General features: G+C 33.1%; 1 protein-coding gene across 1 annotated transcript; it reads right to left on the reverse strand.

The window, feature by feature from the left end:
- Window positions 1–33,388: 33,388 nt before the first annotated feature.
- On the reverse strand, window positions 33,389–39,608 carry SLITRK6 (SLIT and NTRK like family member 6). Its single transcript, XM_007098387.3, has 2 exons — window positions 39,488–39,608; window positions 33,389–37,112 (listed from the first exon to the last, which is right to left on the reverse strand). The coding sequence occupies exon 2, from the start codon at window positions 37,086–37,088 to the stop codon at window positions 34,566–34,568; it is 2,523 nt and encodes an 840-aa protein (XP_007098449.1). The 5' UTR covers window positions 37,089–37,112; window positions 39,488–39,608; the 3' UTR covers window positions 33,389–34,565.
- Window positions 39,609–72,089: the final 32,481 nt, after the last annotated feature.

Below are 72,089 nucleotides of genomic sequence, written 5' to 3' on the forward strand. Positions count from 1 at the left end.
TTTAAATAACATTTATTGACTTCATGTACCAAAACTGATTATGTAAGTGTTTACCAGGTCTATAGATACCTTCTGAAAAATATCTTCGTTATTTTTATTATTGTGTTTTGTATCATTATGTTGTGACTTTATTCACAACCAAATAGACCAATCATTAGAGGATCATCTAAGAGCAGCTAACTCTCTATATGCTAGAAGTTAGTGCAGTGAATTAAGCTATTCAACAGGAATCTCTATATTCTTAATAGATATGAGTATTCCAGTCATACTCTCACTAGTGAGAATTTTTGATATATGACAGAGGAGTAAAATTGTCAGGCATAGATGCACACTGAGCGAAATATGTAAGCACTAGACATGAGACAGTAGAAGCCATGGATTTGTTATCCTTATAAAGTCAACAGAAAGACAATAGGAGATTATGTCAAGGATTATTTGGCTAAAACTCTGAAGTTGTTGCTGAGATACCAGCAACACAACATAATGACTGTTTTATTGCTTCACGTGGAAACAGATGACTATGATCCTTTATGACCATTTTCTCCAAGCTGTTCACCCTATGTCATCAGGCTCTTTTTCCCCCTGAATGATAGCTTATCAGAGCAACTGGATAATGTCTGTGTTTTCCAACTTGAAAGCTCATTCTTTAAGAATTTCATACGCTTATTTTTTTTTATATGTATATTTCCATAGATATGTTAGATCTCTATTTATTTGACAGGTTGGGTAACAGAAAGTAGTAAATGGATTTAACCATAGTCCAAAAATTTCTGTCCAGAGACACCCCTCCCTTTGCCAAAATGGCTGCCCAATACTTGCCATTGCACTTGTATTGCAGACAGGGGGCCAAGTTGTCTTTGCCATCTATGCCTAGGGACCCAGTTAGCTTGAGGACCCAGCCTTTCAGATTATGGTGGGTTGCATCATTTTGCAGAAGGTTGGAGGCATTATTATTAGCAGGAAATATTATTCTGCTTGGTTGTTTGAGAGGAATTGAAGACATTTTTCACTATTTTCTGTTTCTTTATGCCTTAGTATTTCCAACCACAGTGATTCAAAATTAAGAATATACACTGGTCTATAAATCCAGTGTCTGCTCTAAAACTGCCCTGCAAAACATACTTATATTAAGTAAATCTGGGAGAAATTTTCTCGCGTGGCATAGAAGTCACAAGAGAGAAGATACTGAACATTATTTATTTGTATTTTGGAAAGAAGTTTAAAGTTGGAAATATACTTGACAGGTTCAAGAATTCAAAGTTATAGAAGTATAATGAAGATGGAATTTATGGGATAGACTCATTTTGTGTAGAGAAGGTTCAATCTCCATCATTAATCTCCTTCATCATCCATCATTCTATCAATTTTCAAGATAACTGTAAGTCAAACTGAGTTTCTGGCATTTCTTCTTCAGTAAAATGCAATAATACTGTGTTATTCTTTTGTTAGAGAATAGGATGCTTTGACTGTACAGACTCTGTTTTTTAATCTTTTCAAGAAGTATGCACATAGTTCCAAGTGGAAGCTTCGAGTTACTAGTTCTACAAAGTGGTATTAAATGTTTTCATAATGAGAGACTTTTTTTTAAGATTTTAAATTATTTCCTTGGAGTTTTCAATGGTAATATAATCATCACTATTTGGAATCTTTCTCCATCACTCCCATTTTATGTTCATAAAAATTAGTAACATGTTTCATTTCTTTTAATATTTGAACTTAATTAATAGATGTTAATCAAGATGTTTTTACATATCCTGCTGCTAAGGAAAAAAGTTGTTATTTCAATGATTCATTAATAACAGGGACAGACTTGATTTTATGCCACTTCACAATTTACTGTGAACTTTATTAGCATGGCTTGTATTTAGTCTTTTTAACAATTGCCACAACTTGGTGATCGTTTTATGAAACCAATTTAGCTGTACATTTATATGATAATGTAACATTTTAGTGTTTAGACATTTGCTGATGTGAGCATAGCCAGAGAAAGATATTAAAATTGTATTTGGCACTATAATATATTTATTTTCCTTAATAAGGAAATAGCTATTACAAACCATTTAAAGAAAACCCTCTGCAAAAATTTTATTGCGAAATCTTAGATTGAAAGCTATACATTAAGAAATATTTTCAGTGTCCTTTGCTAGTAAAATCTACAGTAAAACAGGTGAGGTTTGTTTGACTTTTATTTGGTGAATGGTTTATCCTTTTCTTGTTCTTATTATGTTTGTTTGCTATTCTCTAGCCTGTAATTTACCTCCATCTACCTCATAATGATTACTCATATTAATGGAATGTTACAAAAAGGAAAAGTATACTCAGTAAATCTTAAGTAATTTGAGATGCTATACAAACTTTGACCAACCTGCTTTGCTTCCAAAGATACATTATTATTTCAACATACTAAGAGGCTCAGTCTTCACTTCACAGGTATTATATCCAATGGGTTTGAAGGAGTAGGAAAATGGAAGCTCTTAATTTGATTGTGTTGTAAATGCTTTATTTTATAAATTAAGATTTTTGGAATGAAATGGTTGAGGAACTTTTCTATTATAGACTCAGAAGAAAAAGTGAAATTAGAAGTTAAGACTAATACCAATCCTTTGAGTACATATAGTACATACAATGGTAATAGAATTCCTGGGATATATATAGGGTTCAGATAGGGTAAGATTAGGATTTAGGAATTTGATACAGGAATGTCCTTGAAATAAGTAGAGGGAAGTCTGGATAGTAATTTTAAATATTTGCTTAATAAATTCAGTAAGTTGTAACTGATTACCTATGTACTGAAACTCGTTTAGATATTTGTGTAAAAGATTCTAGACAGCAAGACTCAGTTCGGTTTCAGGCATATGTATTTGTTTTATTTACTCCAATTTCAATAAGAGAGTGGCCCTGGGGCTCTCAAGATTATTCTGCACCAAGAGTATTAAGAAAGCCTTAACGTATATGTGCAATTTCTCACACAAGGAATCTAGCCTGCTTGATCTTATTATTGTAAGAAAACAAAATATTCAGTCTCACCACCTTCAGCATATCGTATGTCTTTTTGTTTATATTTTATTCAGAATACTCCTGTTTCTTCAAATATTCTTTTAATTTACACTCTTTTCCAATAAAAGTGTAAAATATTATATATTATAAATTAATATCATATAAGAATGAATTATATTATCTATCAGGGCTAGAGAAGGAAACAAAGATGACACAAGCATGGATAGGATGGGAATGGAAACAGGATTATTTAGGAACATGACTGACTTTGATCTTTGGGTTCAGGCAGGCTCGAATTTGAACACTTATCCTTTTATTTTGGGGCTATTACCTATAATTAAGGTACTTAAGATTTATTAGTTTCATTTTCATAATTTTAGAGTGAAATGATACTTATTTGTGATGAAAGAACTTTAACTCCTTGACACTGATTGAATAGACTCAAAAATTAAGATTAAAAATTTTTTGAGTTTTATGGGAATACGACTGAGTTGAAGGAATGAAGACAACTTGGGAGCAAAAGAAAGAAGTGAATATTCTCCAGAGTTGGGGTGAGAAGGAAGGTTGAAAGAGAACAAAATGTAAAAATGCAAGAAGAGACCCTACGAACAAACCTCACTTCTTTTGATGGGTCTTACACTGTTCATAAAACAAAAACAAAACACAAAACAGAATTGTATTCATTCTCCAAATAATGCTGTATCTTCCCTTCTAATGTTTGCAGTATTATGCTCTGCTTGATCTCTCAATGTCTTTCTTGTTAGACTATTTTCATTGCTAACATATGATATCATACCGTCTGCATTCTCTTACTCTTTCCTTCCAATTCCCCCAAGTGATAAAAATTCTAAAAGCAGAGCAGAGTAAGATGGGTTTTCATGCTATTTTGGAACATTTATGCTGATAATCTGCTGGCTTTGTGACTTAAGTCTTTCTCTGAACCATCCACAGCTGTGACAGCTTACTCTGAACCTTTCAGCAGAACATGCATGGTTTTCCTGGTCAAGCCCAATGCAGATTTTGTTCCTGGGGCCATAGCTCTTTGTCTTATATAGATACAGATTTTAGAGTGACCTTAAGTATTTATTCTTTTAGATGTTTAATCAAATAGACCCATTAATAAACAATGGAAACTTTTGAAACATTTACTTTCTGTTTGATTTCTATTTAGTTTTGCCAAGCCATTTATCTCTTTGATGTGGTATTTGTAACTTTAGGTCCTTTAAACACAGAAGAAACTTTTCATGTCTTTCTTTTGGCTTTTCAGTAATGTTTATCTTCTCCTGTTGGATCTACATCTTTGCTATTTCCCAGGTGATATTCTAAAGATTTACTTGTGTTCATTAAAGTTTACATGTCTTATCATCGAAACCAGCATGACTTTCCTAGAGTTTTGATTTGCAATATGGCTTTTGCTCTGATTCTTCCTCTGGATATTCTTTTGTCTTTGTGCTCTCCTCGACAGGTGCCAGCTTATCTTCCTCTTAAGGATAAATAGAATGAAATACATTAATCCAGTGACTTCTGTACATTCAAGTTAGAACAAACAGATATTCTTCTACCAACACACCCTCCCGATAATGTTATTAACACAGAGTTGGTGATGTTCATTTTTTATTCAGTGTTTTCTTTTCTTTTTCATGTTCTATGAAAACAGATCTCAAAAGAAAGACAAGGATTATTATACACTGTTAAAACCATTTTAAAATAAATTCCACAATATTTTACTCTTAATATGATTAGAGGTTGATGAATAGTAAATTTTAATTAATAAACATCTATTCTGCATAAAAATGTCTGTATTCTTAGAACCCGAATACTTTCCAAGGTTACATAGGAAATGTTAATGTACTTAATATTTGTCCTGGTTCTATGTACATCACAATTTTCTTATAATTGAAGGTATTTTTTGATGATACTTTAAAAAACTATGAAGATAAATTTTAAAGGCAATCCAACTTTGTAATTGTTATTCAGGAGCTCAATTGCGGGAGTAAGAATTGTTATGAAAACAAAATATTGTTAGGGAAATAGCGTTACCCCACATCACGTACTTCATTGCCAAGAATTTGAAAAGTTGAATCTGGAAATAGAAGAAATGTTTACTCAGTAATGGTTCTGAGATACAATGTTTCAAAATGAATTAGCAACTTCATGACCTTGCGTGAAGGCTAAAATGAGAGTAAGCTCAACAGATCATGAGACATTTGATAGAACTGACTGAAAAATCCAACTATTACTAAATATTAAGAAGGTTCCTACTCTATGTCAGGCCCTGGGCCTAGCTATATAGGAGTGAATGGATGAACAATGTTATTGAAGACAAACTTTACAGGAAATATATATTATAACTAAATAGAATTGTTAGAAAACTCAACTTTAAGACTGACCAATTAAATTATTTAATAATGGAAACAGTGTGCTTCTCCAGCTTTATACTTCTTTTCCTTGCAATGAAAACTGTGAATATATACTCAAAAATTATAGTTTATCTTTTAGATTGTATATCTACATTTTGTTTGTGCTCTTTCAAATGGAAATGACATCTTTTTTTAGAAGTTACATGTGTGTCTGATGCAGTGTGGTTTAAAGTTTTCTTATTTTATAGACTTAAAATAATGGAAATAATGTCAATAAAAATGGGATCCAAGGCAATATTTTGAAATCACATTGAATTTAAAAACAATCTCTAATGAAGGACAAAATCTTTTCCTCTGGAAATTGATGTGCAAATACTGAGCTCAGAATCAACTATAGTTCTAAGGAAAAATAGATACTTCCACACTATCTTTTATTTTTACAGTAAAATCTTGCAAATATAATTGTAGAGCTTTAGCTCTACAATTGTGTTTTTTTCTTTTTGGAGCAATTTCAGGTTTACAAAAAAATTGGGCAGAAAGAACAGGGAGTACCCAAATCCTTCCCTTTCTTCCCCCGACATAATTTCCCTTCTCATTAACATCTTGCCGTAATGTGGTATATTTGTTACAATTGGGGAACCCATATTGATACATTATTTTAATTAAAGTTTATAGTTTATATCTGGATTCACTTTTTGTGTTGTATAGCTTTTGGTTTGTTGAATGCACTGTCATGTATCCATCATTACAGTAAAATACAGAATGGTTTCATTGTATTATTCATTACATCCCTGAACTATTGGTGACCACTGATCTTTTTACCATCATAGTCTTTCCTTTTTTAGAGTGTCATATAGTTGGAATCATATAGTATGTAGTCTTTTCAGGCTGGCTTCTTTCACTTAGCAATATGCATTTAAGATTCCTCCATATCTTTTGTGACTTAATAGTTCATTTTTTCTTTATTCCTGAATATTATTTTAATATATGCATGCACCAAAGTTTATCCATTCACCTATTTAAGAACATCAGAAGTGGAGATAGTTGATCCATCCTGCTTTACACCTGTTGCAATGAAGAATGCAAATATATACTTAATATGATACTGTGTATATTTTAAGGTCTTTATCTGTCATTTTGGTTATGTTCTTTCAGATGGAAAGATTGTTTTTTCAGAAGTTCTATGTGTGTGTATTGTGAATAAGCTGTGAATAAATATGTATGTGCAGCTTTGTGTGGACATAAATTGTCACCTCATTTGAATAAATATCAAGGAGCATGATTGGTGGATCATATAATAAACCTAAGTTAACTTTCTATGAAACTGCCAAACTGGCTGTACCATTTTTCCTTCTTATCTGCAGTGAACAAGAGTTCCTATTGCTCTGCATACTCACCAGCATTTGGGGTTGTCAGTGTTTGAGATTTCAGCCATTCTGATAGATTTACAGTGGTGTCTCAATGTTGTTTTAATTTGCAATTTCCTAATGACATCAGATGCTGAATCTTCTTTCATATGCTTATTGTCATCCATATATCTTTTTTGGTGAGGTGTTTATTTAGGACTTTGCTCCTTTTTAATTCTTACTTTTTTTCCTTATTGTTCAGCTTTCAGATTTGCTTGCATATTTTGAACACTTGTCCTTTATCTGATATGTGTTTTGCAAAGATGTTCTCCCAGTCTGTGGCTCTTCTTTTCATCCTTTTAACAAGTGTCTTCTGCAGAATAGAAGATTTTAAGTTTTAATAAAGTTCAACTTAGCATTTTTTTCTTCCATGAATTGTGCTTTTTTGTGTGTCTTGCATCTTTTTTAAATTTTTTTTTAACGTTTATTTATTTTTGAGACAGAGAGAGACAGAGCATGAACAGGGGAGGGGCAGAGAGAGAGGGAGACACAGAATCGGAAGCAGGCTTCAGGCTCTGAGCCATCAGCCCAGAGCCCGACGTGGGGCTCGAACTCACGGACCGCGAGATCGTGACCTGAGCCGAAGTCGGACGCTTAACCGACTGAGCCACCCAGGCGCCCCAGTGTTTCTTGCATCTTAAAAGTCATTACCAAAGCCAAGATCATTGAGGTTTTCTTCCACATTATCTTCTGGATAATATATTTTCTTTATAGTTCTGTATTTCACATTTATGCCTATACTACATTTAGAAATTATTTTTCTGAAACGTATAAAATCTGTGTCTACAGATGTTATTTTACATTTGGATGTCTAGTTGTTCCAGGACAATTTGTAGAAGAGATTATTCTTTCTTCATAGAGTTACCTTTGCTTCTCTGTCAAGGATCAGTTGACTGTATTTGGGTGGGTCTATTTATGGGTTCTTTATTCTCTTCCATTTATCTATTTGTTCATTCTTTCACCAATAACACACCATCCTGATTATTGCACATTTATATTAAGTCATTAAGTCACCAGTTCCTGCTCCTTTAACATCATCATTATTTTTTTCTTCAGTATTTTGGTGGCTCTTTTGGGTTTTTTAATTTTCTTTACCCCTTGGAATCAGTTAATAACCCACAAATACCATATTGGAATTTTTATTGGGGTTGCATTGGATCTATAGATCAGCTATGGCCTTGATATATTAATATTGATTCTTCCTATTCATGAACTTGAACCAGCTCTACATTTATTTAGATCTTTGATTTCTTTAATCAGAATTTTTCATTTTCTTGATATACGCCTTGCACATATTTCGTTAAATTTATACTTCAACCTTTCTTTCTTTCTTTCTTTCTTTCTTTCTTTCTTTCTTTCTTTCTTTCTTTCTTTTCTTCCTTCCTTCCTTCCCTCCTTCCTTTCTTCCTTTCTTCCTTCTTATGTTTTGTTTTGTGTGTGTGTGTGTGTGTGTGTGTGTGTGTGTCAGTGTAATGATGTTGTGTCTTTAATTTCAAATTCCTATTCTTCATTGTATATTTATATATATATATATACACATATATATATATATCATCATACATATGTATTAACTTTTACATATTATCCTTATAACCTGCAGCCTTGCTATAAATGCTACTTAGTTCCAGGAGTTTTGTTTTGTTTTACTTTCATTTTTATTTTCATTTTCTTTTACTTGAGATTTTCTGAATAGATAATTCTATCAACTGTGAACAAAGATAGTATTTATTCCTTCTAAATTAAGTGAGATGTTAGTTGTTGGTTTTTAGTTGTTCTCTGTCAAGGTGAGGATGTTTTGCCTACTCCTAGTTTTTTAAGAATGTTTATTCTTACTGGATGTATATTATGTCAAATTTGTGTGTGTGTGTGTGTGTGTGTGTGTGTGTGTGTGTATGTGTCTACTGATATGGTCATATCACTTTTTTTCCTTTTTAACCTATTGATGTGATGAGTTATCTTAATTGACTTCTGAATGCTTAACAAGCTGTGCATAGCTGAAAAAATCCCACTGGGAGAATTTTTTTTAAGGTAACAAGTATTATTATCATTATTTCTCCATTTTATTGTTAATTAGTATTTTTGATATTTATTATGTGTTAAATTTCATCTACCAAATAAACTTATGTGTATGCATGTGTATGTCCTCTTGAAAACATTGATCACACTGCTAAATGAAAAGGAAGTACCTAGAAGTTGTCTGTCATGATGTTAAGTGCAAGGGCAGACCTTCCATGCTGCCTTTTTTTTTTCTTCAAAAACCTTATTTTTTTAAATGCTGAAAACACTTAAAGAGTTACATGTGTAACAGTTTTTTGAAAATGAAAGTTGAAAGTAACAGAGTTAATATATCATCGTCTTATGAGAATACTTTATTTCCTTATGTTAAGAAGTCATTACAAAAAGCAAAAATCTGAGGGGCCTCCTGGGATGTGATGCTACATGCTTTCCTTCATGCTTCTTATTTGTCAGTCATTCATTGGCCTTTGTGCTTCACTCTTTTGAAATTGTGCTTCCTCTCCGCACTGCTTGTAATCACAGAAGAGCTGCCATCTAAGTGAATAAATAGTTTCTCTTCCAGGTGATTAATGAAAAGCCATAAATCCTCTTAGCCACTGATGAATAATAACAGATGCTTCACATCTTGTGGCATCAGAGTATTAGAGCAGACCACTAGCTCAAAGAAACTGGACTATTAAACACATATGCCTGCAGCCAGAAGCATGCATTATAATATTTATGGATCCTAAAGAGATGCCTAACTCTGAAATCTATATTGTTATTCTGCTATAGTTCTGTATTGATGAAATGCCTTTGAAGAAAATTGCATAGGAAAGGTCCATAAGAATAAATGTAAGCCACTTTTTTTTTCCTGGAAATGTGAGACCCTTAATTCAAGCAGTTGTACAACAGCACAACACCTCAGATCAACATGAACAAACACCCTGTAGACAAGATGATGGATAACTAGGGGGGATTTTTTTGAGGTTCAATGACCAAATGTAATTTTGTTGTATTTGCTGTGGTCATATTCAGACTATTTTTTAGGAATAAATGAAGTTAGTTTGAATTTTGGCTTTCTGAAATAATAGGTGGGGGAAAAAAACCAAGCCAAATCAAACCAAAACAAACAAACAAACAATAAGCATCTAGGTAGCAAGACTGAGTGAGAAAGCTGGCAATATCATTCACTATTATCCTTAAACTGTACCTGCCAGATAATTATTTCTAAGTCGATTGAAAGAATTGTTCTTAGTGGAAGTTATTAATCTACGCTTAGACTCAATTATAGCTACCCTGAGTGAGTTAGGAAGGATCACATGCTGTAACTTTCCACAGGCATATTCTAACAGTCCAGTATGTGAAAGCAATGAGTTGTGTAAATACAAAGCATGGACCCTCTTCACTACTTTGTATTATCAAGTTCAGGTATATGGATGACTGTTGATTATTCACGATTAAATTTTTTGATAGTGGAAAGTTATTGAGGGTATTTTTTGCAAAGAGAAAGTTAAAATGTTTAATTTACAACTTTGAAGATAATTCTATGTGGATTGTGGAGAATGAAATGAGTTCCTGAGAAAGTAAGACGATATAAGAACAAATAAGAGTACAAATAAATCACATATGGGTACAAATAAACACATTTCTTATGTGTTTATAAATATGTTAAAATCATTATTTTTATGTTAAATAATTCATAATACCTCAATTTTATAAGTTAATTTCAGCAAAGAACAATTCAAAGTGTACAAAATTATATCACTAATTGCATTTGGATGTAACTATAACTACTGAATGATCCAAGACTGTGGTGACACACATTGATCACTGCTTCCTAATATTGACACCCTTCTGTGTTCTAGCCCTGTATTACATATGGCTGACTTTTGTAACTACTAGGATATTGAGGAAATAACGGTGTGCAGTTCCCAAGATTAGATTACAAAAGACATTGTGGTGTCCTCCTTTCTCACTGGTGTCAGTTGTCCTTGGGAAGCCATCTGCCATGGCATGAGGACCCTTCGATATTGCCATGGAGAGGTACACATTGCAAAGAATTGAGGCCTCCTGCCAATATCTGGAAGGATGAGCTTCTTAGAAAGCAGACCCCTCAGTCACAGAACTTCTAAGTCCATATTTAGACTGTAGCCTAATAAGAAATCCTGAGTGTCTTTTGAATTCTTGACCTACAGAAACAATGAATAATACCTACTTATTGTTTTAAGTTTCTAAGTTTCAGGATAATTTGCTGAGCAACAGTGGAGAACTAATACCAGGACCTTTAGCAAATATTTGCATGAAAACGATGGTGAACCAGGACTTAGGCTTTACTCACTCTCTATTTCTTGTGAGCTAGCTAATTATTGTTTTATAATTGTGTTGACATTTTTCTAAAATATTTATGCTGGCCACATTTCTAGGATAATGTGAAGAGAATTTGGAACATGCTAAGTGTTTAATCACAAAATCTACATTATTTAGAATGGCATAATGACATTTGGGCTCAATTCACTTAACACCGCTTTTTGTTGCTCGTAATTTTCCCTCTAAGATAACCTTCTCTTCTCACTATGTGATAAAATATATTTCTACATTTTTAGAGGAAACCATATGTGTTATTTACTCATTGAATTTTTGCTGACCTTTCATGATAAAATTAATAGCAACTTCTTTCTTTTCCCAAAGAAATGTCCCTATACTGTATCTCTTTATAATCCCATTTTTATTTAATTATTCATTAAAGAATATTCATGAAGGATGTGCCTGGATGACTCACTTGGTTAAGCGTCGACTCTTGACTTTGGCTCAGGTTATGATCTCATGGTCATGAGATGAGCCCCATGTTGGGTTCCCCACTGGGCATGAAGCTTGCTTAAGATTATCTCTCTGTCACCCTCTGTACCTTCCCTGATTGTACACACATGCTCCCTCCCTCCCTCTCTCTCTCTCTCTCAAAAAAAAATATTTATTAAGGCAAGAGATCACTATTATCCATTTATCATAGTAACTAGCTTATGATTGACACTTGACCATGATTGATAATAATAATAATGGATGCTGCCTACTAAGCTCTTTACAGCAGATATGATGTTAAATACCTTCATACATTACTCACTAAATAGTCATAATAGTCTCCTACTCAACAGTGAGCATGTTTATTATTCCAGTTTTGGAGTTAAGGAAGCCGAAGATTCAAACTAGTAACCTATTGTCCATAACGATTATCCATCTGTATCCAGGAGATATGAGTTCACCTTACCAGTAAATTATGTCCCAAAGATGCTTTTCCAAAAATATGAAAATTTGGGGTTTTAATTTTTTTTTATATTTTAGCATTTGGACATCATTTTTATCAGGTTTCTATGCCTAATTTCAGGTTTCTATGCTTCCTGAAAACGAAACCTTTCATTTGTCCATTCATTCTACACACATTCATCCACTGTCTGTTATGTGCCATAACATGTTGTTGGGTTTGGGAAATAAAATGGTATGCAAGAAAAGAAATGATCTTTTTAGATCATAAATAAAAAGGCTTTAATCAATTTAATCAAGAAATGCATAATTAAGTATAAATTTTTAAGCGTGGTAAATGTTTACAAGGGTATATAATGTTAAATGAGTATATACACCCAATAATGTTTCCAGGATCGGACATCAGGAAAGGCTGAGCTTAGAACTAATAAATGAGTTCACACTGTCCACTCAAAGAGAAGAGAGGAGTCATTCCTGGAGGAGAGAGCATCATATGTAAAATGTCTGAGGGTTATAGATCAAGACATCTGGTCAGACTGGGGAAGGAGGAGGGATTTTGCTAATTCTAATTCATTACATCTTGCAAAAAAAAAAATTACCCTTTTGAACCACAGTTGTCAAAGGAAATTTTTGAAAAGGTCATTGTAAATGTTGTGTAGAAACAAGAGTGATATAAATGAAGCAATCAGAAGGCCAATGTCATATTACAGAAAAAGAGTTTAGAGAACAGGAGGAATAACATTTTTTGGAAAAAAAAAGATCTAATTCCAGCAATTTCTCCCTGAAGTTAATTAACAGATTATTACAGACTATAGGAGGTTACTTGTTTTTATAAAATCATAGTGTCCAAATCAGAAAGCAAATATATTTATTTAATTATTGAAGTGTTGCATTTTAATAGCTAAATTATGTTTTATAAGTTCAAAGAAATGTTTTGTAATTTCGTTTTGAAATTTGAATGTGCCATTTTATTTTATTTTTTGTAGTTTCAAGTTTTTATTTAAACTCCAGTTAGTTAACATACAGTGTAATATTAGTTTCAGGTGTGAAATTTTGTGATTCATCACTTGCATTCAAAACCCAGTGCCCATCACAAATGCCCTCCTTAACACCCATTACCCATTTAACCCATCCCCCCACCCATCTCCCTTCCAGCAACCCTCAGTTTGTTCTCAATAGTGAAGAGTCTCTTATGGTTTTCTTCCCTTTTTTTTTCTTCCTTCCCTTATGTTCATCTGCTTGTCTCTTAAATTCCACATATGAGTGAAATCATATGGTATTTGGCTTTCTCTTACTTCACTTAGCATAGTACTATCTCCATCCATGTCATTGCAAATAGCAAGATTTCATTCATTCTAATGGCTGAGTAATATTCCATTGTATTATATATACCATATTTTCTTTACCCATTCATCAGATGATGGACATTTGGGCTTTTTCTAAAATTTGGCTATAATAGATAATGCTGCTATAAATATGGAGGCAAATAGACTTTTTTTTTTTTTAAGTAGGCTCTACACTCAGCATCAGGCTTGAATTCAAAACCCTAAGATCAAGAGTCACATACTTTATACTGACTGAGACAGGCTGTCATGCCATTTTTTTGCAATTATTTTAAAGACATAAATTTTAGAGTTTTTTAATTGAGAAATTAAAAATTATACTGACCTATATCACCAATGAAATTACAAATAATTTAGAAATGTCATTAAATTTAATTTAATAGTTTTGTTAATGGCTGCCAGCATCACAGGTATATTTGACCTATTCAAATCATAAGGGGCCACTTATATTTAAAGCCTCTTTTTTTAAAATGTTTATTTATTTTTGAGAGAGAGGGAGAGATAGAGCATGAACAGGGGAGGAGCAGAGAGACAGGGAGACAGAATCAGAAACAGGCTCTAGTCTCTGAGCTGTCAGCACAGAGCCGACGCAGGGCTCAAACCCTCAGATCATGACCTGAGCCGGAAATTGGATGCTTAACCGACTGAGCCACCCAGGCGCCCCTAAAGCCTCTTAATAGCATTGGTGGTGCTAGATATGACTTGTCAGGTAGCAAGAAAACCAGAAACCTTTACGGCCAAGAGTATGAAATTTAAAAGAACTTAGAATTAAGTCAAATAAATCATGAAAATAGACCTCCTACAAGAACACAAATCACAGACAAGAAGCTGCTGCTATAAGAACTTAATTTAAAAACCAGAAGGTATCTCTGCTTCTCTTCATAGCCATTATCACCCTTCAAGACTGGTAATGATATCCTGAGATCCATGCCAGTGTTATTAATTTATGATGATATAATGAATGCAAATAACTTTTCAACTTACAATAATAAGAATTTTCAGTCAATGTGGTGCTTTTATTATGAGATATTTAGATAAAAGAAAGAATTAAAATAACTTTAGTAGGAAACAGTAGCCAATTGAAAAACAGTATTATGCTCAGTGAAAGCAAAATAACAATCATAATATTTATCTGGTACAACACTTCTTAGCATCTTTCTACAATCGCAGATTGGAACATTTGAAAAATAGTGTTTCGAATACATATTTTAATGCAGATGGCTTTATCAATTTTTTTTTCTGAGAGGATGTTCCTCTAAATAATCAGATGATTACTTGAAAACTTGATAAAAAAATCAAATGGAAAAAAAACCTAAACCAAACTAAAATTTATTCTGCAAAGGAAAATTTGTTGACGAAAGATATGTTTAAGTGCCTACTATAATTTATCATTTAGAAATATGCAAAATATTTAGAACCAGGTAGAAAATTAAAATATTCCGAAGTATTCTAAAAGCAAATTCATCAGAAAACTGATAAAGTTCATTAAATTTTACATACTAACAAAACAAATAAAAACAAATTTAGTAAACATATGAAAATCTCTTTATATCATTGTTTTCACAACTTTCCAGTACAGAATAACTACACAATAAAATAAGAAACAAAGATATTATGCTTCAATATGTTTTCATAATTCATTAGCAAGCTAATTCAGTATAGTATTAATACTTTTATAATATGTTAGAATATGGTAAATTATTTCTATTTTATGCATAAGCTTAACTATTTGTGGCTGAAATTATTTATGAAATTTACTATTTACTGCTTGTAGATAATTGGAAAAAGTCCCTTTTTTTCATTTTTCTCAGTTTTTTTTCCAACTCGTTGTTATTGCTCAGCTTTTGTTTCCAAATATCTTAACAATAATCTCATGACATGTCACTAATACCAGTCTCAACATGTTAGTGAATAGTAGCATTAACGATGTCTGCAATTATTTTCCATGTTTCTTACATTTCACATCTTTCCATAGAGGGCAGCTGTATCAAGAGCAATTATAGAACTCTGAATGACAGCATAAAACTTTCAACTGCTTTTGTCCATTGATATCTTTGTTTAACTTGTCAAGTCTGAATCAAACATTTAAAAAGAACTTTAATTATACCTCTCTCTTAACAAGTTATTTTACTTCCTTGCTCTATATCCTTATGTTATTTTGTAATCTTTCCAAAATAGTTTATAAATAAAACACAATCATGGATGTGATTAGCACCTTCCAAAATAATAGAATGAGTGTACATTTACTTTCCTGCTATGATCCTTAGCAATCTATAATAATCTGAAGATAATATACTAATACATTGAAACCTTTAGTGCCATAAAAATAGGAAAATAGATGCTATGACATGTGATCAGAACATAATAGATTTGTTCAGTTTCTTTAACAACCAATCTATTGCAACTCCCTTATCCCTAATAAGTTGACCAAAGAGATAATTCTGTTTTAAGTTGCAAGACAGTAAGTCACCATCCTTACACAATATAAACTTAGGGAAAAGAGAATTCAATTATAGGCATGTATATCTTCTGCTGTTGTCTTAAATCACCATACCATGGTACTGAAATTTCTTAGTAAAATGCAGCTTTGTTTTCTAATGGCTGCACCATTTTGCATTCTCACCAATAGTGTACAAGTGTTCCAATTTCTCAACATCTTCATTACACTTCTAAACTGTTTTTCTTTAATAGCTGTCATAAGAAGTTTGAGGTGATACTTCATTGTGGTTTGTGATTTGCATTTCCCTGATGATCAGTGATGTTGAGCACGTCTTTATGTATGTCGGCCATTTGTATGTCTTCTTTGGTTAAATGTCTACCCATGTACTTAGCTCATTTTTCACTGGGATGTTAGATATTTTGCTATTGAGTTGTAGGAATTTCTTATATATTTTTGAAATTAACCACTTAACAAGTGTATGATTTGCAAATATTTTCTCTCATATCATAGATTGCCTTTCATTCTGTAGATTCTTTTACCCTTTGCTTTGCAGAAGCTTTCTCATTTGTTAGAATCTCACTTACCTACTTTTGATTTAGTTGCCTGTGTTTTTGGTGTCATATCTATAAAACCATTGTCAATACCAATGTCATATACCTTTTCTCCTATGTGTTCTTATAGGAGTGTGTACAACTCCAGAACTTTATGTTAATGTCTTTAATCTATTATGAGTTGATTTTCTTGTATGGTATAAGATAAGGTTCAATTAATTCTTTTGCATGTGGATATCCAGTTTTCCCACCACCAGTAATCAGTTTATTTTTAAATTAAAATAGAGCTACCATATGATTCAACAATCCAAGTTCTGAGTATCCAAAAGAATTAAAATCAAGAACTTAAAAGGATGTTAGCACTCCCATGTTCATTGCAGTCCTATCCATAATAATCAAGACGTGGAAGCAACCTAAACCTAACAGTTCATGAAAGATGAATAGGTAAAGAAAATGTGATATAGACATACATATCATATCATACATACATATATACATACATATGAAATGTTCAGACTCAAAAATTAAGGAAACCCTGCATATTTGCTACAACATAGATGAACCTTGAGGATATTATGGTAAGTGCAATAAGCCAGTCAGAGGAGGAAAAAGGCTGCATGATTCCATTTACAGGAGGTGTCTAAAATAGCTAATACTTAGAGAAGCAGATAGTGAAACGTGTCCCCCAGGGAAATGGAGAGTTGCCGATCAACAGGTATAAAGTTTCAATCATGCAAGATGGTTAAGTTTTAGAGATCTGCTGTGCAACATGTTACAGTTAATATTACATTGTATACTTAAAAATCTGTTTGAGAGGGTAGATGCTATGTTAAGTAAACTTACTACAATACATTGTCTTAGTTATAGTTTGTATATAATGAACCAATCAAGCATTCCCAGCACATATTTATAATTTTCTTTCAGTAATTAAATTTTGGGATGTAAAACATACATGGTAATAGTAACAAATATTTATTGCCTTTTAGAAAATAAGTTAGTGGTGGTATCGAAATCAGATTATTGTTTAGGGATTAGTGCACAGATTGGTTCAGTGATTTAAAATATTTAGAATACAGATTTTCAATGGCATTTATACGCAAAAGGAAAAACAGTGATCTCAAACAGCTAATAGAGTTTCACAAAGGAAAAAAAATATCTATTATAGAATTATGGATATATGTTTGAGTTCCTGTTGTGCAGGCCACTGCTATATCTGGGATGGGAACAAAGGAAGTATAAAGTATACCTTCTGACATCAAAAGTTTTGCAATCCACAAACAGATTGGGTAATGACAAAACAGCAATAATATATGCTAACATCTAATAGAGTATTGAGGCAAGACTCATTGAGAAAGGAGGTCACGGACTGAGTGCTTCAGAGACAGAAGACGTAGCATAAATCAATGACACAGTATGGGATGTGCACAAAATATTCATAGAAACATCTATAGGTAGTTTGTTCTATTTTTTTTAATTTTTTTTAACGTTTTATTTATTTTTGAGACAGCGAGAGACAGAGCATGAACGGGGGAGGGGCAGAGAGAGAGGGAGACACAGAATCGGAAGCAGGCTCCAGGCTCTGAGCCATCAGCCCAGAGCCCGACGCGGGGCTCGAACTCACGGACTGCGAGATCTTGACCTGAGCTGAAGTCGGACGTTTAACCGACTGAGCCACCCAGGCGCCCCTAGGTAGTTTGTTCTAAAGAATGAATCACAGAGATGGAATATTCATAGTGAATCTGGAAAATTGGGAGGGGTCAGTTTTTAGGTGTCTGTAAACAATGAAAATAAATTATTCATTAATCTGTTTTTAAGTTTGGAAAATGTTGAAAATACTTGTCTTAGTTGCTCAAACATATGTAATCTACTTTTCTATAAATGGTAAAAAAAAAAAGTGATTTGGGGATTACGCTGATCTACACCATTTATCTGCTTTACCCCAATTTTAATGAGAACTCTGATTTTAAAAATTAACCATTAATTTATAATTCTTTTTCTGAGTTATCTTGTCTTTCTTCATGAGACCTGTCACCATTCAAATTCTGTAGTCTATAAACTGTTCAATTTCCTAAAATCATTTCCCTTCCTTGTAGTTCTCCTATTCCTAGAAACTATCTTACTCTTTTTTTGAGATCATTTATCTAAGTACAGTGTATTCATTTTTCTCTCACTTCCAGAAATGTTCCCTGATTCCACTGCTTTATCCCAGTGTTTCTTTAACTCTAGCTTATGGTTTCTTGCTCCACCATCACTGAATGAAAATATCCATTCACTTCCTAAAATTGTTAATACTGAAGCTCCAATGCCACTGGCACAGTGTAAAATGCTTACACAAAATTAATCATAACTGGTTATATGTTTTGGTTTGTGTGCTAGGTCTCTCTTATAAAATGAAATACTACTTGGAGAATAAATTGTGATATTTTAAAAACATTTTATACCCTCTAATGCCTAGTCCTATAATTTGCATTCAGTAAAGCGAGTTGGACCTATTGAACTAATAAGCTGCAATTAAATTTTTTAAGTTTATTTATTTATTTTGAGAGAGAGATTGAGAGAGAGAGAGAGCATGGGGAGGGGCAGAGAGAGAGGAAAAAAGAGAATCCCAAGCAGGCCCTCCTTGGTATCAGTGAGGAGCCAGACTGTGAAACTTGATCTCTCACAAACCACAAGATCATGACCTTAGCTGAAATCAAGAGCCAGATGCTTAATCAACTGAGCCACCCAGATGCCCTTCCAATTACATTTTTTAATCAAACTTTTACAGCTCTGGAAATAATCAAATATTAGGAAATACCTATAGCAAAATAAATTCTGTTTCATAAGCACTCCTCCAACTTCCAGGAATTCCTCATCTAAATAGGTTCTATGATCAATTGACCTTATTGTTATATAAATACACGTTCCTTTCAAGGCAAATTGTTGCATTGCATATATTATCTCAGTTTATCACGATCTAGGCACCTGTCAAAAGATTCTTAGGTTCTTCTTAATAAAATTAAGGTGGTTCTAGGTTAAAAGGAATTATCTTAATTAATGCTGATGTTGAAATCCAGGTCAGGAAGCCTAACTCTTGCTGAGATGGCAACCCCATAATAAACAAGGCTTCCCAGCAGCACTGCCCAGTTTTCCCTTTTACCCACATTGGATACATAGGGTTCTAAGTGCTGAGGAGAGAATAGCTTCAATATATGTATGAAGAATATTTCAGTAAGTAAGTAAATTCACAATTACCCACTTATTATTACCTCCAATGGTGCTAATATTTTGACACTATCCAAAGCTTGAATTCTTTTTTAAAATATAATTTATTGTCAAATTGGCTTACATACAACACCCAGTGCTCATCCCAACAAGTGCCCTTCTTAATGCCCATCACCCATTTTCCCCTCTCCCCCAGCCCCCATCAACCCTCAGTTTGTTCTCTTTAAGAGTCTCTTATGGTTTGCCTCCCTCCCTCTCTGTAACTATTTTTTTTCCCCTTCCCTTCTCCCATGGTCTTCTGTTAAGTTTCTCAAGATGCACATATAAGTGAAAACATATGATATCTGTCTTTCTCTGACTGATTTATTTCACTTAGCATAATACCCTCCAGTTCCATCCATGTTGCTGCAAATGTCATGATTTCATTCTTTCTCATTGCCAAGTAGTATTCCATTATATATATAAACCACATCTTTATCCATTCATCAGTTGTTGGACATTTACAAAGCCTGAATTCTTAAACACTCATTACTTTAGTCCCTATTGACCAACACCAGCTTTAATAGTGAAATGGAAAAAAAAAAAACATAGAGACATTGCAATAGTGTCTTCTAATAATGAAGAAGTATTGTTTAAATAATGTAAATGATATAGAATAGCTAACATTAGATGTGTATATTAATTACTTAAGAGTTTTGCTTTGATTTCAAAATTTAAATATATATGAGGCATTAAATCTTATTATTTATCATAGAAATGACTGTCAAAATGTTTTCTTTATAAGTTCCCCTCCAGTTAAAAGACATTGTAATTTTTAACCTTTCTTTAATATTAGATTTAAATGTCTTTTGTTATTTTATGATACTTTGTAACATTTTCAAAGTTATTAAAATAGTATACAATATTTTTTTTTATTTTATAGAGGTACAACATATTTCTTCTCTTTTACAAACATTTTTTCTCCTTGGATAGTAGATACTCGGAACACTTTGGATACACTTTGAATGGTACAGCTCAATATTTCCAGATACAGTTTTCTTCAACTCTCTAGATATTTTGACAAAAATTTTTAGAAAAAAAATGATTCATTTGAAAATCTTCACAGGTTAATTATTTGTATGTTTATATTTTTTTCTTGCCAATCTTTTTGTTTTATCTTTATAGCACATTCAACTATGAATAAGGGGAAAAATGAGTACATCAAACATAAAACCATCAATGGCAGTTTTATTAGCAGCTAAGATTGTGTCTTTGTTTATAAGATTGATGCTATGAACTGAAATCGAGTTTGAGGGAATAGATTCACCTAATCCAACGATGTTATTTCTTGTCAAAATAATGAAAGATGGGAAGTTCCTTTATGTTGCAGATCACTTATGATCAGTTTGTGGGACTCCTTATGTTACACTACTTAAACATTCAGTGATTGAAGTTCTGGCTACACATGATGATTTTTAAAAGATAATGGAAAAGTCTCTAAAATTCCATGGAATTAAGTAGAGGAAATCCTGACACTCATCTTTCCTGAGACCTTCTGTGTAATTTAAGCAATATAGTGTATCATTTTCTTTTCTTTTTTTTTTTTTTTTTTGCTTTTTATCTTAGATTTTTAAATTTCCTCTCATTAGCATAGTCATAATGACTGCAAAAATAAGTATCCCTAAGAACCTGCAGCTTCTTTGAATTACATACATATCATTCTTCCTACCCAGACACTGAACTATATTCATTTAATCTCTCTAACCAATAATTGTTCTCCAAATAAGATCTACAAATAAGATCCTCACATATCTTCATATATCAGTTGATAACTTCACATTTCTTATGATTGAGTCGCAAAAGGTTGAGTCTTCAAAAAATGTTGAGAGCTCCAACAATTAAATGCTTTTTTTAATTCTATTTGATGTCTTGTTGCTGTATGTGTGACTCATGCGCTAAAAAGAAGGGTAACAAAAAAATTCTTTTGAAAGGATTCAATACCCTAAGATGAAACACTAGCCAGCCCTAGATCAATTCATGTTTCCTTTGAACTTTATACTAATTATACAATTATGTGTCATTGCATTATTATTTTACTAAATTTCAAAGCAAAAAGACTGATTATCAGAGAAGTTAATTTTCAAGTGAAAAGGTCAAGGTCACTTGTAATTAGTTTCCTGTAGAATTCTATTCCTCGGGGGTTAAAAAAAAAAGTATTGTAGAAGGAAAAAAGCTAAAGAAACTCAAATATAGTGTGCCCCTTTAATCTGGAACTCTACTGAGAAGAGTAGTCAGAATACAGAAAGGCAGTATTAACTTTAACAAAAGCAATAGGAAATTATTGGGTGAACTATGATCCTGTAGTAAAACTGAGAGGTCTAATCGCATCCGGATATGTTGTAAGATATGGGTTGGACATTACTTCATCGTGAATCCTTTAGACATCAATAGGAATGTGTTTTTAGACCTGGGGCTGCATAAATATAATTTTGAAACTTTATTCTGAGGTTATTTCACATGTTTCCATACATTAACACATAGATGCATGTGTCTTCTTGCTAAATACTTCATTTTTCAATGTCATCCCAAGAAGTGCTGAGACTAAGATTTTATTTTCCCTATTTTGTTGGATTCTGTGTTCCATGATCGCATAACACAATATGAGGGCTAGGAAGAAAATCACATTCTCTAGTTTAGAAATCAGTTATTTCCAGTTTTTGTTGTTGTTTTGTGTTATTGCAGCAATGACACACAGCACTTCAGCGTGTTTCATGCAGGTATTCTTTCTATCATAGGGCAAACACCTTCCTAATTCACTAAGTGTAAACTTCCTGACAAGTGACTTTTTTTCTCATATTATTCTAATATTACTGTCATATTTTCATACTGTCGTATGTTTTATACTGTCATATATTTCACATATTCCTTCTAAATTGTGGGTGTTTTGCCTGATTTCCATATGAATATATATGAAAGGGATTCATCACAAAGAAATGTATTTATCATTTGAATCCAGTTGAAACAAAAAGATACAAAATTTTATTTAAGAGAACAGGTTAAGGGTGACTGCGTAACTCAGTTAAGTGTCTGACTCTTGATCTCAGCTCAGGTCTTGATCTCAGGTTTGTGAGTTCAAGCCCTACATTGGTCTCTGTGCTACGCTTGAAGCTTACTTAAAAACAAAACAAAACAAAACAAAACAAAAAACAGGTTATTTAGAAAGCATACACAGTAATTTAAAGGTGGTAAGTTAAAAAAATATATGTTGCTTTATCTTTTTGAATAGAAAAGGAGTAAGAATTACATCTTTTTATCTTTTTCTTTCAACTTCCTTCTTAACTTCATGTGTGTGTGTATTTTACTAAATTCCATCTGAATTTGTTAAAGAAAAATAACTATGTAGTTCATAAAGAAATGTATTTTCAGTACTGAAGCTAGACTACACATATGGTAAACAAAACAAAACAAAACTGTCACTTTTACTATAAAGGGTATTATGGCAAATGGCATTATGTAAATGATCCTAGGTAAACGGTACTATCGGAATAAATAAAAATAGATAAAATGATCTTCTTTAAAATATATAATGAACTATCATATGGGAAATAAAGTTAAGAGTTAGCTGTGTTAAGGAGGAATATTGGAATTGAAAATAGGTAGGAATTTCTAAGAATTAGTCCTAGTAAATTCTCAATGGGAGTTAAAAATGAATATTCATAGTTTGCTGAATTCTTTCAAATTCCCTTTACATAGAGTGCCTCAATAAGTTTTCAAAAATATTAAAATTATTAGAATACTATTATTTTTTTTCCTTTTAAAAATAGGAGATATGAAATTCAGAGAATCTAACTGTTTTTCCTAAAAAAAAGCTGCTTTTCCACTGCTACAGTACAATTATCTCTAAACTTTCCTGAAAATGCACAAGCAGAAGATTTATTTTATATGTGTTAATAAACAATAAAATCAACTCTGAAAAGTAAGTTATTATTCCATTTATGAGAACACTTTGACTCCTATAGGTTAAATAAGTTGCTCAAGGTCATGTAATAGACCAAGGAAGTCGAATTGGAATTCATATCTTTCTGACCCTGAAGTAGATGTTCTTTTCACATTCTTCTAGTATCACATTATCAAGGTTTTGTAGACAGAAATTATTTACTTAGATAGACACTAGACTTGATGTTCTTGGAGTACCCATCCACTTAAAATGCTAGATATATCATTTTATAATTACGTACCTGTTTAGGAATATTGAATTTAACTGAATTATCAGTGATCCAGACCCATCTTACAGAGGGGAACTTTTTCATTATTGAACAAGAAATAATACATTAGTTAAAAATTGAAACATTAAAATATGAGTGGGTTGCAGAAAGTTTTCAAATTTTGATAAGCCATGTTTCTTTCGTATCATTGTGGCTGTACAAAGCACATGTTTCTTAGGTGAATTATCCTGAGTAAACTTATCTTTTAAAGAATTGTGTCAAGTAAGATTTAGGGATTGGATTGATGATAGGATTATAAACAGCCTATGGCTTGCTCTTCTCAAAGCATCTTCCTTTTACTCTCGAAATGGCTACTTTATTATTTTATCTGAAATTCCATGTTTTAAAGCTTCATATGATTTTTCAGCTGATAAACCTCCTAAAATGCCCACATCTTGGTGTGGCCGTAGTTGAGATAACTTGTTTTGATTGTTTTGTTTTAGTTTGGAGGTAACAGCAACAATTCAAAGAGGAAAATCAATCCACTTAGGGAGAAAAATAAAAGAGTAAAACCCTTGTCCCAAGGGATGCCAGAGCATGAACCTTCGTGGAGCCCTGGCAACCATTTGGCTATGGGAGGCTAATAATCACATGACGGGAAAAGAGGCATCAAGCACGGAGAAGGACCAAGAATACAAGGAGGCAGGAATCAAACGACCATCTTCATCCAATTTCTCAACCTCCTACTTTTCATCCTCAAGTTATAATCTTTTACAAACTGACCTCTATAAACTCTTTCTATTCCATTTTGTTTTTAATACCTATTAGGAATTGTTTCCTAAGGATTGCTGAATCCACCATGGGAAACCAGATAGGTAAGTTTAGAGTTCCCACAAGTTCCGAGGCAGGCGATGAATGAAAGACATAGGATTTAAAATGTGGGAGAGAATCTACTTTCAGGGTGGGTGTGTGGGAGGGCATGGGGGTGGAGCTTACTTGACCTGCATATTCTTATAACCAGCAGGCATGCTATGCATTACTTGCATGCCTTTGGCTGCCCATCTACAGTAGAGAAGACAGAATAAAAACTGTGACTATTTCTATAGCATAATGTGGGGTGTGTGGAAAAATCAAGACCTCCTTCTTAATGAAGGTGTATAAGCATTGCCTAGAGTAGGGTTTATGGATGTGTCTCTGACGAAAAAGGAAACAGGCAATAGGGTTAAAAATCCAAAGGAATCAGGACATGTATTTTATAAATGGAAACCAAGCTCTTCATTATACAGCAAATTTTGTTGTTTATTCTTAATTACCTACATGAATCAAATTTTTTAAATTAGGCAAATTTACTCCTGTGTTATCATATATATCACAGATATAATGTTGAAGGTGTGAATGATGAAGAATCTTTATTGAAGTGATTCACCAGTGTCTGAAATACATGTGTTTCTCAATACTTCTTTTTGAAATTAAATAAAATGTCAACACATGTAGGGAGACTTCAGATCTCTGAAATATCAAAGATTACTTTTTATATTGATAAGTTGAAGGCATGAGTGGAAGCTAAACAAACATATTCAAAATTAAAATATGATAAATGTGATGAAAAAGTATGATGTTTGCAAATGTGAATAATATAGTGTTTAACCCATTCAAATGACATGGTAACAGATTTTGAAATGTTTTTTTAAGATCATCGTAAGATGAGGAATGATAAGACAGTAGAAGCTGGAATTTTCTAAGTGAGGGAAATCTGAACTTGAGCACTACTTTGTGTTTAACTCTGGGCATTTTAACTTCATGAGCCTCATTCACCTACAGGTAAGATGGTAGTAATGACATTACTTGCATGTTTGGCACGAGGCCTAAACTAAATATATATAAAGCATGTACAACTGAGTATAGGTAGGCTAACACTAAATTTTAGATAACTTTATCACTTATGTATAATTTACTTATGGGTAGATCTTATAAAGGATCACTGCTAAGGAAAGTCCAGTTAAGCTCAGTTTTAACATTGTAACTACACAATACTAATCTTTGTAACTTCACATTTTTCTCTCTTAAATGTTATACTCTTTTAGACATGCAATAATACATAGTATTAATGGTACTCAAATATTAAATATAAAGACTAAAATGAATTATATTATAAATAAACTATTTTTAAATTGTATGTGATTTAAATTTTTTTTACTGTTTATTCATTTTGAAAAAGAGAGAGAGACACAGTGTGAGCAAGGGAGGGGCAGAGAGAGAAGGAGACACAGAATCTGAAGTAGGCTCCAGGCTCTGAGCTGTAGCACAGAGCCTAATGTGGGGCTTGAACTCACAAGCCATGAGATCATGATCTGAGCCAAAGTCAGACACTCAACCAACTGAGCCACCCAGGCACCCCATAAATTGTATGTGATTTTAAAATCCTTCATATAGTCTCTTCAACAAATGGACATCCACATATGAAAAGAAAAAAAGAATCTAGATTTACCTTTCACAAAAATAACTCAAAATGTATGGTAGGCCTACATATAAAACTCATAACTATAAAACTGCTAGAAGATAACATCAGACAAAATCTAGGTGATTTAAAACATGGTGATGATTTTATAGATACCATCAAAGGCATGATCTATATTTTAAAAATGACAAGCTGGATTTCGTTAAAATTAAAATCCTCTGCTCTATAAAACATACTGTAGAGAGAACGAGAAGAAAAACCACAGGCTAGGGGAAATATTTGCAAAAAACATATGTGATAAACATCTGCCATCCAAAATATACAGTGAACCCTTAACATTCAACAATAAGAAAAAACCTGATTAAAAAATAGGCCAGGGCACCTGGGTGGTTCAGTTGGTCATGCATCCAGTTCTTAATTTCGGCTCCGGTAATGAGCTTACAGTTCCAGCCCAAGTGCACAGAGCCTGCTTGGGAATCTCTCTCTCCCTCTCTCTCTCTATGCTCCTCCCCTGCTAGCACTTACTCTCTCTCTGTCTCTCTCAAAATAAATAAATAAACTTAAAAACATAGGCCAAATAACTTAACAGACACCCAACCAAAGAGGATATAAAGATGACAAAAATATATGCCAAAAAATGCTTTACATCATATGTGATCAGGGAAAGACAAATTAAAACAACAATGAAATATCATTACACACCTATTAGAAAGGCCAAAATCTGGAATACTCACAACACAAATACTGGGGAGGCTGTGGAACAACTGAAACTCTCATTTGCTGCTGATGAGAATGAAGAATGGTTATAGCCACTTTGGAAGACAATTTGGCAGTTTCTTACAAAACCAAACAAATGTTATTATATGATCCAGCAACTGTGCTAGTTGGTATTTACCCAAATGAGTTAAAAACTTATGTCCACATAAAACCCAACATACATATGTTTTTATTTTTGTTTTTGTTATTTTTGTGTGTTTTTTTTAAGTATATTCATTTTGAGAGAGAGAGAGAGAGAGAAAGAGAGAGGGCAGGGGAGGGGCAGAGAGAGAGAGAAGGAGAGAGAGAATCCCAAGCAGGTTCCACACTGTCAGCACGGAGCCCAACTCAAGGTTCGAACTCATGAACCGTGAGATCACGACCTTAAGCAAAATCAAGTGACAGATGCTTAACCAACTGAGCCACCCAAGTGGCTTATTAAGTGGCTTATAGCAGCTTTATTCATAATTGCTCAAACTTGGAAATGACCATAATTGTCCTTCAGTAGGAAAATGGATAAATAAACTGTGGTATATCCAAGCAATGGAATATAATTCAGCACTAGAAAGAAATAAGGTATTAAGCCATAAAAAGCCATGGAGAAAACCTAAATGATATTATTAAGTGAAACAAGCTAATCTGAAAAGGCTGCATACTATGATTTCAACTCTATGACTTTCTTGAAAATGCAAAACTATGAATGGAAATAGTAAAAAGATCAGTAATTGTTCAGGGGTGGAAGAATTAGACAAAGCAGAGGATTTACAGGGGAGTGAAAATACGCTCTAGGTTACTATAATGGAGGATACATACCATTATGCTGGTGGATACATATCATTGTAAATTTGCCAAAACTCATAGAATGCACAGCATCCATAGTGAATTATAGTGCAAACTATGGAATTTGGGGTGATATTAAACAATGTATATTCATCAATTGCTATAACTGTACCACTCTGGTAGGGAATGTTGATGGTGGGCAAGCCAGGCTTCTGTGGAGCCAAGAGGTATGTGAGACCTTTATTTTCTGATCAGTTTTGTGGTGAACCAAAAAACGCCCTAAAATTAAAGTTTATTTAGAAAGAAAAAATAAGGGGTGCCTGGGTGGCTCAATCTGTTAAGCATCTGACTCTTAGTTTCGGCTCACTTCATGATCCCACGGTTCATGGATCTTTACCCTTTATTGGGCAGCACAGAGCCTGCTTGGAATTCTCTCTCTTTCCCTCTCTCTCTGCCCCTCTCAAAATGAATAAACTTAAACAATAAATAAAAAATAATAATTAAAAAATTCCTCAAATTATAAAGTTGTTTCTCTAGGATTCAAATGATATATTTACTGAATTGATGATCTTTATTTTAACTTACAAGCACTGGCAAAGGTTGTTTTGTTGTTGCAAGTAGAAGTCTTAAAAATAGAATAATGAAAATATCTGATACCACAATCTCTATGTGTAAGGTAATTCTAACAACATTTAAGTTACATGTTTATACATGAAGTTTTTAATTAATGCAATGCATCATGAAAACTATCTGTATGTATTTTCTTTGTCAATGTTTAAGTCTACGAGATAGAGGAGAAAGTAAATTCATACTAAATTGTGTTTAAAAATATATAGACTATTGATAAATAGTAATTAATTATTCTGAATTTGAAAAAATAAACTACATTATGAGTTCTATCTGCCATGTGCACATGTTGTTCAAAATAGTAAATCATTTAGCATTTTTCCACCTGTATCTAGAATGTGCTTATATGTCATTTTGAACAATCTACAGTTACATGATATATGTCCAGAGTTACGGAAATGTCTGATTTTTCTTTCAATTAAATGTTTAGAAAAAGAATGTACTACCTAAATACAGAAGCAAAGACATACATTTCTGTGTCTCCATATGGCCTATAAATATTCATGGTTATGACAGTCTGATGAAGACCACAGCCCTGAGAATAAAACAAAACCCAATAAAATAACAACAATAAAACAGGGTTCCAATTCTGATCTTGTTACTCTTACTAGTTATATAATACAGGACAAATATTTCAAACCTTTTATTTGTAAAATAAAAAAATAGAATATATAAACTCTAGAAATTTATGATGTTCTGATATCTGAGAAATGTGTCTGCTTTGTCATAATACAATGTCTTCCCCGGTAAAGTACTGCAGAATGCTAGGAATAGGCCCAAAATGTGTCTATGAAAATCTTAATTGATGAAATCATATGTAGCATTTAAATTGATCCTATTCTTCTAGAATCATGACTTCTCTGAACTCTATTGTTAACTTTCTTATTCTACCATGTATTGCCTTATGATACATGTGAATCATAAAACATGGTAACAGGAGCTTATATGTCTTTGTATTGCTTATACCATTAAGTAATGGGATGAAAACACACTTATCATCCATTCACTAATGGTGATTTCATCACTGATAACACTGAATTTAAAATTGAAGGCATTAATTGGGGCAAAAAATGATATTTTGTGTGTACAATCTGTTCAAGTCCACCTATAATGCCAAATATAATGACACGACAATTAAATGACCAGAGATTTTTATACTAAGTGAGCAAGTCAAAATACCTTACTTAAATGCACATTACTGATTTTTCTAACTGATGGAACCTAAGATATGTAGGAGGCAATAACTACTTGTGGAAGGTCTTCTGCTTTCTATGTTTTAAAATTATGAGACAAAAGTACTCTATTTAAAAGGTGTACAATTGTAAGTTATTTTAATTGGAAATACATGAATGTTTGTGTGTTATGTGTGTGATCAATTTGTTGTTTTGCATTGTTTCTATTCTTCACTAATCTTCTGAAAGACATTTACAAACAGAAGAGTACTTGTCTATTTTTGATTACACTTTCAAAGCAGCTAGAAGAGAATTCTACATCTGGCTGTCTCCTCTATATTACATATACATAAGAACGAATGTATATATAGTCAACATAAATTCCTCTTTTAAAAACTAGTTGCATTCTATAAAACAGATACTGGTGTTTATTTCCATATAGTACAGAAATTTATTAAACGATATAGTTTTAATAATATAACTCTTGTAATTCAAAGATAAACTATTATATCGAACTTTTAATTAGAGACAGTTATGGTTAAAAACCTCAGGGAATCTTGAAACAGATGAAACAGATGTATGGAATTGAAAATGCAAAAAGGAATATTGTATTTTTAATAAGTTATCCATTCCTTATCAATGAGATCAGTCGATATGGGTGCTCAGATATAGGATCATTCCTCTTGAGACAGACTTGTAATTGTCTCCTTTCCTATCAAGAACAAGGTTTTATAATCCCCCATCTACTCAAGAAGAGAACTGCAGCCATTTATGCCTGTATAATAAAAACGTTCATGGAAAAGAAATAGAGAGGAGTCCTTAAATCCATTGTAGAAACATTTCTTAATTACCGAGAGATCTAAACCTCTCTTCCCAAATAGTCAGCACTTAATGCACATGGATAATTTTCTTTTCACGTAGAGAATAGTCTCCAATGATAATTATGTACAAAGTCTTACATGTGGAAGTATTTGTTGAGCTTTCTTTATTTATTTGTGTCTGTTTATATTAAAAAATGTGTATTGTCAATTCGTCAAATTAGTAGTATCCATCATCTTTTTCAAATGTTTGTACATTAGTTACCATAGAAGAATAAAAATAAGAAATATCTTAAAGAAAAAAAGTACAAAATAAATTACATGTATATTAAGACTCAATCTTATTTTATTATTTATTTATATTTTTAAAAGTTGTGTTTAATGACAAGGGGATACTCATATCACATTTTCAATCCTAGATCAAAGTGTAAGCCTTTTAAATTAAGTGGGTGAAAATATCAAGGCAGCTTAAAGGCCATTTAGCTGGTACTTCAGTTTACTTACTGCTAGAGTTGTAAAGACAGGCTTTCTTCTTCCATGTTATAAAGATGATTCAAAATGGAGAATCAACATTACTGATATAATCCTTTCTTACATGTATTATAAAATCTCCATCCAGTTTGGAGAGCAATGGAAGATTATCTGAAGAATACTTTCATATATTTGCAGTAAGAATTTTCATGGTTATTTAGTGACAGATGATTTCTTAAATAAGGATTAATGCCATCTATGTCTAACAGGTTGACACATTTAAAAAGACTTGATCCTGTATGATTATGCACTAGTATCACTATCCTACAAAAATTCAAGATTCAGACATAAATCAGAAGCTGCACTGATATGCAGTGAGAAAACTGTAACTTCCATGTACATCAAGAAAAAAAACTAGGATAATTATAAGTTTATTTTGTTGGTTTAATTGTTAGAATGTCAAGGTACATAGGAATAAGGCTGGGGATACTGAATTCAGACTTGGGACTTTGAATCTAACAATTAAAGAAAGAAAACACACTGGCCATTTAATTAAGCCAATAATCAAACAGGGACTATAATAAAAGTGTATCTTTAGTAGGAGTGAGAAGAAATAGAACATGCAGGTAAAATCACCAAAGTTCTAAGTGATTATCACAGGTCACACGACCCATTAAGAGTTAAAGACCATCACTGGCTGTTTCAACTCTCAACTACTTGTAGTAGGGAAGCAAATCACACAAGACAGATCCCATTATGACTGAAACATTTAAGTCTTTAAAATTTGTTACCCTGTGGGGCACCTGGGTGGCTCAGTCAGTTAAGCGTCCAACTTTGATTTCCGCTCAGGTCATGATCTCATGGTTCTGAGTTCAAGCCTGTCATGGAGCCCTACATGGAGCCCTATATCAAGCCCCACATAGGGCTCTATGCTGACAGTGTAGAGCCTGCTTGGGACTCTTTCTCTTTCTCCCTCTCTCTCTGCCCCACCCCAGTGCTCTCTCTCTCTCTCTCAAAATAAATAAAGAAACTCAAAAAAATAAAAATAAAACTTGTTACCCTTTGGAAATCATAATGATTTCTACAACATTAATCCAGACTCCCACCGGATTTTAGTTTTGAAGTTATATTTAATTTGGAGGATATATTTACATGACTTAATATATAACTTTCTTCCATCTTGATATAAGTTGGAGAATGAATATTACTACTTTAGGTGATTAACAATGAAAGGCTTAAAAAAATTACCTCACCTAAAAAACAAGAATGTTCCTAAGGACATGTCTCTGTCTGCATTCATGGATCCATTCCAAGGATCCTCCAGGCATGGGAATTTTTTAAGTCTTTCTAATACCTCTATGCACTTGATTGGAATCAGATAATATTGGCAAATACTCTAGTGAATAGAAGTAGTGCAATAACATGAAATCTCCTCTTGCTTTGTTTTTGTCTTTAGAATGTAACTTTTAGTCATTATTGTGCTGATTTTTTTTTAGTGGATAAATATATATAGCACCCCATATACACAAAGATTTTCCCTTAATGAGTGTAACTCACTAAGAATTCTCATCTTTGTTCTTTCCAACCTTGCGCATTAGTAGAGAAATTTAGGTTTTCAATGAACTCTTTAAATACATAATCATTTATTGTTTTCTATTAATATATGCAATGATTTAAAAGAACACCTAGTGGGGCACCTGGGTGGCTGAAGTCAGACTTGAGCTCAGGTTATGATCTCATGGTTCGTGAGTTCAAGCCCCCCATTGGGCTCTGTGCTGACAGCTCAGCCTGGAGCCTGCTTCAGATTCTGTGTCTCCCTCTCCCTCTCTGTCCCTCCCCTGCTCGCACTCTGTCCTCTCTCTCTCTCTTGCTCAAAAACAAATAAACATTAAAAACTTTTTTAGTAAAAAAGAAAACCTAGTGTTATGATATCACAGCATACTCATAATTAGTTTTCATACCAGGAAGTACAGACCCTTACTGTCTTTATCAGCAAAAAGGCTTCTTATTCAAAATCAAGGAAATAATGTATAATTTGCTAGTATTGCAGACAGTTGGTGTTGAAACCAAAACATTTAATAGAACATTCAGGAATCACTAAAATAGTAGTAAGTAAATTAGAAAAAGTCCTTTCTAATTTGAAATATGTTCCTTACTAACCCTGTGCATGGATCTGCATGGTGTTCAGAAAACAGAATTAGATCACCTTGATTAATTCTATTTTGCCTTGTGGAAATCTGCTGTGTCATTGATTCTATAATCAGAAAGAAGAAAAATAAATCACTTTCATTTGTAGTCAGTGGGAAAACAATCTGCTGGAAAGGGGGAACTACTGGTCAGACTTAGGTCTGGCTCCATGTCAATCATACCCAGACACAGAATGGCCTTTTTGCAGATAGTGAACAAGAAGCTTCTGTGTAGATAACAGACAGAAATCTCCTTCTCATGCATGTACCTCAGTGCATGCGTGTGTTTGCGTTAATCCTGACTTGATTGAATTACAAATCAAACTAATTGAAGAAAGTTCATTTAAAAAGAGAGTTTTCATTTTATTTTTATTGTCGTGAGTGGTATTTTTAATCTTCTTGAAAGGCACCCAAGAATAATTACCTTTGTGAACCAAAAATATACAAAACTGTACAGAATAAATAGTTCATAGAAATCTAGCTATACTTTCTTGTAAAATAAAGCTACATTGTCCCACTCCTGAGGCAACTTAAAACACTTACCCTTAGACGTGCCTTTTGCTACTAATTTATGGCAACTATCAGTTTACATCAATAAAGATTTTTAAAAACACAATTTTTCCTATTTGTTTTACACCTGTGAATTATTACTTGCCACAAGAAACATATTTCTATCATGGTCATTCAAATTTACAAAGGATTAATGCTATGAAAGAAACTAAACTTAATTTATGCACTAATAATATTTACAATTGAGTATCAGTAGCATTTTAAAAATATCCCAAGGAAAAAAAATGAACTTTGAGCACAAATGACATACCTTAGTTCACAGCAGCATTGACAATAAGATTGTCCACACAAAATGTGCAGAAAAACCAAAAAAGTTTGCCTATTTATCCACCTGAACTATTAATCACTCCTATTTTCAAATTCAGAAAGCATAGCAGTGGTATTTTTCTAACCCTCAAATGAAAACTTTGAAGTCTTGGGCTCCTCATAGCCTACTAATTCAACCTTCTATTTTTTTCTTTACTATTACTAGTGGTAATTTTGAAGTTCCAGTTCCTTTTGCCTTTATTTCAAGAAAATTAGGTGTATCTGACAATGTACATTTTTGTGGTATATACTGATTATATAAACAATATATTCCTTACATATTATAATAACTACATATACAGTTATAGCTTTTAAATGACAAAACCCAATTCTATTTCATCCACTGGTAATTCAAGAAAATAAGGGTTGCTTAAAGACTCAACCCTCTTAGATGTGCAAGAGGACTTTTCTGAAACACTTTTAAGTATATGGAGAAATATTACTATAATCCTTGGATGATTTACATGCAAGGATTTATTTTATCGGGGGTAGGCAAAATTGCCCAAAGACAATGCAATGGCTTCTCCCAATGATCCCTGAGTTTCTTTTTCTTCTTTTTTTCCCATAGGATTACTGCTGTGCTTTAGTTCTGATTGATGACACACTCATGTAAGGCACTTATTTACAAGGATTGGACTTAAGACAGAATCACAGCATTTCTGCAAAAGCCCCAATCTCTCCATCTATGTTTGCTGCTCCAGGACTTCTAAGTAGTCAGGTTCAGCATGTAAGTTAGCTTTAAGCTCAAAATACTCATTTTTAGTCTGTTCCACTAATACCTTCCTGGGCCTTGAGTACATTAAAGTTTCCATTAATTTTAACTCTTCGTGGGCTCCAGGATAATGTACCTCCATGTCAGGCTGGAGTTGAGCAATGTTCTTCCTTAGGTATTCTGTGATTCCCAGTTGCTGAAGTTCTCTTTCTTTCTCTAAAATGTTCCTATATAATGAATTGGCATCCTGAAAAGATAAAAATTCAGTTGACTGGTCTGTGGTTTTGTATTTCATATTTGACCCTGTGAGTGGTGAATGATTTTCCCGTTCTAAAAGACTTCTTTGGAGATGTTTCGCATCACTTCCGTCTTTTTCATTCCTTTCTTCTTCATCTTCCAAATGCTTTGGGCCAAAGGATGGACTTCTATAGACATGAACCATGGGACTCACCATGTGCTGCTCATAGAGTGATGCAGTGGGTCTCTCAGTAGTGTGGTGAGTTGTTTTATGGCCATACATACTATACTGGAGATGGACTGGACTGTTGTCTCTCATCTGCTCATCAGCTTGTTTCTTTTTGTATCTTCTCCTGCGGTGGAGAACAAGAACCACTATCCCTGCAGCACAGAACACAATGGTTATGAACACAATCAGCAGTCCTAGTATTAGAACAGAGAGTGGTACAGCATCAGTAAGTGATCTCAAAATAGTATCAGCTGTAGTTGTGGTTGCAGGGGTACTGACAATCATGTAACTAGTTTGAGTTGGCAGGGATGGGTTATTGACTAAACCAGGGCAAAGAAGTTCACTAGTTAGTGCTTTTAATTCCTTTTTGTCCAGGTGCTCTGGAGAAGTGCAGAGGATGTCATCTGTTACTGTGTTCTTACTTAGTTTTTGTAGCCATTGTTGCAATCCAACCAGGTCACAGGAGCAATCCCAGGGATTGTCCTCAAGGTCAATCTGAGTCAATAAGTCAAGGTCATCCAAGATATTACTTACAGGGAGATGGGTAAACTGGTTTGTTTTCAGGTTTATCCTTGTTAGGGAAACCCCTGAAAAAATATGTGGTGGTAAAACTTGCAGGAGGTTGTTATTTAAATAGAGGACTTTAAGTTTAGGCATTGGGTTAAAGGTCCCTGGCAATATTTCCTTAACTGCATTGTATTCAAGATATAAGTATTCAAGATTGTGGAGACCAAGGAACATGCCTCTACTTAATTTGGTCAGGTGGTTACCATTTAGATAGAGCTTTTGCAATCTTGTCAGATTCATAAATGAGCCTTCCTCAAGAACCTCAATACGATTATTTCCCAAGTGAAGCATTTCCAAAGTGAAGTATTCCACTAGATCAGACTTCATTAATGTATGGATAATATTCCCTGCTAGCACAAGCTTTCTGGGATTTTGTGGAGGAGGTTTTAGATCTGATAAGCTTTCAATATTGCGCTCCTGACAGTGTACTAGAAGTCCTGATGGGGATAGTACTTTGCAGTTACAGGGAATAGGACAGTAGGGTCCTGGGAGTTGAGTGAATGGCTTTGTAATATAGGGTATCAAAACTGGTGCTTTGGTGGTTGGTTTTGAAAGAGGTGTGGTTTTGGTTGACACGTGACTTTCACTCATTGAAGAAGTTGCTGCCAGATGTAACGATCCTGATGGATCCTCGTGTTCTTCATACACTGGTGGGGTGGGGCAAATTGATTCCTTTTTCAGTCTGCTTAGTATACTTCCTTTGAAAACTGGAGGGCTGTTGCAGACGACATCACCAATTACAGACTGTGGAGGCATGTTTTCCAACCAAATTTTTAGCTCTAATAAGTCACAATTACAGGTCCACTTATTGTCCTCCAATTGGAGGTCCAATATCCGGCCAATGTGTTCTAAAAAGCCAACATAAGGCAATGTTTGCAACTGATTTCCACGAAGATCTAGATGGGTTAAAGGAACGAACCGAAATATATTTGGAGGAAGACTCTCAATGGCATTGTCATTTAAAATTAACACTTTAAGTCTGTTAAGCTTGCTAAAGGCACTTGGTTCAATCACTGTAATGAAATTGTTATCTGCTTGGAGGAATTCCAGGTTTTCCAGTCCATGGAAGGTATCCTCTTTGAGAATTTCTAATGAATTGTGATTGATATGAAGTTGCTTAAGAAGGCCAAGGCCATTAAATGCACCAGACTCAATATCTGCAATATTGTTAAATCCAAGGTGTATTGAGATAGCATTGGTAAGCCCAGAAAAGTCATTTGTGTGAAGCATTGTCAAGCCATTATTTAATAAACTTAGGTGGAAAGGTCGTGATGGTGGTACACTTATTTGGGATAACTTCTTGATACCTTTTTCTTCACAATTTATTAGCATTGTGCCATCTTTTTCCTCACAATTGCAAAGAGAATCACAAGAACCTCTGGTCGAGGACATTGGAGTTTGGGACTGTGAAGATATGCAGGCAAGGAGAGATGAATATAAGAGATGAATCCACAGCTTCATGTTGTCGTGTGATGAAATCTGATTCTGTAAAACAAAATGCAATAGCAATGCACTTTAGTGGGCAGAGGGAGGAAGGAGATGAACCTCACAATCACAAAATAGAAGGTTTTCCTCCAAAAGGAAAAAAAAAATTACTCTGAAACTATGAATACCTTCTGCAGCTACATTTTCTTTTATTTTTTTTTCTAATACTATGACAAGCATGTTTTGCTTTACTTCGAACTTGCCCTGTGATAAAAATACAAAATTTAGGTCAAGGAGAATTTTAAATTTTATATCATCAGTGGTATTCACATTTGCCAAATAAACTGCATTTTAATAGACGAGAGAGGTGCTGCTTAATTGGGCCATCAGTACTTTGATATGATGTAAAGGTGTGTATTTGAGAAGATGCTGATTTTTTTTTTTTTACACAAAGTTGATGAATCTAAGGCTGAAGGATTACAATATAAGACAAATACATGATATTAGCCAGAAGCAGAGAATACTGTAGGGAATGCAAAAAATGTTAGATAAAGTTAGAAAACATGTATGTATATATGTATGCACATATGCATTAATAATGCAATTCCTTTATTTATTTATATTTTTGAACTGGATCTTACAATGTAACATCTAATACTTGTGTCTATGTTTTAACCTGTTTTGATGATTGGCTCAAGATACTTGTTAATTTTATCATCTATTTAAAAACCTTGAGGAAAATAAGTCTCTGACCATGTAAGATGGTAGTTCACTATGAAAAGAATTTCATTTTAACTATGCTGTCTAGGGCACTTTGTATAAGCTTGATAGTATTAGATACATATGGTTAAGAGTGTCCATTAAAATTTCACTTGTCGGACTGTATACTGAATTTCTAAAGGTAGGATATTTCCTGCTGCTTTTAAATTGTTATGTATGAGGTTAATATCATAACCTTGAAGAAGAAAAGCTGAGCTTTGTAACACATTTCTAGCTGCTGTAAATGAACAAGCAATGCCTCATATAAACTTCTAGCAAATGACTTTCTAACAAGGTCTTAAAATAGGCTTTAGGGCACTGAATGTCATCACATAATTAAACAGTGGATCTCCTTTATAATAAGGCTTAAAGTCACAAACAATGAACTCTACAACAAACTGCACGATCCTGAAACACTTGAGGATACCTCTAATTAGGTAAATAAAAAATGACAGTTCAGGATAACAGCATCATATATTCCAACTTCTTAAAAATTTAAGACATGCAGCTGAAATAGCAATTTTTTAAAAAAGATTTAACTCTGAGAAGGCAGCAGTGACAAGATAAATACATGTAACTCTAGTGGTGTTTAGTGGCATTTCTTTCCTTTAAGTAGTATATCTTAAATTCATATAAATTAAATTGAAAGGTAAATAAACACCGTATCTCAAAACTCTTCAACTTTTCCAAATGGTATCTGCTTCTATTTACTTTTAATGGAATGTGAACAATAACTTTGAACCTAATTAACATTCACAATCAGATAGAACATTACCAAACCCCAATCAAGAATCCTGAAAAAAAAATTTCATCCCATGAAAATACATTGTTTTATTGAAAACATATCTAGTATGAAGTTTCTGAATGGTAAAAGGCAGCTGAGGAAATAAAACAGTATAGTGCCTTTCTATATGAAGGAAAAGTTAGCAGATTAAATGTTTCCATGGGGAAATTGATTTTAAACAGCTCAGAGTCTATGTTTAGAATCCAACGGTTTGTAGTTGGGAGTCTTCAACTTGTGGATTAGCTTCCACAAACACTAAAAGTACTTCTTCATAGATTACTAAGAAATAATATTATTCATTTCACCAGTCACATCATCTTGAGAAAACAATAAATAACTTCCAAATGACAATCTCTGGTTATTTTTTTAAAATCTTATATTCATTTTATGTTCTTCAAAATGTCCTAGGGAACAGTTTGCAATCTTTTCAGAAATGCACACAAATTTGAACACTGGTTCCATATTGACAACATCTGATCCAATGTTAAAGAGGTCAAAAATATGTATTTTCAAGTCAGGAAATAATAAAAGTAGCCTACAAAATACAAAGAGTCTTTTAATATTCTGCTTATGTTTTAAAATCAACAATGGTGTTTGGAAGTGCTCTCTCCTTCAGAAGGCATACATACTTAGTTTCCAACAACACACTGCATGCCATGAAATAAATAGTGGCATCTTATATTATTTGCTCCTCTGTGCAGCCAGCTGTTGGACTGTCTGCTGCTCAGAGAAAACAGGCAACTGCTACAGCATTAGTTGTGCCCATGAGTAGGAATGAAACTGGATATCTTTTAATGCAAAGTTATTTTTTTAAAGGACAAACATACAAATTGAATCATTTTAAGATAATGCAAAAATAGGCATTCGAAAAGCCTGAAAACATTCATCTTACCTGTAAAGCAGAGACTCTTCCTGACGTTATCTGTAGTGCACAGCTGGAAGAGATGTTCAAAGTAAATTCAGTTTCCTTACTAAAAAAGAAAACACCAACCACCACGTACTTTCTTCTCAAATTTCACTTTTTGGCAGGTCCCATTGCTTCATAAAGTTAAAAACCTCTGCTCAAAGACCAAATGCTGAGCATTTCATTGAAAATATTTCAGGCAGAGTGCATGCTAGATCATCCTGAAGCAGTTGCCTTTTTTCCCCAATTAAAATTCACGGCATACTTCACAGCTATGCTGACTTTTTTTGCATATAGTTAACCATTTGCAAGCTGCTGAACACAGGAAATAAACAAGATGTTTCACAGAGCTGGGATTGATCACTCTTGCTTTCTTAGGTTGTAGATCCAAGCTGCAGCAGTGTTCTCTTTCCTCCCTTTCTAGTCTTTCTTGTTAGCTCAGTTTGTTATTAGTCAGATTGCCAAGGGCTGGGAGGTAGGCGTAAATAAAGAGACTTCTTGGCTTTTGACTCAGCCTTTAAGCCCTTCCCCAGCAGAGCTCTTTACCCTGCCAGTGTCATTTAACACAAGAGACAGCTCCACCTTGGGACTGCTCAACTCCTCCTCTTTCTGCAAATGGCCTTTCCCCTCCCTTTCAATACCAGAGAGAGTGCAAGTAAATTTTGATGGAAATAATGATGTACCGTTTTAAACGTTGTATAAAAGCTAACTAACACATTATGTTAAATTCTCAGCTAGCACAGTACTGTACTGTTTACACACACGTGTGCAGAAAAGCTGCAAGCCATGTGGCCTGTAGAATGGTTGCTTCAGGTTCGGTTTTGCTTTTTTGGTTTTGTTTTTTACTGGTATTTATCGTTGAAATGGTGCACTAATTATTAAAATGTTCACGTGAACTACTTTCCTGCAATATTTGCAGTTTTGGATTTACCATTTAATTTTTTTAAAGCCTCATGTCAGAGACTCTCAGTAGTATACTTCATTATTTCTTTCCCTACAGCTAATGTTCAGTAATGAGACTAGAAACGAGGTTCTTTTGCAGTTAAGATAATATTTATTTGGAATGGAAATATTATTACTATGAAATTCATTCAGGAATCTTTATTACAGATGGTTATTGTTAATAGAACATTTTGCTTATCATTCTCCAAAATATGAAATGATGTCTTTTCAGGTAAAATGAAACAAGTTGAATGAGTATGTAGAAATTACAATATCCTGATTTTTATGGTACTAGCTGGAGAGAGCATTTTTTTCCTAAAAAGATTCTATTTATAAAGCTACTTGTTTCTTCAACTCTCAAAAGTTTCTGAATCATCACTAATAAAACTCTCAACTGTCAGATTCCTTATTTCCCAAAATGCCTGTGTTTTAAAAAATCATTCCTTCTACCTGCATTCTAAGTACCTGAACTTTTTTACATCCAAAATGAATATATTAGATGCCATTATTTATTCATTTTGAAATAGTCTATGGTTAGAAACACCGTTCACCCTAGGTTCTAGAGGCTGCCTGTATAATATTAGGTCTCATTTCAGGAAAAAAAAAAGGTTTTTATGTAGGTTAAATCATCAAAATGGGAGAATATCAGATTGGATTATTATTTAATGATTGTGTGCCGTTACGCATTCAAATTCATAAAGTTTTCATATCCTTAGTGTGGAACAGTTGCTTTAAAAGATATGGATTTTGAAGCAGTTTTTAATATTCTCTCATTCCTTAATATTATATTCTTTCACTCATTAAGTGTCTCATTTATTTTCATGACACTGGGTGTTTTAAAATGAAATAGGGGTAATGGTATAGGTAGGGGGATGGGGAAAGATGATAAAGATAAAGAGACTAAAGGAAATAAGAGAAAATGAAGGTAAGGAATTAATCTCAGGCCCAATTTGCTGCTCGCTGATGGCCAGGTTACATTAGCTTCACTCAATCTAATGATTTAGATAGGTAGGGACAAAACGGAGTTAGAATCAATGGGAAAACAAGGAACTAGTAACTTCCCTTCCAGCACTGTATACACAATTCTCCAAATGTGTTCCTTTAGTTTTGGAATTGAGGCCACAGGAGAAATGTTCTGGAAGTATAGTCTGTGGAGGAAAGTGGTTCAAACAGACACATGGACAAGTAGAATTAAATTCCCTATAGATTGACCCAGGTTTCTCTCATTTCCTCCAATTTGATTATGTGTCTATTTTATCCATAATGTACACCTAGCAGGTATTTCAAGCTATTTATCTCTAATCCCTTACCTATACATGACATGTTGTCCTCATACATAAATTACTGGTCAATTCAAAGGTAAGGAAGAGGAGAAGTAACTAACAACCCCTTTTTTATATTTATTATTCTTTACTTTTTCTCTAGATTTTGGGTGGAAACACAAAGAATGGTTGGGTAAAAAGAATTGATTGAGAAGCATTCTGTAGCTTTGAACTTAGTTCAAAGGAGTAGTATTGATAAAGAATTATTCAGCATTACCTTAAACTCAATAGTAAAAAAAAAATATATATATATATGTGTATATATATATATATATATATATATATATATATAATAGTACATACAAAATGATTATGGCTAAATCCATTATTCTCTAGATTTTGTTAATGGTAATTCCTCAGTTATTTCACTAAATCAATCATGCTGCCATTCTTTCCAAATTGCTTATGGCAGAATGTGTTATTGATTATTGGACATTTAATTTAACATTGTTTTTATTTTCCAATTGTTACATGGAAAAATACTTTCCCAGTGTATCTTTCTCCAAGTTTTAGCAATAAATTCAATAAGTGATCCTAATAAAACTAGATTTTATTAACCTTTCCACATAATTTACCCCCAGTGACTCCATATTGGAAGATGTTAAAACGTAATCAATTATTTTTAACCACATAGTCTACATTATGTTTTATTGCGACTTTTAACTGCTTCTTAGAATGTGCATCTTCAAGGGAAAACATGAAAGTTCTAATTATAATGAAAATAACCAAGCAACCAGAAGAAATAAACCTACCTCTGTTAGTCATTTTAGAGCAGCAGTGTACACAAGTCACAGTGCACAGTCATAACACCAGGACTCAGGAGAATGCCTTCTCTTCTCTGCTCATGTAGATGGGAGGTGGGTAGGGTGGGGAATCATTTTACATATCTAATGGTGACAAAGGCCAGATGGAAGAATATTTTATGTAATTTGTTGGACTGGACTGATAGTGCATATGGGACAAATAGAATGAAAAGATCAATATTAAGCGCTGGAAAGAGTAAAGAAAAATTACTAACAGTGAAAGAGATTGATTCATGCTGTACAGGACTAGCTCTACATCAGAACATCTGCCCACCTTTTTTCAGTGCCACATTTAAGTGGTAAAATGAAAACATATGTCTGATTGATTTTAACACAAGAATCTGGAAGGCTTGAAGAGAAAGGTCTTTACACTGTCTGTGGTGTAGACTGAGGTATATTAACATATTTTGAAGGTAGAAAGTATAACCCTTGGTGACCCTTTGGGGATTATAATACTATAGATGCATTTTAAATATTCATTGATGATTTCACTCTCTGAAGAGATATTTAAACAAGGAAATAATCCCAAAATAATGTCACTTTGAAAGTATGTACATAATTATTAAAAAATATATTCAAAACAAATTCTTGAGTAACAGCATTCCTGTGGGCTCTGTCTGCTATGTACTTTCAGAGAATTACAATGAAACTCAAGATAATGTTATTAAAATTTAATATTACAGAATTTGTGAGTAACATCTAAATTTACAGATATGTAGAAAACTTGTGCACTAGTTTCACAAACATTAATAAAGACCTATTTCCTGTTTCTTATTTCAAGCTAAAAGTTTCTCTAAAATTGTATATACTTTTGAAAATGTGTATGTTCCATTGTAAAACTCTAAAGGAAAACTCTAAAGAAACAGAAAAAGTTAAATCTACTAACAATCCCAGAGATTAACTTCAACTCAAATATTTATTTTGTATTCCTATCCTGTTTATTGTATACAGAATTAATACCTCTTATAAAATTTTAAAAAATCTTTAAAAATAATAATGGGGCAAAGTCTACTTAAAATGTATAATTGAACTTATTTACACAAATCTTATTCATAAAAGATAATAATTAAAGAATGTTGTCTTCTACCTTTCATAATACTATGCCATACAGTAACCTTAGAATTTGTTTTCCAAATCTTGAACTTAGAGTTCTCTTTCATGCTTCACTGGAAGAGAAGCCTGAAACAATTTGCCATCTTTACTTTACTTTATTTTATTTTATTTTATTTTATTTTATATTTTTGGTTCTGTTAAAAGAATCAGAGCATAATGATCATGGATACTTTTTCTTTTGACAATAACATACAATTTAATAAAGGAACATGACCTTTGTATATAGAAGAATATAAAATTTCTCAACTTTTGGCAATAACATCTTGTACATGAGAAGGACATTTGCATATATTCATCAAGAATAATCACTGAGGAATGCAAATTATTTTAAATGTTTAACCCTATAATTATAATATGTAGCCATTTTTCCAAACATGTAAATATCATGTAATACCATGTAAATATCATAACCATGAATATCATATACCTCTCTATCTCTATCTATCTCCATGTCTATATATATTTATGCTTTAAGATCATCTATATGGAGATGATCTCCATATAGTGGGATGAAAGTAATAATTTTACCAACCTAACAATGATTAGTTGACACTGAAATTTAAGTAGCAAACTTTACAGTGAAAAGTCTATATGTCTTAGAGGGAGTTTATATGATAGATACAATATTTTATAAAGTCATGCATAAGTGGTTTAGGAAACTTGCCTTTTGCATTGACTCTTTAATAAAAAAGGTTAATTTGTTATTTAAATCTTAAGTTTCTTTCATGGTCAATTTGCTCTGAGAGCAAAGGTATAAAACTAATAATGGAATTGCTTTATTCTAAGAGAGCTTTTACAATCATACTTCCTGTTTTTGATTTGAAATCTGTTGACACAAAGGAACTCTCTGATACCTTTATTTAACCTGGCAAAACCTAAGGAAAACAGAACAAAAGCTTTCTCTTGTAAGCTTGGATTAGAAATTCTCTGTCTTCATGTAAAGTGTATTTGTGATTTCATAAAGTTCCTTACTTCAAATGGATAACTAAACATATATATATGTATGTATATATGTATACATGTATGTATACATACATAGATGTGTATGTATACATATCTATGTATATATACACACACACATATATATACATACATATGTATATGTAAACATATATACAACTAAAAAATGTTGATGAATGTTTTACAATGAATAATGAGCAGTAGCAAGAGACAAGGTCCAGTGTAATAATGGTAGACTGGGAGTTACTTTGATGGTAAAGACTCCTCTAGGGAAAGCTATTATCTACTTGGTATTTTTTCTCTGGTACTATAGAGTGAGTTGCACATAGGAAACACTCAAATAAGTAGTTATTCAAGTTGAATAGTTTCTTTGTCTTTCTCACTATAGTGTAATCTTAGGACACTTACTATTCCTAGGGATGCATATACATTATATGTTTAAAATTTTTGTCCATATAACAAAAACTAATGCTAAAGATCAAGACTGCAAATTTTAAAAACTTGATTCCCTGGATTTTTCCAAATATTGTTGTTTGGCAGTTATTATAATACAACCTGTGTGACCAGATCACTTTGTTACCAGATGATTAATAATGCCAGGCAAATACCACTGAATCAAATAAGCATGATAGATGCTCAGCTTGGTGGTTCACCTGCAGGAGATTTAAAATTTCTGGATGTCCTTCTACTGTCAATCACAGTTTGGACATCACTGACTATCCCTATTACCTACTGCTGTGTCATGAGGAATGTAACTTATTCAAACTGTTTTAATCTCGTAATTGTGATATTCACCCATTTTTACAAAACATGTCAGTTTCATTAAGTTCAATGTATTATTTTAATAAAATAAAACTGTACATATCATACATGTATGTAAATTTATTTAATTATGCTTTAAAATCATCTATATGGAGATGATCTCCACATTGTGGAATGAAAGTAGCACATTTTCCAGTCTAGGCTTGATTAGTTGACATGGAAATCTAAATACCAAATTTTACAGTCATTTGGATAGTAATAAAATTTTTTTGTTACAATTGGATCTATATTCTGTAAAGAAAATAATTGACAATGAAACACATGTTCATTGAGAAATGGAAGTGCATAGTTCAAGAAGTGACTCCGGAATTATTCTATTTTGCATTATTTTACTTGATAACAATGGAATTAACATAAAAAGACAGTTACTGAACTATTACTATCATCACTGGAGTATTAGTATTAAACAAGAAAGTGAATAAATCATTAATGGCAGGTTTCACTCGATAATGTTGGCTGTTTTTTTTAAACAGGAATCTTGATGAAAACTCCAAAACAAAATAAGGAATATTGCATTTCGGTATATAACGTTTTAAAGAGTATAACATAACATAGAGAAAAAGCTTCTGAGTTGTAAATAATTCACTTAGATACACGGAGTCGTTCCTTCAAAATCTATATTCAATGTACAAAAAATGCATTTATCCCTTACCTGCATATCTACATGAAGATAAATATGGATATTTATTAATATAATTATCCTTTTGATGATTTTACTGTATACATCTCACCTATATTAATCTTTAGTCTTTCCTCTGAAATAATTGAGGCTTCCTTATGACTGTTCAATATTGTATATTTCCCATATAATATTACATGTTTAAGAAAATAAGGGCAATATTATTTATAACTTTCATGTTTCCCAATATTGTAATAGGACATAGACCATTGTGATATATAATAAATAATACCAATGAAATATCAACAGCAATAAAATTCTAATAAAAATTAATACCTAATAATCAAATGACTGTTTAAGTGGACAGATATCCTTTGTTGTGTCTTGGGGGTAGGGGAAGGAAAGGGAGTTGACAATTAATTTCAAATTAATTTTGGATGTATCATACGGGATTTTCCTAGGCAGTCTAAAATTTCAAGCCTCATAAAACACTCATTTGAACTATAAAGACTTTCAATTCCCTCCCTCTCAAAGAGTATTAAATTTGAAGTCACATGATACAGTAAGACAAATACTCCTCAAATATTTGTATTCTTTTCTTTGATTATGATCAGAAGGGCATTTATAAAAATTATTTTCTCATTTTCATTAGCAACTCCAACCTACTACAACTTAGGAAACTGATTTTTAGAAACCTCACAGCTTTTTAAACAGTTGTTTAGCAGTAAAACAATTTTAAAAACATAGCTTAACTATCTTAAAAAAGGAAGCAATTCAAAATAGCACTTACCTGCTTTTCCTTTCCATACATAGAAATACATGTCTTCCACAAAAATATTACAAATTTTTGATACTAGTAGAAATCACTGTTTAATAATTCTTGGTTTGAGGGAAGAAGAAAAACTGAAAACAAGAGTTTTTAATCTAAAACTAATCTTGGATATTTGTATAATATTGTTAAGAACTAAGGGAATCATTCTTAACACCGCCTTTGGTTCAGAGCTTTTTTACTCTTTTAGTTCCCTCTAGTGGATATTTTTAAAAATTCTTAACAACTTTAAAAGCTGCAGAGAGCATGCTCCGTTGAATTCTTACTTTAAACATGTAGATTATGTATGTAGTTGTTCCATTGCTGGCCTGTAACAATTATCATGATGTGTTAACAGTATATTTTAAGAAACATTTGACCAATTTGAGCATGATTAGAAGCAAAGTATTACAGAATATATTGTTTGTAAGAATAACTGACAATCTCCATTGTTTTTATTACCCATCATATTCTTAAAAGGGTTTATAAATGTTCCTCAATTAAACAACAACAACAAAGAACATGCTACAGCTATTTATTAGTGTCCAACTATCTTTAAAAAATTTTTTTTATCTTTAGATATTAAATTACTACTACTAATAATAAATAGTAGTATGTATGTATGTATAATTGTGAGCTCTCATCATGTTTATAACTAGTGTGATCACTCTATACATAGTAACATATTTATTCTTAGAACAAATCTATGTGACAAGTGCTTTTGGAATGAGGAAATTGGTGCATAAAAGTAATATACACAATGTTACAGAACTAGTAAAGGCAGAGTCTAGACTTCAACCTATCTATCTATTCTGACTTCAGAATTTGTTTATTCAGCAGATAAAATTGCTAGTCAGGGCAAATATTCTCATAAGTGGACATAATTTGTAATAAGATAAGATTTTAGTCTTATATATAATAGGAATAAATTAAAAAAGAATTTGGTTTTTTTGAATTAAAAATACTTTCTCTAAAATATATTTCATTCAATACATAGGCATTAATGACAATTGTGGGCAAAGAATTGCATTGGTTGAAAACACAAACATGAACTTTTCATATGCATACATATATATGATTAGCACATAGATATATCTGAAGAACTGTATAATTGATCAAGTGATCTATATCTATATCGATATAGATATAGATATCCTCATCATACTACATTATACTAACCACCTATACTTCTTTGTCCTTCTAAGTCAATGAGTACCAAGCTTCTACAAAGATTGACATTTAGAGGAAATCAATTTGTCACATCCTACTCCACTTACTTTAGGTGTGCCTGAGGGAAGAAGGAAGAGCCTATTGTGCAATATATAAATCCAGAAGCCCTTTGGATCAGATTCATGTTGCATGCTCCACATCCGATGAACTCTGTAGTCTCCCTGACCTAAAGTGGACCCCACTACCTGCCCTAAAGTGGACCCCAGACACCCCACATAAGATTCCTCAAATGGATACATAATCTCTCCTTCATAATAGACATGTCTCCCTCCATCCCCCCAATGTACCCTCGCCCATAATAGACACAAATATATTTTAGATATGGGAGGTGTGTGCATGTACTAATGATGGGAGTGGACATTCACCAAACCCCTGGATTATCTAAAGAACAAGTGGGGACAGGAGTGAGATATGAGAGAATATGCCACTAGGCCTGGCAAGGGGCTATGGTATTCTGATTACCCGGTTCTTCCTTCTTACAACAAACAAAACAACATAATACTGCTTATCATCCGACTTGATTTTGCTGTTCTTTCTTAAAGTGTTAAGGTATTATATTCCACATATTTTTTAGAATCTCAGAGTCATCATTGTGGATATTAGTTATACAGTCACTCATTTAATAAATATTACTTGAATTCTAAATGTAACGATATTATTAAGAACCTTAATAAATATATATTAATATTTTTAAAAAAGAAATTACGGTGCCAGGCACCTACTATATATTTCAATTAAAAAAAAAAACTCTTCACAACACCCTATAAGAGATATAATATTCTTAACTTCACTTTACAGGTAAGGAAAGTGATAAATTAAGAATGAAAAATAACTTGGTGAGGGTCACACAGCTCGTAAATAACTAGCTTTCTGGTCTGGCTGAGTGTAAGAATCATGCTTCCCTGTATAAGGCAGTTCTAATAAAATATAAAATGCATTAGGTTTGAGTTATTTAATGTTTAAGGCTGAGACATTTAAGTAAAATATCAAGTGAAATATTAGCATAATATGAATTTTTAGGTTTTATAAAATACATTGTTGTTTTTTAAACATACCTTGAAGAAAAGACATCTTAATTAAAGACTTATAAAAGAAGGTGTTATCTCAAGAAACTTAAGTTTAAAATCAAATGTCTAACTGGCTATAAATCATTCAGCTAAGATGTGTACTGAAAAATACTTAATTTGTAGTTCAATATCTCCCTCTGCTGTTAGAAAACACTAATGAAAACTGTTTCAGCATATATACTTACATGGTAGACTATGTTTATATATTAACACAATAAAATACATTAAGATTTTCATAACCTTTCTTCGTGTTTTAAAATTGTGAATCCTACATTACATTTAAGAAAACACTTCATTTACTTGAAATGAAAATAGTAAATGCTAGACATTAAACTTACAGTGAATAATTTATATGATTAACTTTACTGAAATTTTATGTCGTATAGTTGTTTTGGGTATTCGTTTTACACAAGTATTACATGTGAGAGAATACCTGAAAACTCTTTCTGTGTTACCTCCAATAATAATCATTTCCAGGCCAACTATTTGGCACTGGAATTCTCTTTCTTTTTTTTTTTTTCTGTTACAAAATTGAAATTTAAGCAAAAAAGTATTTCCAATGTCACAGACTTCTAGGGTAATACAATACTGTAACTAAATACAATTTTTTCAATAGCTACATTAGTAAATAAATAGAATATAAATACAGTATTAACCACAACTTCCTAATCATGGATAAAGAAACACAAACACAAAGAGCCCAATCATAAAATACATACATAAAAATATTACATTATTACCAACAATTTTCTTAAGATGAGAACACAGCATAGATATTAAAAAGAACATATAATTTTTGTATTTGCTAAGAATAATGGTTTTAGAAGCAGTTTCCTAAAATTATATTTGGTGGTAGATATTATTACATGGCTATCTTTTAAAACTCTATTGTTTATGACAATCAAAAATAATAAAAACTTGAAATTATAATAAATGGAAAAATGAAGTACTTTTATCAAAGGAAAGAGAAAATATAAAAGTTAAATTAATTCAGATAAATCCAGGATAAAAAAATCATAAAGTGCTTTGTAATGCAATGAAATAAATGTTAAAATGAAATTAATATATTATTTATAGAAATAACAAGTTTAATGATTTAACATAAAAGGGCTAAAAATACAACTGTTTGCTCCCATTTTTACATCTAGTTATATATTCCCTGACATCTTTGTAAAAATCGTTGTTTCTTTGAGGCCAAAGGTCACTAACTATCCCATACTCTTCCTTAAAACCTTCTGGAATGCAACTAATCTCCCAGAGATTCACCATGTTTTCAATCTAGAGAAATAGAAACTGACTCACCGTCTTCCTCTCCCCTTTAAATCATTATACTGATGGCAATCACTATTCTACCTGCAGACCTCTGATTCTAATTTCTTCAGCTATTCATTTCCATGACCACACATGGTTGTTTGTCATGACCCAAAATGTTCTGTTTTTAATCTCTGAATTCAAGTACAACACTTCTTGGTGATTGATGGTAAATATTTCACATCAAGTTTTCTTCGTGGGGTGGGAGGGACCTTCGTATACACACTATTTGCCACTTTTTGTGATGTAAATACCTCCACAACAGCTAGTTGCAAGATAATAATGTGCTATTATTGGATGTAGGGTGGCAAAAAGAAGCACACAATCACACAGTCAGTGTATTCCAACAAAGTGCCAAGTTACATGAGAACAGGCAATCAGTAGTGATATACTTTTCTGGATGTGATCTGGAAGAGGTCATACATCTGTAATACTTATATCCCTACATGTAACTATGTCCATGCCCATGGGAGGGTAATAGATATACTAGCTTAATACCTATGCTTGCACATTTGCTTGTGGTTTTCAAGAAATAGCAATGTTCTCCTGCACAGTTTAAATTTCTGCCTGTATCTTTGTTATATGAGAAAAGAACTATCCATTGCTGTTGTTGAATTTAGCTAGTCATACACATTTTTCACATATGGATGGAAATTATAATCAAATTACACAGTTAATATTTGTGATAAAAATGAATTCAATATTATAAATTCATTTGGAGAATATAAACATTCATATATTGAGTCTGCTTTCCATCCTGGAATATGGTATATGTGTCCATTTATTCTTGCAATTAAAAAAATTATTCATTATGGTATTACAATTATATCCATATATTCAAAGTGCTAAGTGTTTTATCTTTAATTTGCTGAACTCTCTTTGTAATTCTAGTTTTAGTAATATTTTCAGTTTATGTCTATATTTTTATTTCATTTCAAAAGTTTATATTATAAAATTAAGCACAACCTTGAGTTGGCTTGGTGTTTCAGAGGTACAAAGTAGTACAAAAACACAATTATATTCTTTGACGCTAGACTTGTACAAAAATATATTATTATACTTGTAATAAAATTAATTATTTAACTTTATGAGTGCAGTTTATGACAAAATGTTAACCAACTTTCTTTTCTATGCCCTTTAATATGCCTTAAAAGCAATATCAAAGTATCAAAATGATTGGATAAGTACTAAGAAATTTAATATGTTTTTTTTTTGTTTTTTGGTTTTTGTCTTTTTCTTTAGAAAGGGAGAGAGCACACCCAGGAGTGCAGGAGAGGGGCAGAAGGAGAAGGAGAGAGAGAGAGAGAGAAAGAGAGAGAGAGAGAGAGAGAGAAAGAGAGTGTGTGTCTTAAGCAGGCTCCAGGCTCAGAGCCTGATCCTATGAGCCTGGGATCATGACCTGAGCTGAAGCTGAGAGTCAGACACTTAACTGAGCCACTCAGGCATACCTAATATGTTCTCTAAAAAGCATCTGTAGAATAGACATATGCAGTATTTGTAGGAAAAGGACAAAGACGTATTTCCTACACATATGAAAACAGTCTATTTAGTTTATATAAGAGAAAATAAGTTGCCAAAAAACATAGCAGTTGTCCATCTGTTCCTTAATGTAGAGTTTTATCCAAAACCCCCAGATAAATCTGAGTAGTTCTAAGTAATTCTAGCTTAGTGGCTTATTTCTTCACTTGAATGAATTTATCTAAGAGGAAATAGTATAAAAAAAAAAACTTCCTTGGCAAGCTAAGTGATGTTGGTAAATTAACATCATCTTTGAACTACTTTGTTATTGCAAAGAGTAGTGGCAAATGAAGTTAAACAATTATTTAAGAATAAATAACACTACAATTTATAATTATTTCAAAGTTTAAAAATCAGTGTCAACATCTTATCACCACATCACCATTAGACAACATACACACACACACACATACCCTTACCTAAAGATATGTACATCTATATCCCTTTAACTTTGGCATTATTTTGAGCATTGATTTTTCGAAAGCCAGATTATATTCACTACTGCTCTTTTTCCATAGCTTATTATATGGCAATAAAATTTATTTATGTATTTATGACATTATTTAAAAAATATTTATGGAGAACTTAATTATTGCCAGACCAATTGGAGCTATTGGATATAGTAATCAGCATGAAAAAATATCCCTACCTTTCTAGATTACACCATATCAATAATAGTAGTAAGAAAAGAACTATCAGCATTATACTTAATTACAATTGAAATGATAGCAAAGAGAAAAATTGTTTGATTTGTAATATGGAAACAAAGTTGGATTGAGCATTTAAGCAAGACTCCACATAGAACTGACATTTGTGCTAACACTTTCAGAAAAAATGATGAGTCAGAAAATGGCTTGATGCCATGTACAAATTTGTGAGAGAGGGATGATTGATGTGAAAAAGATAAGATCTATTTGGGATTCTGGCAGTTGCAGTCCTCACTAGTAAACATGGGAGGAAACTAAGATAAGCCTATGACCTATGTACACTGAAGATGAAAGGGTTTCATATATTTCATCTCCTCCCAACAATATGGCCAAGTGTCTAACTGCAGATCCCTTTTCATGTTTTGTTCCCCACCCCCCCCACCCCCACCCACCCTCGGAGCTGAAGTAGATGAAAACATGTAATGAATCAGTATCTAGAAAAGTGCATGAACACTATCATACATCTATAATATATATATAAAGAGAGACATACAGACAGATGCAAACAGAGTTCTTATAGCTTTTGTTTTAAAATTTTAGCCATGAAACAGGCAAAATAGTGCAAAACTCAGTAGCTTACAAAAGAACTGTTGGATCCAACTCATGTTTCCATGGACAGAGTAAGTTAAGGTTACTTGATGACTTAAACTTTTTACTTACTATTTGTGGAGAAGACTTTTAAGATTTTTCATCTGCCTGGTTTCCAAATAGTCTTCGCCCCCAGTGCTTTTTTCCACTTCAGATAAGAATTATCTCCATTTTTGCATTTATAGAGAAGGCTCTGTCTGAGTTCCTAGAAAATATTGAGTAGAATTTACATCTCAAAGCCACAGATAAAGAATGAATGCAAGTTCTTCCAAGAAAGACTTTTTATTGCCTGAGTCCAGAATTTTTATAGTACATATAAGCCTTTTGAGATAAATGGGAAAGGTTTGGGGATTAGTAAACAGAATAAGTGGGCTTTTTCCATTCTTGTAAAGACTCAATTTGTCAAAAGAGTTGTACAAGTTGGTCTCAATTTTTAAGACAAGTGTTTTTAATTCCTCAAATAATTGGGTTGCACTCTGAAATGCATTCAACTATATTATCTTCAAATTGCTTCTTTGTATCAGGGAGAAGATCTTTAACTAAGATGGAAATCGGAAGATATCTGTGAGAAATAAGCCCACTGACCCAATTAAAGGAGGGGCGCAGTGATTCTGAGTATAGTGAAGTTTGGCTTTAATCAATGTTCTTGTGAAAGTGGGTATTTAGTGCGCAAGGACACTCAGGGCAGTTACAGCAGACAATTTATCTCTTAATGTCTAACTCCTTCCCTGATTCCTCACTGGCTGAGTACTACAGAGGTTACAGCCTTACCAGGAAATCTGCTATGCCCACATAAGGCAAAAAGTAGTCTGATTGGAACAAATTGAAACAAACAGTCCTTGAGGTGACTCAGAGACTTCAGTTCTTTGGCACATGCTCATTGCAAAGCCCATGGAAAAATAAGCCCCTGAAAGGAGAGGGGGAGAAGAGCCAGCAAGTGAAGTGTCTAAGGGTTTGGGACTCCATTGTAGGGAGTGGGGGTCTGTACCTATTTCCAATAGGTTGTAAACTTTTTGTTAACTAGACTAGGTATTTCTGAAAATGAATCATCTATCTTACTTCTCACAATATCTACCTTCCTGATTTGGAGCTGTTTGACTTTGGAAGGTTTTTTCTTTCTTTCTGTGTACATAGTTTCATTTTAGTTTGGGGGAAGAAGCCTTTTAAAAAGTCCCAATTAAGTTCCTAATATCAGCTTCCTAATTTGGCCAACTTCCTACCACAGATCTACTTAAAAAAATCCTTTCAAATATCTCGTCAGGTTTTGGCTGGAATAAACAGCAAATATTCCTGGTGATATTGAATGATACCATGGGTGTAGGAAACATTCCACAAAGGGTGTAAAAGAGATACTACTCTCTCAAGATCTTCAGCCACTCCCAAAGATAGCTAAAAGAAAGACAGGCAATTCACTTTAAAATTGGCAACATTCCATAGGGTCCTCACTGCAAATGGGGAAAAAGTTACTTTTTTTTTTAAGTTTATTTATTTATTTTGAGAGATATGGGAGATGGGCAGAGAGAGGGAGAGACAGAGAATTCCAAGCAGGCCCTGCATCCTCAGTGCAGAGCCCAAAGTGGGACTCAAACTAACAAACCATGGCCTGAGCCTAAATCAAGAGCTGGATGCTTAACCCACTGAACCATGCAGGTGCCCCACAATTCACATTTCTGTATGACCATATCTTTGGGCCCCCAACCTGATGGTTGTGCTATCTGCATCTGCAGGAACTGACAGCCTGGGTGACCCAGGCAGGAAAAAAGCCAAACCAAATTCTTGACACACAAAACTTGATGAACAAGAAGGCCATTGCTGTTTCTGGGAGAAAAAAGATCAATAACCAATAAGGGACAATGTGAGATTTTACCTTCCTCTATCAATTGACCTATAGAGATCCAGGAGAGCTAACTCTGGTAAGAATTCTCACCATTCACTGGCTTCTGCCAGTTTTCCCAGGTCTTATTGTTGCAGGATTTTTTATCTCAATACCTTGGGTTCTTTGTCTCACTGCTTCAAAGAATGAAGAAGTGGATACGAAATGAGCAGCAGACAAAAGTCTACTAGAGTATAAGATTAGATAAGAAGAATGTTATGAAGGCTCTCTTTACAAAGAAGGGGCATTCAAAAGTGAATGTCTGCGACTATAGGCAAGAGTAGAAAATGTAGCCCCAGAAACTGAAGGAATTTGGCAAGGTTTTCCTTTTTTTTTTTTTTAATCTTAGTTTTGTCTTGACTGTTTGAGGGGATAGCTGGTAGCAATTTAGCAGAGAATCTCTCTGTGTCCTGTCAATTCTGGGACTGACCCATAAAGGAACCCTACTTAGCAGGTAGATATGGGAAAATTTGAGTTGGTGTCAAAGGAACTGGCAAAATCTTTGAGGACAATGTTTTGTGGGTCCCCCCCCCCCAGTGTCCTGCGTAATTACAAATGAGATACCAATTTCTGGGCAGTGTTTTGATGATGGACTTGTAGGAGGGTGCAGTGGGGGAGGCCCAGGTGTTTTATGTTTCTGGCCTTGAGGCTGTTGCAGTTGTAAGGCCACTACCTTAATGGACTTTTGTTTATGGCCTTGTGGTCTCTTCCTGACTGAAAGGCAATTCAGATAGAAGATTAGTTGACTGAGTACTTAAGTAAAGTAGGATAGAAGGAAGTAGGAGGAGTCACTTCAGCCTTGCAGTCTTTTATTTTAGGTACTCCTTGTGTCTTTAATTTTTCACTAGCCTTTGCAATGAATCTTTCAATAAAGCTGTTTTGGAAGTGGGAAGACTTCCAGAGGCGTCTGCATGCCAGTTAAAATAGGTATTCCATTCTGTTTGCTTGTCTTAGGAACCCTTACTTTCAAGTACACTTTTTGTCAAGTTGGAATATTCCTTATAATGGCCATTCTAGTATGCATAGATCAGAAGTTAGTATGGAGAATGAGGAGCATGATTACTTGGTGATGTTTAGTCCATCCTTTCAATATTTTATAGTTAGAGCTTTGCATAAAGGGAATTTAGAGTCTTCTTGTTATGTTTTTTGAAGTATAACTATTGGGTCTGTTGAGGTATGATTTTTTGAGGACATATTGGGTTTTGTCTTTGGGGGAAACGAATACATAGGTCAGGATGAAAGAAATATATGCATTATGACTGGGAAGAAGTAATGAAAACAATAGACATTATGTAAAGGCACTAATATGAGTTCACTCCTTGATGAGTCACAGATAGAAACCACCAGATGAATTGTCACACAAAGGAAACTTTATTTGTAGCAAATAAGGAGATCAAGGGGAATATACAAAGCCATAACTCCCCAAGCAAAGGTGGATTGTTTCTTTTCATTTAGGATTGGGATGAATATTTAAAAGGGGTGCCTTGACATCATAGGTAGAGGCAGGCTTAAGGTAGTGCATGCACCTTAAGGAAACATGCCTATACATATATATGCTACATAATATACATGTATAGGAAACATGCCTATACATGTATGGTATGTAAATGAGGCTTGTGCTCCTCCTTGAGAGATATTTTAGTATTATAATAAGGTAAAGGTAACTGTCCGTCACTTCATGGGTCACGCCATGGTCCATCGAGGTAGAAGCGAGTCAGGGATTAATTTCAAACTACACTGGGTGGTCTAGGCTGGCCAGAGCCTTTCCTCCAGACAGTCGTTATGCTCCAGGGGTAGTTTCAGTTTTCATCATGGGATGGAAAAGACCTGTCCAGTCTTTTGCCTAAGTTAAGAGATAAACTGGAGAGAAGAGTTTAAGGGAAAATGTGGGACAAAGGTCATTGGGTACAGCAGGAGCAGCAAAGGTCATGTCTTGGGGTCTAGCTGGTGACAGTTATGACACATCAAATACATCCAAACTCATGATTCTTTTAAATTTTATTTTCAAGGGGTGTTCATTTTTGTGCTTTTGCAGAAGAGGAATTATAGGCAAAATCAGAAGTTGTTTTCAAGAAGAGACTCATAAGACAAAGTTTTGGGTGGGCTGTTCACACATTGTATTGACTTGTTTGCTTGTTAATGTGTGACAAAGTGTGGGTTAGATGGGGAGAATCTTTCTAAACCAGAAGCACTCTGCTGGAGCTTAGATAGCAAAGATACACTCAGCATGAGAAGAAGACAACCCCTGACTGTGATGGGATTACTCAAAGTAATATAGAGGACAATTAACATGGGAAGCCACAAAGGAGAGGAAAAACAGAATCATGGACATTATCATATTGGTTTATGAGCATTAGAGATACTATAGAAATGGATAGAGACATGTTGGGTGTATTGCAGTGGCCTGGGATGTGAACAAGCGAAACTAGGTGACTTGTCTTAATCCACAGGTTACTAAAATTTAGGAGTATTTAAGTAGTAGTATATATTTTTGGATTTGAGGGGCTTTAATTTTCTTTTTTTTTTTTTTGAGAGAGAGCATGCATACGAGTGAGGGAGGGGCAGAGGGAGAAAAGAGAGAGAAAGAAAATATTAACCAGGTCCCACAACCAACACAGAGCCGAACTGGAGCTGGATCTCATGATAATAAGATCATGACCTGAGCTGAAATCTAGATTCGGACACTTCACCTACCAAACCACCCAGGTGACCCTGGATTTTAGGGGTTTTTAATCATGTATTGGTTTCTTTTGTTTTGTTTTGTATTTTTCTTTTCTTTTTCTTGATATTTGGTATATTTCTAAATGGGCCAAAACAAAGGTGTTTACTTCAACCATCTAATTATCAGTATTAAATTTTGTATAACTAATTTAAATGCTTGCCCTGTAAGGATATTCTAATTTGAGGAAATTCATACATATATATATGTATATATACTCTCTCTCTCTCTCTATATGTATATGTATATATACTGTCTCTCTCTATATATAGAGTATATATACTCTATTTATATATATATGTATATATACTCCATACATATTATTTTCATATGAGTCTTAATTCCATAAGAACAAAATACAAAAGAAAAAAATGTATGTATATGAGTTCTTAATATGGCAAGTTTCATTCATATGAAAATTGATCTATATGGAACCATTCCAAATGGGATTTATAAAATTTTACTCTTTATGTTTATTGATGAATAAATAATTTTTAAAAAAATATTTGAAGAGTTGTAACTTTATAATGCCATTCACCAACCAAAGTGTTTTAGCAAGACATTTTCATATCACTAAACAAACAGGCAATAGGTTATTTTTTATTTTAAATACAGACATTATTCTAAACTTGATGAGGATAGCTGAATTTTGTTTGGTTATGTGATTTATTAGTGAAGATTTTTTAAATCACATTCAATATATTTTGTCCCAAATAATTCATCTTAAATATTTCAGTAAGATGTTTTAGGTCATTTTTACGGGCTTAATAATGTTAAATTTATATGTACATCAGATACAATACCAATGCTAAAATAATGAAATCTTTGTATTTTTTATTTAACTCTTTTCAATAATTTGAAAATTAAGCATTTAGGGTTTTTTTTATTTTTAAAATGTGATGATATTGCAAGTGCTGCCATCTGCTGTAAAAAAGCTACTATTGACATGGCATAGAAAGGAATAGACGGTTCTATATTTGATTAAAGAGAATACTGTATAAGAATTCCAAGTAACCTCAAACTTATATAAACTAGGGAAATAATCCATTATGAGGTAGAATGATATTTTTAAACATTTCACATATTTAATTCATAAAACATATCAATTCACCGATACTTTTTGACTGTGAAACCAATTCATCAGTTCCCAACAATCTTCAGTATGTGGCCTTGTGGCTTCTGAAGAGTTAAAGAGCAGCCTCAGTTTTTCCGTATTATCAGATCAAGAAATTGGTATCTTAGGACTATGCCAGATGCCACCAATTTTGCATGCTTTATAGGCTACAGGCAACTGAAAATATTTTGGAGTGATGTTCCCAGTGATTAAATATAGTTTACCTAAAACAAACAAATCCCAAAATATATTTATCTTAGAATTTTGAAAAAGAAATACATCTATCAGGATAAAAATTTAGATCACTAATTGGTATGTTCAATTGTACTCAAATGTTAAAGTCACTATAGTGAGAATTTCCTGGCATAAATAAATTAAATCTGAACTAAATTAAATTTTGTTAAATAAAATAAATCTGGAATAAATTATAACTTTTCTCTATTGATATTTTAAAATATTAAGTATTTGAAATGATAATTTTTGAAAGATTCTAATTAAAAACCATGCATCAATACAACCCTAACTGCCCAAATGATACTTCTCCAGCAGATGGCAACATTGAGAATCTTAAAAAAGTGTTTTTAAAGATAAGTAAATAATTATGACAAAAATAAGAAAGTAACATAGTGTTTTAATTAAGTAAAAGCTAGCACAAATTAATAAATTGCTATACATTTTCTTCTAGATAATTGACAGTGTGATTATTTTTAATTCTAGGAGATTTGACCAATAAGGTTTTATTAACTATACCAGATAAAACCTATGGCTAAATATTCATCAATTATTCTTTTAATTTTTTTTTAATGTTTTTATTTATTTTTGAGAAAGAGAGATAGAGCATGAGTGGGGGAGGGACAGAGAGACAGAAGGAGACACAGAATCTGAAGCTCGCTCCAGGCTCCAATCTGTCAGCAAAGAGCCTGAATACGGGGCTCACGAACCATGAGATCGTGACCTGAGCCAAAGTCAGTCGCTTAACCAACTAAGTCACTCAGGTGCCCCAAAACATTCATCAATTATTAAATAATGATCCACTTTCTGATATTTACATGATCGTGTGATTAAACTACTTATCTAGGGTAGAAATTGATCAGTAACTGGGAGAGAAAAAGAAACATATTTCTTAAAATCATTAAAACACAGTAAAATAAAGCATAATATAGAAAGCTTACCAAATTCATAATATATTGCTTCAAAAATCTAATTTTAAAATATTAATCCAAGCGCCAAACATTAATCTTTTGTACAGGCAATTGATGAAATTGCTGAAAAGATAACTGGGTTTCAGAAATACTATTTTTTTTTAATGTTTATTTATTTTTGAGAGAGAGAGAGAGCAAGCAGGAGAGGGGCAGTGAGAGAGGGAGACAGTATCCCTAGTAGGCTCCACGCTGTCAGTGCAGAGCCCGATGTGGGGCTTGAACCCACAAACGGTGAGATCATGACCTAAGCCGAAGCCAAGAGTTGGAAGATTACCTGGGTGAACCACCTAAGCACCCAGAAATACTATTTTAAATAAATGGAGTCATTGAAACCATAACGTCAATGTAAAATCATGAATTTCATGTATAATAAAATATGCTGTAGAAAAATGTAAATATTTTAGAAAACAAAAATGAATATAACTTGTTTCATGTACAGAGAAAACTAGAAATTAATAGGACAATTTATACAAAGAAAATTGAGGCAAGTTTACATAAAATGAATGTTAGAAGGATTAACCTCTAATAAATTTTGGAGGAATTTAGAATTATTACAGATGTGCCATGGAAACTTGCAGTCTTTATGAGGCTAAAAACCCTACTATTCCTGGTCTCAAGCAAGCCCAGTTGCAAACATTACAGCAACACTGAGACATGAAAGAGTTGTACACAAGAACAATTTGAGACTATTCAGCAGCTACAACTTCTATTACTATCAGAAGCACACTTTTCAGCATTCATAAGTAATGTTTGATCCCTCCCCATGACCTCAAACATGTTAACTCTGCATAAGAAGAGAAATGCTTATGTACATTTTTATAATAAAGTTCATTTAAAAAGGGAATAGTTTGTCCTTTGAAACATGTTAGGCAAAGAGAAAATATGGCTGGAAAGATTAAACCATTAAAAGACTTGAAGATCTGGATATATTCACAAATTATCTCAAAAGCATTATCATTGAGTTAAAATTAAACTGACTTAGGAACCAACCTACAAAGACATTTCCTCATTTTTTATCACTAACTATACATTGTGGATATTTCATGTAATATCCACAGGCGTTTTTTTTTTTAATGTCTATAATGATAATATTAATAAAAGTGCAAACTCAGTCCTTACTTAGTCTGTGATAAGCACTATAAAAATTTACATGTTCATCTCAAGTCTTCCTCAAAAATGTGTAAGTTCTATAGAATTTATACAATCATATTAGAGGACGAAACTAAGGCTTAAAGAAGTGATTTTCCAAATGTCATGTAAATAAAAATTTGAAGAGTTAGAAGGCAAGTCCAGGTCAGTATGGTCTCAAACTCTGCACTTTATTATAAGTTTCCATATTAGATATCCCCCTGTAGGGTGACTATTAAGGTTTGCCTAAGACTGAGGTGGTTCTGGCATAAGAGTCAGATGGGAATAAAGTAGGTTATGGGCATCAGAATAAATTCCATTGCACGTATCTAGTGCTCCACAGATATAAGGCAGTATCATAGATGGTTAAAAGAGGAGCTATAAAGTCATAGGTAAGAACCAGGAATGGGTTCAGAATCTTGACTCTCTGGGTCCACATTATGAAACTGAAATACTAATCACTCTGCCTCAGTTTTCTGATTTATAAAGCAAAATAATATAATAACTTCCTCTTGAATTGTTGACGGTTCAATTGGATTGAATTTTAAATTGACAAACTAGAAGTCAGTACAGAGCCTGACATGATAATATTACTAGATTTTTACTATTGTTCTAAAATATTTTCTGTTAGCATAGTTATAGCTGTGTCCATATATAAAGGCAAAAAAACAAACAAAAAATGTGGATGGGGTAAGAAATCATCTCTGGGGTGCCTGGGAGGCTCAGTCAGTTGAGTGTCTGACTTTGGCTCAGGAAATGATCTCACAGTTTGTGAGTTCAAGCCTAGTGTCAGGTTCTGTGCTGCCAGCTTAGAGCCTGGAGCCTGTTTCAGATTCTGTGTCTCCCTCTCTCTCTCCCCCTCCCCTGTTCATGCTCTGTCTCTCTCTGTCTCAAAAATAAATAAACATTTTAAAAAAAGAAAGAAATCATCTCCTACTCACCCTCTTATTTCTCAGAAAAAATATTATAATGAGGTGTTTGGGTTTCCAGTCATTTGTCTCAGACACACAGAATGCCTCACTCAGTGAGACAACAATGTTATAATTATAATCATGCTCCTACTTACCTGACTATGTTAATACATTGTTTGATATACCCTACCTTTGGTATTCTTAGATTTTTTTGTTTTCTAATATACACGTATTTCACTGAATAAAATATTTCACAGAATTATCACTGGTAAAAAAAATACAAAATTTAAAGATAAAATCTTTTTTAGGGTATCTAATCCAGTCTTACAGTTTTTAAAATATATTTATTTATTTTGGTGGGGAGCAGAGACAGAGGGACAGAGGGAATCTCAGGCAGGCTCCTAGCTATTGCACAGAACCCGATATAAGCTCAAACTCAGGAACTGTGAGATCGTGACCTGAGCCAAAATCAAGAGTCAGACATTTAACTGACTGAGCCACCCAAACGTCTCAGTCCTACACTTTTTAAGAGAGAAACATTCCTAAAAATTAGATTGACCCACTCTAAGTCCTACCAATTAGAATAATAAAAGCATTCTTAACCTTCAGCAGAATGGGGTCTCTGCGGCCGTCAGAGCTGTATTTTGCATGCTACGTTCCTCTCAGCACTCATCTCTGGCCTCTGGGTGGCTATCTACCAAGTAAGAGATGATGAACTTCTGGTTTGTTTGTTTGTTTGTTTGTTTGTTTGTTTGTTTTTCCGTCTTGGTTAAGCCTTGCAAGCTTTCCTCTGACAGTAGCATCCATATAGGTCCTTGCTAGAGACACAATAGTTCCCCCTCATCCGCGGTTTCATTTACCTTCCCACAAGGGCAGATTCGGAAGCAGATGACCCTCCTGCCGATTTGTATGTAACCTGACGCTGGGTACGTGACCTGACGCTAGGTCACGACGCCAATGTCATCACCTCACCTTATCTCATTGACATCTTACATCATTACAAGAAAGGTGAGTACGATGTAGACATACCTTGTTTTATTGTGCTTCGCTTTATTGCGCTTTACAGACGTTGCGCGTTTTATAAACTGAAGGTTTGTGGCAAGCCAGCGTCGGGCAAGCTTGTCGGCACCATTTTTCCTTCACCATTTGCTTGCTTTGTGTCTGTATCACGTTTTGCCAATTCTTAGAATATTTGAAACTTTTTTATTAGTATTACATACGTTGTGATGATCTGTGACCCATGATCGTTGATGTTACTATTGTAAGTATTTTGTGGTGCCAAGTTGTGAATACAAAGAAAAAGTTTTTGAAAGAATTTAAAAGTGCTATTCTGGTGGCCACACAGATAGTAAAAAAGTGAATGACCTTATTGCTGATATGGAGAAAGTTTTAGTGGTCTGGGTAGAAGATCAGACCAGCCACAACATTCCCTAAAGCCAAAGCCTAATTCAGAGCAAGTCCCTCTTTTCCTGTGAAGGCTGAGAGGTGAGGAAGCTGCAGAAGAAAAGTTTGAAGCTAGCACATAATTTCTTCTTATATTTAATTTAAAACCATAGAAATATTTGAGCATTAGAAAATTTAGTATTAATTTCTAGTTTCTGTGAAGCAGAAAAAAGCAATAGTTGCTTTCATGCATGTGTTCACAATTCACTGACTGTCTATTATGAGATTTGATCTTAAGGAGATTAGTCTAGTGGATTTTAATCATGCTAAATTCTATAGCACGGTTTTGCTATTAAATACACTATCTACAAAATATATTGGAAAAAAGGGAGTGACATTCAGTTACAGCTTGTATTTGTCAGAAGAAATGCAATATGAAAATTACTTCTGGTCTTTATGGGCCACCACATCTGCTGTAAAATATTAATATTAAATACTTTTGAAAAGATGTCAATAGATTAGTTATTGTACAGAATAATCCAATATAAAAAGAAAAACACACGTTACTATCTTGATTTTTCTTAATGCTGAAAATATCAGGCTTACATTTTTCAAATGATTAGTGTATTTAAGTGCAAAATAATTTAGATCTTTCTAAGTATTAAAGTGCATAATTTATTAAATAAAAATTATTGGTTAAATGTACTAAAACTTTCTAAATACATGTACATTGATTACAAAATTATTTAGCAAAATGCACTTTTTAAAAAATTTTTTTAGTGTTTATTTATTTTTAAGAGAGAGACAGAGTGTGAGCAGGGGAGGAGCAGAGAGAAAGGGAGACACAGGATCCAAAGCAGGCTCCAGGCTCGGAGCTGTCAGCACAGAACCTGACACGGGGCTTGAACTCATGAACAGTAGGATCATGACCTGAGCCTAAGTCGGATGCTCAACTGATTGAGCCACCCAGGCGCCCCAGCAAAATGTTCTTATATCTTTAAAATTTTGAAGCAAACGAATTCAGTTTTCGTAAATGCTATACACACTTTAGAAAGCTAATAAAACCAAATATATTCACACTCTTAAGTGTAAAACTAAATGTACACATTAAGCAGAAGTGGTTAATGTGAGGAATTTAATATTTTTATATTTCTCACTATGTTTATCTCTTCTAATAAGCTACAATTTTTATATTTTTAGGCTTTCAGTGATTCTAAAAGAATCTAATTTTATAGTTTCTTAGCACTTTATTAATCTTATAATATCTAAAAGGAAAAAAAGAAAAATTTCATAAAATGGTTGAAGTTAATAAGTTCTAGGTTGATGAGCAATTTATCCCTGATCATTGTGAATGAGCTTCCAGTTTATAATTAATTTTATTTCTGCTAATAAAACTTAAATATGCAGTTTCCACAGGTTTCGGTTTATGTAATTTAGTGCTTTCTTCTGAAATTGTGTAAATCCATTTATTTCATTAGTACCATTTCTTCAGGAGCTCCACACCATGTCTATTCACTCCAAATTTTCCAGAGCATCACAGTAGAGCCTGATCCATGTACCACATGTACACATTTGTGCATGTGAGTAGTGCATGATGTTTAGAGTGATTATAAAGCACCGGCATGAAATTATTTTTTTCTCTTTATAAGTAAGCAAATTTGGAAACATGGGAAGCATAGCTAAATTGAAGAAAGCTGGAAAAAGTGCATATTTTACTGGTAACAGGAGGAAATAATATGCCTAAATGAAGCCCTAACTAAAGTCCAAGAAATAATATTCTATACACAGGTTTACAATATTAATGTGGAAATCTCTATATCTAAAGAGAGGATACAACATGCTTAAAACAGATATAAGAAAAAAACACTGGATTTCCAATATGTCTGTAATAGTTGACTAGAAAATATTTGGAAAATTATCTCATTCAAAACGAAAATAAAATTATCAAATACCCAACAGTAACCTTAAAAGAATAATTGTGCAATATTTTTTAAAAATCAACCAACAAAATTTTATAAGGCCAGAAAACAATGTCTGAATTAAAAACATCATGTTCTTTTTTTTTTTTTAATGTTTATTTATTTTTGAAAGAGAGAGAGGGAGACAGAGTCTGAGAAGGGGATGGGCAGAGAGAGAGGGAGACACAGAACCTGAAGCAGGCTGCAGGCTCTATGCTACCTGGCACAGGGCTCAACTTCGTGAACCATGATGTGATGACCTGAGCCAAAGTCGGAGGCTTAACTGACTGAGCCACCCAGGCACCCCTAAAACATCTTGTTCTTAAAACAATATTGAGAAATGTCAGTTTTGTCCAAAATTTATACATGATTTCCACATGAGTATGAAACTGTTGAGTTGATAAGGATGTTTTATGGTGGATGGAAATATGCTAAATAGCAAATACATTTGCAAAATAACAACAACAATAAAGAAGCAGGACTATGTCTACTGATACAAAAATACATTCAGTGTTTGAACACAAGAACGTCAAATAGATAAAAGCAATAGTCAAAAGCCCATAAAAAATAATCATGAATATATGTGAACCCATGAATAAAAATAGCCAATTTTTCCTTTTTGTATCAAGTATTTTAAGTAAATTATATGATAATTTTAAATTGCAAGAACGATTTCTCTCTCTTTAAATAATTCTAAATTGCAAGAATTACTTCACTCTCTCTCTCTCTTTTAAAATGAGGAAATGGAAGCACAGAGAGGTTAAGTAACCTGACCAAACTGACCTAGCAAATATGTACCAAGATTTGAACCTAAGAAATCTGGCTTCAAAATTTGAGCCCCTAACCACGACATTGCATCATCTTAGTGTATAATAGATATCACATTTCTTGTCAATGGGGAAATGACAGGCTACTTAAAACTATGGTTTGGAAGAACTGTCTAATCAGTTTAACCAAAATAAAAATAAAATAAAATAAAAGCCCTAAATTAAAAATGACAATGTTACATTTCTGCCTCATAATATATAAGCAATGAATTTCAGATGAATTAAAATGATAAATTTAAAACCAATTAGAAATGTATCCACACATAATAGTTTTACAATCTTAAAATTTTTAAATGGGTAAGGACTTTACTATGCAAGTCATGGCATTTAACATTGTAAGTAACTTAGATTCTTGGCACATAGTACATACTTAATACTCATTTGTTGAATGAAAGTATGATTTAGTGAATGACTAAGTGAATGAGATGAATTGAATGAAATATATAAAATATATAATTGCTATATAAATTTCTATATGTGGTTTTAAGGGAGGATTTATTACCTTTATCCTCCTAAATATTCTTCTCTTATTTATGCATTATCCTCTAAAGGAGGTCACTAGTAGCTAAATCTGTTTCTAAGAATCTCTACACACAATATAAGGAATGAATAATAAGTTATGGGTGTTATTTGGCCACAGTTTACACATTAAATTTTTTCTCATCAAGATAGGGCAGGTAGTATTCTCAGGTAATCATATGAGTGTAAAAGAGAGTATTCTGTGTGTCCAATCATGACCAGGAAAAACAATTAAGATCATGAAAGGGGAAACAGTTGATATTCTTTTCAGAATGATTCCAGGGATAAGGGAGAGACCCTGAGACCAAGAAGTCTGTAAGAACAGAACTTATATATGGTGGCATCCATTTATGATGTAGTTTTAATGGTATTTACATTTTATTTATTTACTTTTAAGTGTTTATTTATTTATTTATTTTTGAGAGGGGGAGGGACAGAAGGAGAGGGAGAGACATGGGGCTCAAACTTATGAACCTTGAGAGCATGACCTGAGCACTAAAGAAGAGTCCGTTGCTCAAGTGACTGAGCTACCCATGCGTCCCTATGGTATTTACATTTTAAATTCCTGTGAGGAAAATTGTAGTTTAAATTGATATCATCAAGTGGCATCATAAGGTATATGAAGGTTCTCAGAGCAAACGTGAGTAAGGAAGATCTTAGAGGAAATGATTATATTTCATTAGAATACTCTGAAGATTAGGGACTTGCCTTCAAACTTATGCTTATCCAAATTTATCCAAATCCTTAATCCACTATAAGCAGATTCTAGTGAATCTTTGTGGACTTTACTGTCCTACAGTGCTTTTCTATCCTATTCATTCAGTTCTATACACGTTTGTGTACACACACACACACACACACACCCTTGTGTATTGCATAATCCCCCCCAGAACTTTACAGAAATATTTGCAATAAAAATCTTTGATCTTACTTTTTTACTTCTAGGTAATGCAAGTTTTAATAGTCATAATGCAGACTTTTTAAAGTACAGGAGAAAATTTTCCAAAATGTTAATATTAAGTTGCCATATTCTTGTAAAAATATAGAAACTTACAATGATGTGTGCTTGTATGCTCATACAAACATGCACACACACTCACCTCAAACTCTGAGACATGGATGGATTGTTTTATCTTAAGTGACCTTATTTTACCATCAACAATAAAAATACCATACTGAATCTGGGAAAAATAAAACTAAGATCAATAGAGGTAGTCTATTTAAAATAGTTTCCTGTATGTAAAATCACAAAAAAATAAACTGAAAACTCTCTAAAATATATTTTAAAATAAATTCTAAATGAAATGCTTTCCTTATTTTTGTTCTTCTACAAAAACAAAAATATAATATTTTTTTCTAAAATATATTCATCTAGTTGTTCAATTAATAATGATAGGATAGAGATGAAATACCCATCAATATACAATTAGACTGATTTACAATTGTTTTGGAAGAAAAGATACTCAGATTTCCATAAACCACCTTTTATCTCCTTCTTCTAGATGCTACAAAAGACAGAAGTCATTTTATCCTATAATGCTTCTATAAATTCATCTTCTATAAATGCAACCCCTAAGGTATATAATACATAATTATGTGTTTGCGTCTAGATCACAAAATATACTACCTTACTTTTCTCATCACTATTAGCTCTAGATGAATTAGAGTGTTGTCTTCAAAATTTCCTAGTCTAAATCATATTAAACATTGCAAAATTATCTCTTAATCTTTACATCTCCTATGTTCAACTTTATGAATCTCTAAAACAAAAAGCCTTTGAGCCATTCTTGCTAGGCTATATGGAAAGACCTGTGAAAAAAGAGGAGGAAGTTATAGATAGCATTAAAAAGGTAGAAGGCAAAATTAAAGTGTGAATAAAATTTGGTATTGGCTTTATGTTGCATATTCCTTTTTATAACTTCCAGCAACTTTGGATATCCATAACGTGTGGTACAGTTGCACAGATAAAAGTAATGGGTTTGTCCCCATTATGGTTGTTACCTCAAAGGATTGCTAAACTTTTTTTTTGTTTCTGGCATAATAATAAAAAAGTAAAGTATTACAATAAGCTTTCAGGAGCCTTCTTCCCCTTTTGATCTATTAGTCTTTCCTTTTGGTTCTTAAACTTTCAGTAAGAGCAGCAATCAGGCTATAATTATGTATTATAAATAATGAGGAGATACATGTATTAGTTCAATGACAAAATATTTGCTTTTTTCCCTGATAATTACCAGCAAATTAGTAAGTAGATTATTCTTTCTTTATAAATCTCAAACTAAAAGTAAATATATGTCTAATGAGCCTTCAAAAATAAAATAACAAAATGTCTTTTAACATTATAAGTACCCAATAGTATCTATGACCCTCCATTTTAAACTTGCATTTCAGAGACATGCTTCAGATGAAATACTGAAGTTGTTACTGTCTTTTAAAAGCCCATAATATCACTACACTGTTATTGTGCAGAAGACTGACATTTTCTTTCACAATGACACTAGAATTACTGACTAAAATCACTGTGAGGCTGTCTAAAACTGCACTTCAAAGCTGGCAATTTCCCTTTTCTCATTTCATATTCGTTACTGACTGTCTTCATTTTAAGAGTTAGTAATTCAGAAATATTTCCATTGAAATATTCATTGGAATAATTTAGTATTATTTTCAGGATCTGAGATGTTGAGAGTAATATAAGAGAAGTTGTTGGAAGCTTCTGTTTTCTTTTAGACTTTTACTAGGAAAAGATTTTTAAAAATCTTCTTTTTCTAAGTATGGAGAAATCAGTAGTAAATAGAATAAAGATATATAATCAAGTATTATGTAATATATATATATTAAATTGATTATAATAATTATCTTATTTCCAGTAATTTTATAATATCCTGATATTTTCTTATAGAAGGCTATGTCAAAAAATATAGCCTTATATTAATAAACACATAGCTCTTACATGTGGCATGTATTTCCAGACTTCAGGCTATTTGAAATTTCACTAAGTCTAGAATGTTATGATCCAAAAATGAGGCATACTTGAAAGACTTGTTATGATTCAAAAGAGGTCTATATATCTAGAATCCAAATAATCTAAATACTCTTGTTATGATGGAAGACATTGTAAAAAGCTATTCCAAATAGTTTTTGCCCAAGTTATTTACTCTGTTATTTGGCAACTATTTGTCATTTGTCAGTAGGCTCTAGGATAAAATGGTCATTTAAAAAAATGAAGTTCTCTCCTCAGATTTCATAGAACAATGGAGATAATTATTTTTTTCAAGCTTCCATTAAAGTATAAGAAAAACATCCACTTGGTAGATTAGCAAAAAAAATAATCAACTCTGTACTTAAAATTGTACAGTTCACTGATATTGTGTAATAACCTAGTCCAATAGCACATATCAGCTTTTTAATTATTTTGAAAGAACATAATGTTATTCATAAGTGCCTTCTACAATACTGTTGTTTACATGAGTCTTATAATAGTGTAACTACTTTATGTATATGCCCTTCAGATCTTAAAGTCTAAGAAAACAAGATGCACTGAACTAATGTATGTTTCGCTCATTCTGAAGATAGAATTATACCAGTCTGAACCCAGAAGCACAAGAAGCAGGAAGATCCATGTCCAAAGGCAGAAGGTGGATGTCCTAGCTCAAGCAGAGAGCAAATTCACCCATCCTCTGCCTTTGTGTTCTCTTCAATCCCTTGAAGGATTGGATGATGCCCACCTATACTGGTGAGGACAATCTCCTTTACTCAATATTCTGTTTCAAATGCCAATATCTTCTGGGAGCACTCTCGCAGACATTCTTAGAAATAATATTTTACCAGCAACCTGGGCATTCCTTAGCCTAGTTAAGTTGACACATAAAATTAACCACCTCCTGGGCAACATGTTGGTAGTTATCTTGCTCGGGTTTCCTAAGCTTATATTTGTAGTGGATGTCTTTCATTAATTTTTGAAGACTCTCATTTGTTATGTCTTTATTTCTTCTCCCCCACTTTCTCTCTCCTCTCCTTTTCAGCAACCAAACCCCATATGTACTCCAACATTTTATGTTGTACCATGGGTCTGCAACTTTTTGTTCTTTACTCTTTTTTTCCTCATTGTTTTTCAGTATAGATATGTATTTTTAATTGACTTCAAGTTCTCCCACTGTTCAGTAAATTCCTTTTAAAAAAATCAATGAATTCTTTATTTATGATACTGTATTTTTAATGTAACATTCCATTCCATTTTATTCCTTTTTATTGGTTTCTTTGTTTCTGAGGACTTTTCTCATATCTTAATATGTGTTAACATGTTGTCAATTTTCACTATGTATTTAGGATTTCTATTTACTTTAATATCACTTTTTGATAATTTCAGGGACATTTCTGTGTCTGCTTCTACTGACACTTTCTCTTATGACCATGTCTCATATTTTCTTGTTTATTTATGTGTATTGTGATGCTAGTGTAATATTGTTATTGTTATTTTGTAACAACATACCCTTCCTTGAGTCAGATTACTTGAGTCGGGAGCTGAATCAATCTGATCAGTAGCTGAACGGGATCTGGGTAGTTTTGAATGTTTAACTTGATTTTGTTTGCCATTAGGTTCAAATGTTTTTAGGATCAAATTTTTCCTTCTTTGGGACTTGAGATCTGAGAAAAGAGGAGATTCAGCAGATCTTTTCTGTGCTTTACAGCTGAGCTTCCACTTTCTACACTATAAATCTCTCTGTGCCCTATATCTGACCTACTGTCAGCTTTTCGTCCAATGGGTAATTTGTTTTTGTTTTTTTTCTTTTTTGGTCTTGACTTATGTTCTCTGTGCTTGCAGACGTGGAGACATGACTTTGGTGGACCGTAAGATGGATTCCTCTCAGCTTTTCTGTCATGTCCCTGTTACTTCCATCTGTGGTGGGTTTTCTGCCTTTCATTGCTCTGCCAGTAATGAGAAGAGCCGTAGGTCTCTACTTTCTTATAAAAGGCAGATAACTTTCTGTTTCTATACATATGAGTTCTCTGATGGTTTCAGAGAAGCTGTGATATTTTAGCAGGTCTGGCTTGTTGTGTTGTTGTGTGGAGGCAACATTCTGTTGCAACTATCTGTGATACCCTTGAAATAGAAGTCTCCCTCTTTCTCCCCCCCACCACATTTTTCTTT

This window comes from Panthera tigris, chromosome A1 (assembly GCF_018350195.1).
Source record: "Panthera tigris isolate Pti1 chromosome A1, P.tigris_Pti1_mat1.1, whole genome shotgun sequence".
NCBI lineage: Eukaryota > Metazoa > Chordata > Mammalia > Carnivora > Felidae > Panthera > Panthera tigris.

Coding starts and splice junctions, on each gene's coding strand:
- SLITRK6 (XM_007098387.3), bottom strand. CDS start 37,088: ATGAAGCTGTGGATTCATCTCTTATATTCATCTCTCCTTGCCTGCATA.